General features: G+C 37.5%; 2 protein-coding genes across 3 annotated transcripts in view; one reads left to right on the top strand and one right to left on the bottom strand.

The window, feature by feature from the left end:
• Positions 1 to 9,439, top strand: part of SULF2 (sulfatase 2) — a 61,181-nt gene extending 51,742 nt beyond the window's left edge. Inside the window, exons 12-20 of one of the 2 annotated variants that reach the window (XM_008945521.1) lie at positions 992 to 1,088; positions 2,805 to 2,899; positions 5,259 to 5,318; positions 5,702 to 5,871; positions 6,359 to 6,501; positions 6,660 to 6,783; positions 8,095 to 8,125; positions 8,434 to 8,490; positions 9,409 to 9,439. In XM_008945521.1, coding sequence (XP_008943769.1) covers positions 992 to 1,088; positions 2,805 to 2,899; positions 5,259 to 5,318; positions 5,702 to 5,871; positions 6,359 to 6,501; positions 6,660 to 6,783; positions 8,095 to 8,125; positions 8,434 to 8,490; positions 9,409 to 9,439 — 808 coding nt within the window. The remainder of the gene's footprint in view (positions 1 to 991; positions 1,089 to 2,804; positions 2,900 to 5,258; positions 5,319 to 5,701; positions 5,872 to 6,358; positions 6,502 to 6,659; positions 6,784 to 8,094; positions 8,126 to 8,433; positions 8,491 to 9,408) is intronic. The other variant, XM_008945522.1, reaches the window with a different exon arrangement.
• A 6,571-nt stretch (positions 9,440 to 16,010) lies between these two features.
• NCOA3 (nuclear receptor coactivator 3) lies at positions 16,011 to 35,803 on the bottom strand. The gene is given in 20 exon segments (XM_008945523.1): positions 16,011 to 16,167; positions 16,781 to 16,955; positions 17,165 to 17,390; positions 17,845 to 17,949; positions 19,053 to 19,349; positions 20,087 to 20,258; positions 20,750 to 20,876; positions 22,248 to 22,484; positions 22,992 to 23,180; positions 23,670 to 23,805; positions 25,296 to 26,176; positions 26,437 to 26,825; positions 27,700 to 27,847; positions 29,065 to 29,205; positions 30,021 to 30,122; positions 30,370 to 30,558; positions 31,111 to 31,285; positions 32,270 to 32,391; positions 33,803 to 33,975; positions 35,715 to 35,803. Coding segments are annotated over 20 exon segments (4,230 nt in total).
• Positions 35,804 to 64,369: the final 28,566 nt, after the last annotated feature.

Below are 64,369 nucleotides of genomic sequence, written 5' to 3' on the forward strand. Positions count from 1 at the left end.
TCTCCTGAATGTTCCAGACCCACAAATCACTATTTGTGCTCTTTTTCTGGAACAAGTTAAATTGATTTGTTTTTGCTGCCTTATTGGGTGAATACGAGGAACTGTCAGGAAGGTTGTGCTTTATTCATGAAGTGTCTCCCCAGGCACACCTGCAGAAAAGAAGGCACTGGGACAACATGCCTTGAGGTGGTTTAAAGAAAATAAAGGAGTATTGAAAATACTCAGTTTTAATTTAAGCAAGCATTCAAAAATAGTATTTTTTTTACCCCTAACAAACTTCTTGGGTAAATCTCTCAGGCAGGGGTTTTTGTTTGGTTTTGAAAAAATTTTAAAACCTGAATTGGCATTATAAGTTAGTGACACATAAGCACTTAACATTGTCAGAGGGTATCTTGCCTTTGAAGTCAGGGAGATCGTTGAAAAATTTTATCTCTTATGTAGAAAACAACAAAATTTCTGTTTCTTCCCCCCTCCCCTCTTTATCGTGTAGTAATGAAGAAGTTATAAAAAAGTACTTTGTCCTTGCCCTTACCTCTGCATCACTTAATTATGCATTGGGAAATTGCTTCTGAGTAATGCTTTCAGTGCTTGCCACTAGTAGGGATTATTTATGTAGACAACCTAATGAATAAGCAAGAGCTCTGTGCAGCACAATTTACATATAGAAATGAAGCAATCAACAAGTTCTCTTTCAAAGGAATATTCTCCTTGAATTTTTTTACTTGTGAAAAATTTCCATGGCAACTCAACCCCAAACTTCTTCCCTAGCTCATAGCAACTCTTATTCTCTTGAATGAACATTGAGGTTTTGTGTTGGGTTGGTTTGTTTTTGGGTTGTTTTTTTTGGTTGGTTGGTTGTTTTTTTAACTCTGCTTGTCATCTCCAGTCTGTCTTCTCATCTGTCCTGGAGCTGTGTTATTAGAAAGAGCCGTTTGTGTTGCTCTGTATGTGTATCCACTGTAATAAACATCATTTGCTTTTCCATACCAAGGTGCTACATCCTGGAGAACGATACCGTTCAGTGTGACACAGATCTTTACAGGTCACTGCAAGCTTGGAAGGACCATAAACTTCATATTGACCATGAGGTCAGTGATGTTATCAGCTGTGCATTTTCAGTGTGTGTTTTTAGCATGCTTTTCTGGGGGCTGATAGGATCATGCTGACTGTGTCTGTCTGCCCCAGGCATCTTTGTCCCTCCCTGGGACCTTTTGAACTTGCTGGCTGATTTCAGAGATAATTAAGTTGTTACAGGTTTGTGAAGACAAGATGCAGAGTGGAGAAAGGAACAGAAGGGACAGCTGAGAAATGTCATAAACCTTATGACATGAACGAGAGACTTATAAGTGTCCTTATCCTGGGAAAAATTTCATCTGGATCTTTTTAATACCTTATTAGCTTTGCTCCTCAATGCACTTCTTGAAAAGAGGCCTTAAACTGTCGAGCATAAGCCCAAGAGAAAAAGAGCTTCTTTAGTTTCCATCCTCTAGAATTGATTTGCTTGCTTATGTTTAACCCTTGCAATTAGGAATTGAATTGTTTTTACTTAGGCTTGTGTACAGGAGTAACCTGGAGAAAATGTGACCGATGACGTTTGCCCGTAAAACGTAATCTGACATTTTTATTACTAATATTGAAGAATATAAACTCAAATCCTTCACACATGTACAGAAGAGGCAGCCTTCTAAGGATGAGGCAATGGTGAAAAAAATGCCAAAGAAAGAAATTTCCTGAAGAAAGGACCTCCTGTAACTCTTAGTGAATTCACAGCACAGTCCTGTGTAACAATTGTTGCTGCCCTTTTCTGGTGCAGATTGACACATAGTAAGGCAGACAGACACTGAAAAACTTACTAGCTCTGATAGGTTTAAAAAAAGGGCAACTTCAATGTGACCATACTCTTCTAATTGTTTTCTTCATAAATGCTGGTCATGTGGAGTGCTAAAGAGAATGAGAGCTTGTGTCTGTGCTGTTGTGTTCTTGATTTAGGGTCACAGGGCTGGACCCTGCATTTCTCTTGAACACTCTGTCCTGCCTGTGCTTCAGCAGCCATCTGCTTCCACCAGACTTATGGTCACTGGTGCCTAATGGGAGTTCTGCAGTGCCTTTGTTGTTTGCACTGGACTACTTTGTGTTTTCTGCTGCGCAGGGACCTGAGGGAGATGCCTGCCACACCCCTCTGAGTGGAGATGGGCCGTGCTGTGTGTGAAGTAGACCGAACAAAAGCAGTTTCTTTAACTGAAAATGGCAGTTTAAAATAAACCACGTGGGTGGCACAATTAACTGCTAATCCATATCCTGTGTGGCCAGACTCTGCTAAAGACTGCCATGCAAAATGCTGGGAGCCTTGCTGCTTTTCGTTTGCAGAAGCTCTGCAGAGGGAACTTCAGAGGACTCCTTCCCCTTACAAACCCTTCTCGGGTTCATAACAGGTTGAAATTTAAGGGCTTTGCTTTCTTTGAGTAACCTGTCTCCACTTGCAAATGTGCTGTGGAGCACAAGAATAAAAACCACAGTGGAGCCCAGGGGTGGTTGTCCATCTGGGGCTATGTGCCCTCCTGTTCCCCCAGTGCCAAGTTCAGCTTTCACACTGGGCAGTCAAAGCAGGCAAACTGTGCCAGCGAGGTCCTGTCCAGCTGGAGCTCCCTGCTGGAACAGTAAATCACCTGAGAGTGCTCCTTAGGGGCGAGTCACAGAGGGCAGTGCAGAGGAAGCTTTTGGTGACAATAGCGTGGGTTGGAGGAGGTTAGAATAAGACTAAAACATGCTGCATTTTTTGAACCTCTATCTTTACTTTTTTTTAGATTGAAACTTTGCAAAATAAAATAAAGAACCTGAGGGAGGTGAGAGGTCATCTGAAGAAAAAGCGACCTGAAGAGTGTGATTGTAACAAGATAAGGTATTTCTTGTATACTTCAAAGTAATTACTTGTGGTGTGCAACTGTAGCAGATTTATGTTCTCACAGGAGAGATCAGAATCTGTTTTGTTAAGTGGTTTCTCACTTACTGTGTTTCTGTATAACACTTTCTGGGGCAGTTGGGAGTGCTGCAGAAGTACAGGACCCACCTTCTGCCAGGCAGGAGTTTAATCAAGAGGTGATGGAGTAGCAGGATGTGTAATGCAGCTTATAAACCAGTTATTTATGCTCTTGTACCAAAGATGCTGCTATTAGATACCAGAGAAGAATATTTTAAGGTGCAGGCGTTTTTCTGAACACTTGCTTCCCACAAGGGCACCGTGTCAATGCGGTGCAGTGTGACACAAACCTGTTAAAAAGAGTAGTATGTAAAGTATATGGGGTGGGGAGATGAGAGAATCTCTTTCCATTCAGTTTTTCCAAGGCTGGATGTGTTATCTCCTAGGATGCAGTCCCTGCAGTATTCATGTCAGGAGACTGACAGCTGGGGGAGAAGCAGGAATTCAACAGTGGGTGCAGCCTAACAGTGTTTTTAGAACTGCGCTGGCGTAGTGCACCAGCTCTTGTCCCCTGGTACAGGTCACTTCTGTTACAGCCAAACATTTGTAAAACGGCAGTAGGATCAGCCTGCTGATTGCATGGAAAGAAGGTTCAGGCACACCCAAAGCTTTCTGGGGAGCAAGCAAAGCTCTGCAAATAAGCACTGCAGAGAATCTTTCAAAATCAAGTGTTAACCCAAAAAGGCTTGTCCTCTGAAAAAGCTGTTCAGAAAGGAACCAGGAGCAGCTGCTCCTGGTTGTAGTGATCCCAGAGCAGGAGGCTGCTGGGAGCCAGATGTCCCCAGGTACAGCAGCTGTACGAGCAGCACAAAGAGCTGCCCTTGGGGCACTCAGACCAGGAGGCAGCTGGGGTGTGACCTGTGGTGCAGCAGCATTAACTGAGTGGCCCGAGGCTGTGGATGACGCTTCTCTGTCCCACGGGTGTAACCAGGACGTGGGACCCACGGAGAAGAAGTGTTTAAAATAAAGCCACTATCATTCTAAATGGCAAATCCCCCCACCTTTGTGTGTGGTGTGTGTTTGAGGTTTTTTTGTGTGTGTTTTGTTTTTGTTTTTTAATAACTCACTGCTTTCAAAACTGATGTTAACAACTGAGTTTATTTAATATATACTATAAATATGTAGTTATTTTTCTAGTAAATATTTTATACTAAAAGTAAAGAATGTTACATTTTTTCAGGCCCAGTATAGGAACACTTAAATTTGTGCATAGCATTAAGAGGAAAATCCCACTGAAATCAGTGAAGTTAATCAGCTGAGTTATACATGTTGAAGTGTTTTCAGAATTGCATTGAATTAGGGTCTAGCATTTGGGATTAGGTAATGAAATGCATAGACCCTGGGCAAGATAAAAATGTTGGCTCAAGATAGATCTTTAATAATCTTACTTTGTTAATTTGCTATAAGGATTAAATTTATTAAAGCTCCCAGTAGCATTAATAATTTAAGATTTGTTTTGAAGGGAATTTGCTAGACAACTGACTGAATTATGCTGTGCTGTTACAGAAAATAACATTTATTGAACTTAGTTTGTCTTTGCTGATTTGTGTGGTTAGTAACTTTATCAGTCAGAAAATATTGCCATTGAGTAAAGCTGTTCTGCCTTGTCTTTAACTTTGCAAACTACACAGAAACGAAATCTCTGCCAAATCTTGGAAGAGTTTCTGGAGACAGAGCCAGAACAGTAAAGCCACCCAGCTAGAATGTGTGTCAGCCTACACCCTCCATATCTTGGGATGTATTAGACACTGATATTGTGGGGATGTTTCCATGCACCTCGTTAAAATTTTTCCTGGAACTTCTAGCTACTAACAGTGGAGGAAAAAAACCCAACACTACTAAGTACAACTGGTACTATTGTTTCAGAAGGAAGACGTTAGGAAGGTGGTATGAGCTTGTCTGTGAACAAATGAAGGAATAGTTGAATTATAAATGTATTGATTTTAGTTACAACATTTCTTCACCTGCCTTGTGCAGGGAAAGGAGAACCAATGACAGCTACACAGGGAAGCTGCAGCAGGACTGATCTGTGGCTCGCTGTTGCAATGCAGGGCTGGAGCACCAGATGTCACTGGGCACAAACGAACCAGGGCCTCACAAATGCCTGACCCAGTCTAGCCAAGTTGCTTTGTATTCACCACATGCCTTCAGTGAAGAAATGGGAGAAGCGACACTGGCTTAAATCTGCTTCAGCCCCAGTATGATAGTGTGATATGGAACACATACCACAGGAACAATTGTCTTTCTGTTGTTCATCAACAATGCTGTTTTTATTTTCCAGTTACCATCCAAAACACAAAAGCAAACTGAGGCACAAGGGATCCAGTCTTCATCCTTTCAAGTAAGTGAAGGCCTGTTCCTTTGACAGAGGAAATGCAGAGACATGTCCATGCGCAAAGGCAGTAGGTGTTCATTGGTCCTCTAGTCAAAGGAACAAACAGAGACACCTGGGCAAGCAACCAGGCCCACATTAAAACTCTTGTGAATGCTGAGATAAGGCTCCTGGTGTGGGAATGCCACATCCCAGAACTCAGGCCAGCTTTGCCTGCCTGTTTCAGTGACACTGAATTGCAAAGATTTACAGAGAGCCATGGAGAAGAGAAGCCATTTAATTCAAAAAAAAAGTTTTCTTTCCCTCAAAGCAACTTATTAGCCGCTTCATTTTTTTATAGGTGTGTTCAAGTCTAACAGAGTCTGCATGACTCTAATGTTTCATGTGTGCAGGAAAGCCCTACAGGAGAAAGACAGGCTGTGGCTGCTCCGAGAGCAGAGGCGGAAGAAGAAACTGCGCAAGCTGCTCAAGAGAATAAAAAACAACGACACGTGCAGCATGCCTGGTCTGACCTGCTTCACCCACGACAACCAGCACTGGCAGACTGCTCCCCTCTGGACATGTAAGGAGACTTTAAACTAAGTAATAGGTAGGTGGGTACTGGAGTAAGAGGATGCCGGGTTACCAGCAGCTACCGGTATCGCTAACTGTGCAGCCAAAGCCACACAGCCTGCCTTGTGCTAAATCACCTGGTTTTACTGCTGGCATTATCCTTGCAAAAAGGCCAGGGAGTTTAAACCAAAACCAACTCCAAATAAAAGCCTACAGCTGTCATGTACAGTCCAGTTATGTGTAGTGTCTCACCATCGGGAATGCTTCCCAGCCAGAGCAGACAGGGGACTAGCCGAGATGTGGCTCAGATGAGCTGTGTTGTGTGGGTTGGGTATGTGTAGAACAAGCAGCTGAGGCTGGAAGGCATCCTTTGCTGTAGAGCTCAGGTGTGAGACAGAGTAACCATCTGTGAATAAAGAAACACCGTAAACAAAGGAATAAACAGTGCTAAAACAGCAGCGTGCTGCTTTATCTCTTTGTAACTCTTCCCTTTGCAGTGGGCCCCTTCTGCGCCTGTACCAGTGCCAACAACAACACATACTGGTGTTTGAGGACAATCAACGAGACCCACAACTTCCTGTTTTGTGAATTTGCTACTGGATTTTTGGAGTATTTTGATCTCAATACTGATCCATACCAGGTACCTGGTGATACAGCAACTCTGGAAACACACAGTCGTTCCTTACTGATGATAAACAGCAGTGCAGTATTGGTGCAGGGTGTAGATAAGGCCTGAATCACTTCACGTACTATGATTTGGCTGCAGCAGTCACTAACACGACCCCCTGTTTATTGCAGCTCATCAATGCAGTGAATACACTGGACAGAGATGTTCTCAATCAACTGCACATCCAGCTCATGGAACTAAGGAGCTGCAAAGGGTATAAACAATGCAATCCAAGAACTAGGAACATGGACCTGGGTAAGTGCCTCTTCCTGCTAACACTCAAAAACTCCCCAGAGGAAATGGGGCTCTTACCAGTGTGAAACTTGTCTCAGTCAGAAGGATTTTAGTGTTTATTTATACTGGTAATGTCTGCTGAGCGTGACAGCTGCATGCTCAATGTCTCTATTTGTTCAATTTGTGTTATCTAATATTTCTCAAATGAGGAAGAATACTTTAGTATAGTGAGGAGTATTGCTGAGATGCATGGGAATGAGATGAGGCAGGAAGAAAACTTGTGAGAGGGAAGGAATACCCTGACAACCACTAGCAAGCTCACAGGACAATTCAAGTTGGGAGGTACTTCTGGAGTTCATCTGGTCCAAAGTTCTGCTCAACACAGGGCCAGCTGTGAGGTCAGACTGGGTTACTCAGGGCTTTGTTCAGTTGGATCTTGAAAACCTCCAGGATGGAGGCTGCTCAAGCTCTCTAGGCAACCAGCTGGGCAGCTGAATTTCAGCACTCCAACTGAAGGCCCCACCTTTGAAAACTTATTTTAAGACAGTACAGCCCATGCAGCTTTGTGGTAAATGGGCTTAAAAATAACTTTGACTTCATAAAGGTGCTTAAGCTGATTGGTTTTCCTCTACCCGTGTTAGTTCAAGGTGGATGTGAAGGAACAGCACAAGAATGGTTGTGCTGTGCTACCAGAAGATGTGCTCTTATAACTGTATTTAAATTCCAAAGAGCAAAATGGGTCTTTGCTCGTGTTCTAGGTTGGTGTAATCCTTTCCTTTCCCTTAAATTTTCTCTGGGTTTACCAACTAGGATCTGTTCTTTATACTGCTTTTGTGATGTTTTTATGATGAATGATGGCAAAACAAAAAATGCAGTCACTTATATTTCTTCTTTTAGATTGCATTTCTTGTACCCCATAGTACTATTAAGCTGGCATAAGAAATATAATTTTTAAAAATGTATATAGCCTTTAGAGCTTGAGGACCCCCCACCTCAAAAATACTGTTATCTGCCTGAGTCCACCAAACCCAAAATACTATTTCAGGTCTTATTTAATACATGCACCACACAGAGCTGTACAGTTTTAAGTCAGCAGGTTTGGGCATTTAAATGCACCCCTGAAGGACATACCTAGCCCAGCTTACAACCTAGCTGACCTGGAACGAGGGGTAAAATACCAAGGGAACAGCTCCAGTTAACACACATGCAAATATACAACACAGCAATACACATCAATCTGTTAACAGTCTTAGGTCTTTTTAAGTCATGCCTTACTGACCTTATTCTGTTGCAGGCAACGGTTAGTAACATTGTTAATTTTTCCTCATCTAGGACTTAAAGATGGAAGCTACGAGCAGTACAGGTACATTTTTTTAAAAGTTTAATTACTACTCTTAAATACTAGCTGCTACTACTGTGCTAAGGGAGTTGGTGTGGGACTGGGAGCACCGTGGACAGACAGTGCCTGGCATGGTGGCATTTGCAGAGCTTTCCACCTGTGTTACTTTGAAACACTGGAGCTATTTCTATTTCAGTGTTCCAGCATGTTCTAATCTTCGTAGTGACTGCTCAGGCTAAACTCTTCTCCTTCCTAATCCTTCAGACTGTAGTGCTGTGGTGGTTTTCTTGGTGATGGTTAACTTTTTTCTCCTTTTGCTGCTTGAAAATTAGGCAGTTTCAGCGTCGAAAGTGGCCAGATGTGAAGAGACCATCGTCTGCCAAGTCACTGTGAGTTGGGGGCTGGTCACAAAAAGCATTAAGCTCTTCCTTACCTTTCTTTCCTTCACTTCTGTTCTGCATGCAGCACCTTTAACATCGTCATCATCTGTTCTCATGGAGTGCTTCAGTGGGAAGTCCTCTAAATTATGCACAAGTACGACAGTGCCATCACCAGACAAGTACTGCTGTACAAGGCCTCTCAGTACACACGTGCTGGGAATCGGGAGCAGGAAGGTCAAGACAATTTCCAACTTGAGCAGAGCTGGATGCTCAGCTGAACAAACCAATTATGGTTAAGTGCCAGTAACGATTGGAGACCATTATGTTGGGTTTTGTCTGAATTTAAACTTGTAGCAGCTGCCTAGCAGTCTCTCACACCATCCAGCAAGAACAAAGCTGACAGTAATTTCTGAGAGTAGAGACAGTATCACATGTTTTCTTGCTGTCCAACCACTGTTCTCAACTTGTTGGAACCCAAGCGTGAGACACGAATTTAAAGCTGTGAAAAACAGCTACCTCTGCTACACCACTTACTGTCTCTGCATCTGCCCTTAAACAGAGGGCTGACTTTGGCTCATTAAAAATCAGAAGGTGCTCTTAAACTGTATAGAGAAAAAATACATACGAGTAGATTCACAGGCAGAGTCTGGCATTGCCAACTTGCCCCAAGAGGATTCAGTCATTTAATGGTAAGATTTGGGTGGCTTTAGAACCAAAACACAGCTGGAATTAATGAGCTCTGAGTTTTGTACAGGTTGAAGTTTCAAACACTGGTGGATTGTTTCTGTGACCGGTATTTTCAGAGGTGGTCCCTCAGTGGTTTGTTTGTTTTGTTTTGTTTTTTTTCTTTCATGGAACCATTAAAAATTTATTTCTAACTACTTACTACAATGTTATACACTAAATTGTGTTTGTTTTATTTTAAAGAGGACAACTGTGGGAAGGCTGGGAGGGGTAACCTCCCCCAACTGCTGCGCCTCCGTGAGGACACAAACTGGCCAGAACTTGAATCCATGTACAGAGTAAAGGAAGGTGCACAACTGCCGAGAGAATCTTAATGTTAGCCTGGAGGACTGGATAAACTTTGAGGCTGAAATAGATAGAATGTTTGCACGGGTGAGTGGATTAAGTAGATGCAGTGAAATTATGGGAAATGCTGTCAGAAATACAGGTCTCTGAAACCCACTATTGTACCTGCTTTTTGCTTTGGATTATACCTCACCTGCTTCACAAGGCGCTGTACTCCAAGAAGACACCACTAGCACCGATCCAGGAATGGACAGAAGAGGAAATACAGCTGCATCCCAAAGAGGAGTGCTGTCCCAGGGGAAGAAGTGCACACAGAGACAGCAGAAGTAAACAAAGCATTTTTCAGCTCAACTCTATTTTCAGATGTCATGAGAAGAACTTCAGAGGCCAAGTATCTAGAAAACGTGGACACTTTCCCTTCTACCTGGGGTAAAGGTAATGATGGAAAAGAGCTTTTAAGAGATTCAGGAATTGAAGTGAGCAGCACTGAATATTCTCAACACCGTGATGTGTCTCAAATTTCCTCCGAGGATACGTTTTAGTTCCCTGTCTACTTGTCCATCCTATTGACACCTCTCAGAAAATTAGAGAAAAATCTTGACTAGCAGAATGCCAGATTTTTGGAGGGGTTGTGTAAATACTGATCAATATACTGTTTGAAAATAAATTCCTTCAGGTTGTGAAGAATTTTGTTAATAAAGAGTGGAATGCCCACACACCATTTCTCAAAATGTTACTTAATGTTGCATAGTACATTTCAGAATTTATCCATTTTTAAAAGTACCGAAAAACTTGCGTAAATGTACATCTGAAATTTTAATGAAATCAGATTTGTAGGAAGTTTTTTTATGTGGTAATATTATATTGTATGACCAAAACAATTCCAATGAGAAAGCAGCATTTTCTTAGTAGTGTAACTTTTATTTTTAAAAAAGGCAGCTCCAAGAAGTTCAATACTTGTAGCTAATAAGGAATAATCTAGTTCTAGTCTACAACAAAGTAGATGTTCTGAATAACAGTTACTGTTTTAAAGGCTTTTAAAGGGAAACCCCAATCATTTTACTAAGGAAGCACAGTGTACAGAGTACTTGAGTATTTTCATAAAGATGTGATTAAATACACTTGCAGTACAGGCCCCGGCCGTGATCCTTGTATTTATGATTTTTTTCATGTTCATCTACTACCTGTTTTAAAGGCACATGCAGGAGGGTGCTCCTGTGACAGACTCGACCAGCTGTGGCCTTCACTCTTAACAAAGAGGTACCTTTTTTTTCAGAACACAAACTTAAATTGCACACTTCTAGAAACAATGTAAAAGATACATTGTGGAAATAATTATTGTGATACCCTTCCTGATTTTGCACATTAGGAAATTCAAGTGGAATTACTTCACAAGGGATATAGATCTATGGTACCACATCCTCAAAAAATATACTTGAATTTAGGAACTGAGAAAAAAAAAAAACCATGCTCAAAAAGTGTCAGTGGGTCTTTCATTATGTGCTATGTAGAAAAACAAGGCCAGAGCTTGTATGTGTCACACATAAGTCAAATACACTTCCCCCAACTTTCTTGCAAGTCTTTTTTAATTATAGAAGTAAAATATGATTGGCTGTCTTTATCTAGCCATAGATTTTGTTCATAACCTCTTACAGATTTCATGGATTAACAGAAACATCTGCTAGATTATGAGATCTTGGATCAATGCAAATAAGTAAAAGAATAATTAAACTTACCAATAGAAACACACTGTCTGTTTGGAGAGCCCAGCATTAGCTGTCTGCCCTCCCCAGTCGGAGTGTGGAAAGAGCCCTAGGTTAGATAACACCACTGCACTCACCTTGTGTCCAGCCTGTGTCTGTGCCACCAGGGGCCGTGCCCACCACAGCCCTGCCCCGTACCGCTCCTGCTGCGTACCGCGCGGACGCCTGAGACCTTACTGGGTCCTCTGGTACCAGCTGTGGAGCTGTGGGGCTCGTGTGTGACCCGGGAAGCAGCTCTTGTGCTAGGAGGGGTAGGCTGCTGCCAAGATCAGGGGAAAGCTGCTGCCTCTCCTCCCTTCAGCTCTGCTAAAACCTGCTGCTGTAAGGCACCAGTTCCACTCGGTGCTGGTGCACCGTGAGTTGCTAACTGGGTCTCACAAGTGGAAGGTCCAAGCTGTCACTCCCAGCTAGGAAACAGAGTGAAGTAACTTGCTAAATATATATAATCTCTCCTCAGTAATAGCACTGGGTTTTCTCTCACCTTTCCAGGATGCAGTTATCAGCCAGCTAATACACTGTGTCACCAAGTTCTGATTTTAAATAGAAACCTTTATTTACATTATTATTAACATCCAAACACAAAAATCAGAAGAGCAGTAATACCTTACAACCAACTCTTTTATAAATCAGTCCCCATGATTTTTGTTTTGCAAAATAAAGATACAGATATTTAAAGCAATACTTATAATGTAAACTAAACTTAAATGCAATTCTCAATACTGTATGCCTTCTCCTGAGAATATTTTTAAATATTGCTCTCAGAATTACATAGTTTCATACTTGCTGTATCATCCTGTCATCTGGTAGTCTGCACATAAATTCTAAAATAAAATGTGTGCTAATTGGTACAACATTCAAATAGTTTTGTCTTATGACTAAAAATGGTTCTGATCTTCTAACTTTAAAAGCCATATTTTATGCCAAGATTGGAAGAAAATACTGCATGTGAGTTTTATAAAAACATGGTTTCTGTGATCAAGAGAGTAACAGAGACGTAGCAAAACGATGCTGGTTATGCAGCAGTGATCAGAGGTGCTGTACTATAGCTAACTAACTGTTCTCTTGCTGTTGAAGAGTGTTACACAGGTTGTTCTTTAAAAACATTCAGAGAACTCTGCAGCTGTAGAACCAAAACAGAATTGGTGGAGATATTAAACAGATTTCAAGGTCAGATTTATTTACTGCAGTAGGTAAGATTTTCAAGCTAGATGGAGTATTTAGGATCAGTGCTGCCAAGAAAGATGTCAGTAATGCATTTAAAAAATGCCCCCCTCCCCCTCCTTTACTCAAGTTTAAACTAAAAATCTTTGGATTCAGCAAAAAAAGTAGGTACTGGAAACATCCAACGTTCTAAAAACAGATGATGAGAAAACAATGATTTTTGATAACATCAGTCAGGTACCAGTTATACATAGATGTATAAATAGAATCACTTATTTTAAAAAATGAAAAGGACACAAAGTATAAAGTAGTACATAATCTAAGAGCTCACCTAATGAAAGCATTCAGGGTTTGTAGTTTCCATCAATGTAATGAACAACTACAAAATATAAAGGTTGTTCTACTCTGATTTGATATAAAAAGCAAGGGATTGTTGCCTTTCAACTATAGTAGACAGCACTTACTCAACAAACATGTTTTAAAAAAAAAAGGTATGAGTTCTTTAGGCTTTTAAAAGTTTTGCATTAAAAAACACACATGAATTGGACCGAAGGGTTCAAATAAATACTATCAATCACCTACATACTCTATACACTGAGTACTAACAGCAGAGACAGAGTTGCATAAAGTAGATCGATTGAATCTACATTCCCTTTGGAACACAACTGGCTGTGTGCTGAGGATGAATGATTTTAGAGTACTTCTAGTTATTTCTATTGATGTGGAAGATCTCTGAATATTCTGAACAATAAAACCACCTCTTGCTTACAGTCCCAAGAAGAAGCAATCAACAACACAGATTATATTTTTTGTTTACTCACTTGGGAGAAGTCAGTTTTCTATTACACAGTGAACAACACAATGAAAGCACCACACATCTTATAACATTTCTGGGTCGTCCCTTATGGAAGTTGAGAGGTTTGACCTGTCGTAACTGCCTGAAACTGGAAGAACTGCAAAGGGTTCTTCATTTCAAGGAACCAAAACAGAGGCAAGGAAGGAGGAAATCCCATCAGCAAATAATATGAATAAATTTGCAACAAGACTTAAATACTGATATGAGAGAAACCTGCTTAGAAAATACATTCATTACTGTTCGAACAATCCAATGAGGTGCAGACATTTGGTTAAAGTGTGGCTTAATATCCTTAAAGATTTCTGGATGTCATGTAACAACAAACATTATGCAACAGACAAACTCCTTTGAAGAACATTTAGAGTTCATTAAAATTGACCAAGAGACACAATCCAGATTCATGAACTGAAAAGGCAACATATTCTAGAAAGACATGATCGTCGTGACAAGTCGTAACATCTTACAAGGAAGAGCCTTTCTCTCAGCTTGCCTTATGTAAAAAGAAATGTAACAAAGTGCTCACAGGTGGAGAAAGCATTTAACAACTGGTCTTTTAGAAAAAGCTATACATTAAAGATGTAAAAATAAATGAAGTGTTGAAGACCAAAGACAACAAAGATGTGGGCCAAAGTCACCCAGCTTCAAAGTCATTAAATTTAATCAAAAAAAAAAAAAAAATTCTATTTGGACCTCAACTACACTGAGTTTACAGAAATCAATTGTTAAATATTTAGCTTCACAAACTCTGCAAAAATGAGTTAGTGGCCTACAAAAGTCTTATATATAATACATTATCTTAAAGATCATATTTACAAAATTTATTAACAAAAAGACTGCAAAATTCTGAGTCAGACTGCAGTGCCTTGCCTTGAGTTTTCTGAAGTTACTCTGAAAAAGATGAAAGATTATTGCTCTAATTTCCATACACAGAAAACATTATGCAGTCTTTTCAAATAATTCTTAAGAGATTGTGTTTGAGAAGGAACATGAGTACACCCTACCTTCATATTAAGTCCTTACCAAAGGTATTGCATTAATCCATTATATAGTCTTATAAAGTGCACTCAGCTGCACATCAATATGTAAATATTAGTCACAATTGTATTTAAATAATTTAAAATTTATTATCCTCTCTTTTTACCCCTTGGTTTCAATGAGCAGGATTTTGGACTAATATGTGCCAATTCATTTTGCACTGCTACTTTGCTTGGGAAATCCTGACTTTTGGGGGTAAGAGATTAAAAGCAGCATTAATATTCAGGAATTCATATAAGAGAGTCAAGGCTAGGAACTACATTCTCTGTCAGATATTGTTACTAGAGAAATCAGAAAAATCTCACCACCATGACTTCTCCAGGCACTTTTGTCTGCCTGTAGTTAAAGGGCTTTGGATAGCTACAGTAAACAGATAAGGTGACCAGCAGAGTCTGCCCATCATACAGCTACTAAAATGCCATTGCCAAATTAGCATTGCCAGAGGCAGAGTGCCAAAAATATTTATGGCCCTTTTTGTACACCACAATATACAGTAATACAGAGACTGCTTCTGCTAAACTGTATTTCTGTTGGGTTGGGGTTTTTTCCCCTTCTGAATGAAGTGACTTAGGACATCATGGTGATTAACAGGGGAAAAAAAAAATGTATAATCACTTGTTTCCATAAGGCCAGTACAAGCTGCTGTGAAACCAGGTAGCTTTCCTTTGTGGTACTAGTGCATCGTTAGTACAGCGCAGTCTTGTCTGAAGATAGGGTTCTAGGTGTCAGCAGTATTTCTGTTAAGAAAAGAAATGATCATCAGGGGAAATATACACCTTTTTGAGAAAAAAATGGTCAACATACTGCATTTTGAAAAGAGAATACTGACAGTCAGTGCTGGAGCAGCAAAATAGCCCCTCAGTGCTCCACTTCAAAGAGAAATTTGTACACAAGAAATGCTGTCCCAGAATTTCCTGAGCATGTTATTTGGGCATCTTCAGTGTGACACACAGGTTTGGAACATCTGACATTTCACTTTCATTTCCCCCTCTTTATACAAGGTATTTGCAATCCTCCAATACCTTCCTTATTCCCCAGCAGCCCTCAGATTATTTTGACTGCTTCCTTAGGTACCTTATATGGAACTTCATGAGGTACTTTCTGCTTCAATAAATTTAGCTTACCTCATTAGTACATTGCACATGCCTTGGTATTTTGTGGAAAGATTACAGCAAAAGTATGTCTAGTATTTCAGCCTTCTGTGCAGTGTCTCTTATTAGCTCTTTTTTCCCTTAAATAATGGGCCATAGTTTCTTGCTATGCATACACAAGCTATTCTAAGGTATTACAAGAGTATCAGCAGCACCTTGTTCCAGAAGGACACTGTGCTACCAGGACTCTTGGTCAAATAATCTTTTACACCTGCTGAAGATGCTTCTCACAGTCTGTGTTTTGCTCGCTGGGGTTTCTCCAGACTCAGAAGCATTTAAGCATCCTTTGTGCAGTTCAAGCTTTGATCCTACCTATGATACTTCAAAGTCAGCAGCTAATCACAGCACACAGCTTGGGTTCATCATGGATCTGCCTGAATTATCATCAAAAATCAGGTATCTCGTGGGGCATATAAATGGTAGGTCGACAGTCGTAAATACAAACAGGGTAACTGAGAAAAGGTCTGTGCCAGAGGAACGGCTCTAAGCAAACTGTGCTCAGTGGGAAGAGACTCGAGACCTTTTTGTCAGTCTTTATGTAGAGCTCACCTGGTCTGGACCCATAGGCATCCCTGACATGGGCATGGCATTAATATTCATCTGCCCAATGTGGCCGCCGCTGCCATTCATGTGCATCATACTGTAGGCTGCTGGGTTACCCTGGTGGCTGAACTGCTGCTGTGGGAAAGAACTGAACCACAAAAGGACAAACAAGATTACTGTCCAACAAGTTTACACATCGATTTATTGCCTTCCCTGCACAGCTGTCAATATGTGACAGATAAAATTATTTCTATATTTACTTGTTTCTACCTAATATCTGTTTAACAAAAACAGAAATCTTCATCTCAAAAGGAATTCTGAATTTTTATATAGGCACTGAATTGTATGTATGCTTTTCCTACTGTAGCCTTTTTGGAGGCTTCTGTTAGGGCTGTACAGTCCACTGTAATACCATTCTGAACTTTTCAAGTTCCCCCCCCAGGTTGTTTTTTCAGTATTTGAAGACTGAATATTGCTTCTAGTTACTAAGATTGCAGAGGTCCACTAAGAATTAATGGAGCTAAGCATCAGATAAATTAATCAATTTCCTTTACTGGAGCAGGATTAAGGACAATACAGTCAATAGAGATATAATTGTTTTTCCCCCTCTTCTTAATCCTCCTACTACAAGCTGGTTGGCCTACATGATCCTGATGGTCTTTTCCAACCTAAAAATGATTCTATGAAGCTATTTAACACAGCTTCTACTTTTGAGAAAATGAAAGAACTTTCAAGGCACAGGGTATAACTGCAAAGTTCACCTGCTCCTGGCCATGCTTCCTGACGGCCAGCCCTTCATCTCAGGGGACTGGTACATTGTTGCTGTCTGAGGATGCTGCATCAGAGGATTCTGGGAGGGTCCAATTCTTGATGACATCATTGGGTTGGGAGGGCTTGATACCCTGCTAAACGCAGGATCAGGTTGTTGGCTTATTCCTTAGAAAACAAAGAACAGACAATATGCTTCAGTTATCATCAGCTACTACTTTTTGTTTATCTTCTTGCAATGGTAGGGAGGAGAAACATCATCCTTTTTTGTAGAAGTATTTTCCATTTTTCAGAATGATTGGTATTTATGTAGTTTGGATTAATAACTGAAAAAAGACAAAAAAAAAAAGACAAAAAAAAAAAGTTAGTACTAGTACCATAGTTAGGTGGATAGGGGAATTGCTGTGGAGGAACTTGAGCCATTGGAGGGCCTGTCAATGCACTATCCATGCTTCCTGAGGCAGTCACATTTGGTGGTGGACTGAAGGCCTGAGGTTGCTGCTGCTGCTGCATCATCATTGCCATCCTCTGTTGTCTAAAATGGTGACTTATTAGCTCCCTGTTACGCTGAGCCACCATTTGAGCATTAAGAAAACCTTGCTGCTATCCCCCAAAGAAAAGAAAAATCATATTAGAAAACACTTTCACAAATGAAATCATGTCAGTCAATCAAACCACCTACACTCCAAGACCCAGTATATCTATTACCAGAACAGTTAATAAAACCCAGAGCCAGTACAAAAATCATCAAAATATCAGAAAAAGGTTTTAATTAAGCTGTCATTGGTACTAAATAAACAATAAAGTAGATTTGGTATCATATCCTACTTGGAAAAGATCACTGGCACACCATTTATTGACAGCATGACCTAATGAATAAATCCCTCTGAAATCTCATGAATATGCAAGCTAAAAACCCACCTTTTTTAATTGTACAGAGGAATAAAACAAAACAAAAAGGAAACCATAACAGATGGTCCAAATTCTACACTGCCACGTGAAAGATGCGTCTATTTCAAAATTCCTGTTTCAGACAGCTCGTGTAGTAGTTACTGACCTGGGATCCCACCTGGGGCTGCATGACTGGTCTCATCACTGAGGTACCACCACTGACTGGATTCTCCATTTTCATTTCAAGCGCCTGACGGGTCTGATTCATAAACTTGGAAAAAGAAATTTTAGCACTATTACCTTGAAAATAGCAGCATCTGAACAAAGTCAAGGTAACTCCTCCAAAAAACATTCTTTACAAACCTGTTGAGTCTGTACAGTGCAGTGGTTAATTTTTAACTTGTTTGATCTACCTGAAGCACTAATTTGTTCAGCTAAGCAGCTCGAACACACATAAAAATCATCCAAACAATGCAGCACTAACTGGCTTTACTTTTTTCCTTCCCTTGAAATTAGCACTTTTTAAGAATAAATGTTTAGCAGGCTGTTTGTTTCAAATCATGTTTTGAGCAGAGACCACTAGCTTTACTGAAAATAATAAAGTTCTGTCTCCTTCCCTCTCCATTAGAAAACCCCAGAGCCACACAGGCTGAGCAAATGTCAGAACCACCAAAGACAACACAGTATTTCCTAAGGATTAAACCTTGCCATTCCAGGTCACACAGCACCATCTCAGTTTTCTGAGTTCTCCTTGTACATTGATACCAGGACTGCATTTTCACAACAGAATTCACTGCTGAAATCGGGCAGCAATTTTTTAAGTAGCGCTTTCAACCCAGTGTTAAGATCTGTGTGGCTGTATCTACTCTCTCACTTCTCATCCTAAGAAAATACTTAAAATGACATCAAATCAACAAATGGAAAGCAAATCTGTATTTCAATAAGCTCAAATGATTAGCTAGAAAATATAGTGAAAAAGAAGTAACATTTGATTTACAGGAGAAATGCAGCTTTCCATTTGATGACATCAGTGAGATTCAGAAAAAAGCTCAACCTTAACATGGTTAAAGAGATCATCCAGAGCTACACCACACAAGTCCTGTTTTCAGTAGCAATACTGCTGTGTGCTGCAGGGAACAACCCAGTCTGTACCTAATGAGGTTCATAAAGGAGCAGCACTTGTCCTAATAAAGGTTCTTTCACTCCTACAGCTATTGGGCAGTCTGTGCAAAGCACTGTTGAAGGGAGAAGACCCATCCCTTCGCCCATCTGCTGCAGGGTGGATTTTCAGGTCCGTGAAGAGGCACACTGCAGCGTGCACCTCAGCCCATTCCAGCACTGGGGGAAAGTGTAAAGACAGGAGTGTAGGACTACCTGCTGCCCCTGGAGCCTCTGCTGGAGCTGCATGCGGAGCTGCTTGGGCGTGCTGGCTCGAGGTCTCATCGCGCTGGCTCTCGGATGCATGCTTTGCAGGGGGAAGTTGCTCTGTTGGCTCATCTGATTCATCACAGAGTTAAAGGATGGCTGTTGTCCCTGAATGTTACTAAAGCCACCTGGCATTGCTGCCCCCTGCCCTTGGTAGGGCTGACCATATAACGAAGGCTTCTGGTCAATCATAACTGAAGATTCCTGACCTTGAAATGAATCTTGTTTAGGTTCCAAAGCTTGTCCCTTGAACAGATACAAAAGTGTTTTCACTAGCAGCATGTTCTTTCAGTAAGAATACTTAAAGAGAGAGTAAAGCTAACACAGCATACAAGCACCAATAGTTTCTTGGGAAGAACACAGCATGGACAGGTTACTATTAGTTTTGTCTTCAGACAAATAAGTAGCAGGAGTTATTCAGGATTTTCTTTTTTTCAAATGAGCTCTGCTGCCCACTGCTTACATAGGCAGACCAGGATCACTATTCAAGCTCTTCTGCACTTTTAAACTGCTATTTGTACCAATAACAGTGTGATTTCATGTTTTTTAGCAAGTTTCAAATTATTTCTAGAATTCCCTTTTCCTAGTTGCTAGCCATGCAAATTCAAGCTGGAACTGGAGGAGATGGAAGTGTCCTCCTGCTCACACGTCACTGCCAGCCAAATATTTCACAACCCAAGCTCAGCTGATGATACTTTACTAAAGAAACCCAACACGATTCTCTGCTTATAGCTTTATAACTATTTATAAAAATAAACCTATACCAATACAATAAATTTATATAAGCAGATGTCATTTTATGGTTTTGTAATGCCCAAGAAGTTTATTCAATACTGAACTTCTCCAATGAAAATCATCACTCGATGCTTTCAAAGGCAAATTCAGGAAAATGAAGGAAGTGAGGAAGCCCTCTTCACTTTCTTTTCAAGTCACAAAATAGTGCAGAGATTTGGAAAATAAATGGCCCAATTCTGTTTCCTTACTTGGTTTACAAGGTCAGGAATTCCTAAGGCTCTGTCAATTTCTTCCAGACCTGTCACATCCGTATTGCTCAGCAAGGTGTGCAGCTGATCCAGAAGTGCCCTTTCATCATTCTGGCCTTCTATACTTGGTGCTGGACACAAGAGGTCATCCAAAGAACTTCTAACTAATTGTCTATAAATATAAAAAAACATTACATCCATGATGGGCTACAAAGACATACATATAGGTTTCATACAGTATTTGACCTGGAGTTGACGAAGTGCTATAATCACCCAGAAGACTGAAGACAGACTTAAGAAATTAAATCCCAAATTTAGGTCCTAAAATGTCCAGTCAACTGCCATGTATCCTTCGACACAGCTAAATTTGGTTTTCTCCTAGCTTCTGCATGTGCCACAAAAACATGATTTCAGATTTTCCCACCTCTTTTCTCTGTGCCTCCCAACTCAAGGACTGATTGATTTTGTTAGCAATGCCTTTTGTGGGGCTGGCTTTAAGGATATCCAGTGTCATATCATCAGCAGAAACAGAAATAGATTCTGACCCCAATCTGTTACCCCCACTGTATATGCTATATTAATATTTTTCCAGGTCTTAAATTCTTCTGAAGAAACAGTGAACAGTTGTATTTAAACTTATCTTAAAACCTTCCCCAATTCTACCTGTTTTGTGAACCCCGCGACGCTTGCTCCATGGACAGCATGTTGTCAGGCCACGATCCTGGTTGGTTAGACGATCCTGATTGTGCATATGGATTCCCCCCCATGCCAATGTTTATTTCATTTGGCCCTACAAGGTAAAATATTTGTTTGGCCTTTAAAAATGAAAGGTGTTATCTTGCTCTCAGTGTTCACCTAAGGCACAAATTGTCAAGCAGCTTCTCAAGCTTTTCCATTAGCATGTTTTAATGTGTATACATACATGAACGCTCACTCAAGATAATTTCAGAAATATAACAGATTTACAGACCCCAGATTTAAAAATGACAGTGATCTAAAGCTGCTACCCTATTAGAGCAGAATTGCTATTTCTAATCCTTAAGCTTCTAGAATAGGAACTTGACAGATACAGCAAATTTATAGCCAAAAAAATGTTTCTTTTCTGGCCACTGAAATCTGGGTACTAGCAAATACACATTGTCATAGTGATATCATCAACATTTGGCATTTTAAATTACAAACCACGGTGAAAATCAAAAGAAACAGAAGGTAGGTAAGAACATTTTGAATAGGCAGAAGGAAGGCCTTACTCCCAAAGAGCAGAGACATACAGCACTACACAGGAGTTCCTGTCATCCCATTATTCCCCCATATTTATAGAAATCACCCAGCAATAGTAACTATTTCTAGAAGGCTGAGGAATTCCGACTCAGTCATGACTCCACAAATTTCTTACAGATTTAGCCTTATGTTCACATGTTGCATTGAAACAGTAAGTCTGTTTAAGAGAGCTGGTAACAGCCCTGGTGTCTTCCACGACAAAAAAGTAAAAAAAAAAGGAATGTCACTGTCTATTTTGGCCCTTTTGGGGCATGCCGGCATTGGCACAATAGACAGGAGAATTTTGGCTCTAGGCTAAACTTCTGTTAGAGACACAGAACAGAAAAACGTACAGTTTTTAAAACTCTCCTCTTATTTCAGACATGCAGCTTATTTTCTCCCATACAAACATGAATACTTAAAAGAAAACTGGTATTTGCAATACAGTTTTATATGAAATTTGGATGCTCCATGTGAGAAGAATTTTGAAATACCTAAGAAAAAGCTTTAAAAACCCCTGGTTACCAAGAATTTAACAGCAAAACCCATCTATATCAAGTACAATGAAATAATCAGCATACTAGTGTCTTCAAATAGAATCATAGATAGCATTTAGCTCCTAGAAGTTAGAGAAATGGTGCACTAAAGAAATACAAAGAAATTATGTCCCCAAAATCTGGAGACTCAGCATGAACTATCTGTGTAGAGAACACCCAGATATCAGCAGAAGAAAACAAAAAGTCATCAAATGTCCCAGTTAGAGAACAACAGTCTTTACCTCAAAAAGGCTTTGGATGAAAAGCTAGTAGTCTACCAAAACCACAAAGATTCTGAGGATGAATGCTTGCTAAGAAACTCGTGAGACCGTACTATGTCGTAGAACAAGCAGCACAGAACTTACTCATGTGAACCATCTGCTGCTGGAGCACTGGTCGTGTGCCAGGGATGCTGTTGGAGCGGACGGGCAGCCCGGGCACGGAGCCCCCCGCGGCCCTGGGAAGGGAGGCGCCGAACTCGGGCCCTGGCCGCAGCAGCGACGCAGAACTGGCTGGTTCCAGTCTGTTCCCTTTTGAGCTGGGCAGACCCCAGTCTCCTGACTGATGCTGACTTATCACTACATTTCTGTTGGGAGCACTTGCTAGAATGAAGAGCAGAAAACAGAATAGTTTTTCACCTAGAATACGTTACATATTTTGGCTTCACAATTATTTTTATGGGGTTTGGTTCTGTTTTACCAAGAAGGACACCTGCCAATGACAGTGCAATTCACCGACCTCCTAGAAAAGCATCTAAAGCTTACCATGCCAACAAACAGCTATATTAATCTAAATATATTTTAAATTAATGACAGACTGCCATCATGACCTGTTCTTGCTTCCACGTATTAAAACCTTATGTTGAACTCAAAACTCGAAATACTACAAAATAATTTAACAACTAAACAAAAGTAAAGTACTGGTAATAATATACAGATAGATAGTTCTGTTATTATTTTACCTAAGGACAATTATTTAATGATTTAAAGCATTTATATGCTGACAGTAGGATTAGTATTCTTTAATGTTAAGGTTTCTTCTAGCCAAAATTCACATTATAATCTTGCAGTCTTTTTACATTAAGATATATTTGTACACAATCAACAAACCCAGATTTGTTCCAAAATTTTCCTGATTTTCAATCATTCTTGGACTTCCACCCATCAAGTTTTGCTTCTGTAGCATGGAGAACACATTGACATTCCTCACTGGAGCACTCGAGCCCACTGGGCTGTCTAAAGACAAGGCTCTGTTGAAAGGTGGGCGAGTAGACTGCACAGACTGGGGACTCCTCATACCTGTTAAGAATTAAAAGATGCACACAATTGTACATTTTAAATTAAAAGCACTATTACCTAGATAAAGAAATAAGTCTGATCAATTTATGGGCACATGTATTTGACCTTAAACAAAAGAGGAATAGTTATTTTGCTTATCTTCTCACTATACAAAACACAGTTTGAGTACGCAGTTAGGACAAAACATTCCTTCTGATGTCTTGTCTCTGAAATATCTTTATTAGACAAACCCAGAAGAAGCCATAAAATGAGGAACTGAAATTGATATTATTCATTGTGTGTAGAGTAGCTGAGTGCTGTCAGCACACTCAACAGTGTACATAATAGCCTACAAAAGCATAATTAGCCATTTTACATTGCACGTGTCCTTGAAGATACAGGAGACCAAGAAAGTATTCTCTAAAGGATTTGAGGATACATTATGTTTGCATCATGCAAAAAGAAAATCTTCATTTTAAAGCCAAACAGATAATAGATTAAATTCCTTACCTAATAGGGCACTTCCTTGAAATATTGCTTGCTTTGTTCCAAGGTTATTTGCATTTCCAGACATAGCATTATTGTAAAACTCCGAACTTGTCAGATCACCTAGAATTGCATCCAATTTATCCAAGTCTCCACTCATCTGAAAAAGATACAGTAAATACTGAGGTTATTTACCATCATATGGCTATCCTTCAGCTTTTATTTAGTTCCTTGCTAATCTTGGAGGATGTAACTAGAAGACAAATGTTTTCCTTCACTGACAGTGCATGTGGCTATCTTGCAATTTCCAAAGAATTTCACATACCATTAGGCTACATTTTTTTAAGAGTATTTTGCTTGGCTAATTTTGAGAATTAGGAGAAACTGGAGGTACAGATAAATAAAATAGAAAGCACATCTGAATATAAAAAATTCAGTAGTTACAAATTACAAAGATAAAAACATTAAGGAGAGCAAACAGGACCATGTACCATTTAGTGACAAATAATGTGTTTGTTATACACAAAAAGTCTGGGTTGGTCACCTGTAAACACAATACATGAAAAGTACCCACAGATTTTTCAGGTCAATGGGAGTCCCAACCTCCTTTTAAAATTAGTCTTTAGTTCAGACAGTTTTAACAGTAAAAGAACTCCATAAACAGTAGATTCATATCTTCAAAAAACAAACTTCTCCGTGTTAATTTGGTCTCAGGAGCAAGTATTGAAACTACATACTGCATATTATCCCACAATTGTTACTGACTTTTCTGTAAGTGGCACTCAAATGTTTAAGGTGTTTCATTTATAATCAGCCACTAGCCAATATAAAAACCAATGTGCAGTAATTTGTTATTTGCATAGTTATTACTGACTTGGGAAACCCAAGTTCTAAGATACCAACATGTTTTCAGTAAACTGCAATACTGACCAGTATTATTTACTTAGAAGAAGCTCCCAATATAGCTTCCAAATGAACTAAACAAAAGAAATGTTATCTGCACTTTATTCCCTAACAAGTGTACCACTGCTTTCAGGAGAATGGTTCCATGGTGATATTGTTTGTTATTTCACTATATTTCTTGCAATTTCAACTCTAAAAACAGTGAAACAAACAAATATATGTATATTTGTTTGAACACCGAATATATTTCTATGTTTGTGTATGTAGAATGACATTTTCCCATTTAAGGAAAAAAAAGCACTAAAACCAATAAACAAACTAAAACCATTCTATAGCTATTTTTAGTATTACACATTTTTGTCTATAGTTTATATACTCAAAAGAAAATAAACCTTTTGCTATTGTATTGCGAAGTAATCGCAGAGACAGTTACAGCTAGTATTAGAAATTGAGCTATAGCTCCATTTAATAAATATGTGCTATGTGAAATAGCAGATGTTAAAGATCTGATTTTAAATAATAATTTGGAAATATACTCTACGTTAATTGTACTGTAACTTAAAGAACTGTATTCCAGGACATCTGGTTACACACATATCCCGCAGTTGTCTGTCTCTGTGCTTTTCTAGTTACAATAAAACCTGAGAGTATAGTTTCACATCATTTGCACAGAACTTTCTTAGAAACATTCACACATGCAAGAAACCACTGGTGTGATCACTTCCATCATTCTACACCATACTGTACCTCCTCCGATGGTTCTGTTTTTATTTTCATCTCTTTTTCTTGACTAGAAGTAGGAACTGTAGAACTACTGCATTGTCCCATTTTATTATCCACATTCTCTACTTTAGGCTTCAACTCTTTGGAAAGTGGGTCCTTAACATCATCCTTATCTAACAAGTATCTTAGTAAAGCATTGTTTTCCTTCTTCTTTGGGCTCAGTTGTTCCTGTTTGACGGTGCCTTCTCCACAGGGGGCTGTATTACTAGCATCATGATAGGTGTCTTTACCAGTAGCTTCAGCTGTGATCTTTGCTACCTCTGCAGGAGAATTGCCATTTTGCAACAGTTTGTGTAAAATCCTATGCTTCTCTTGCAGGAGCGAGCCATGCATGTTTGAGGAGGAGGATACCCCTCCAGATGTTGACGAGGAAACTCCTGAAGGACTGGTAACGTTGGTAGAAGATTCTTTACAATTTGAGTCCAAAGGTGAGTTTGATGCTGTAGAATGTCCTCTTTCATCTGAGGAGCATGTGAGTAGCTGAAGCAGTTTTTTATGCCCTTTGCTTTCAGAGGGTCCCCTCTGACTTTCAGAAGCCTCCAGGTTTCCCTCTTTACTTTCTTTTTCACTAAGGAGATCTCTGCTGTTTGACTGGCAGATGGAACTTTCCACTTGGTTTTGTTCACAATACAAACCAGAAGGACTTTTGGAGTCCTGGGTACTTGTTTTACTTTGCTGGGCTATGCTCACGTTTGGGGAGTTATCCAGTTTTGGGCCAGGTGAAGAAAGGGTTGATAAAAGGGAAGTTCCAACACCCTCACTAATAGCTTGAAGAGCACTAAGAGAGCTGCTAGAGAAAGCGCTGGTGCCGGTGTTGCTGGCGGGTGCCATTGGAGAGTGCATACCTGCATCACACAACAGAGATCAAACTCATTAGTCTGCAGTAATGTCTGTACCTTCTGTTGTTAGCTTATGTATGACTGCCACACCAAGTTAATTATTTTAACATAAATTTTCACCATTAAATTGGGGATACTACATTTAAGTAATACATACAAGGTCATACAGAACAGTTAAAAAGGATGAAAGATGGAGTTCAGATCAAAGTGAGAAAAGACAGCAAAAAAAAAAAGACAAAAAGGAGCTAATAGCAAAAATAAAATACCTGTAGCTGGAGAAAACTGGTGTGAACTCATTTTTGGACTCCCTCGATTCCTAGGAGATATCATTAGATTCTGTTGGTTGGAAGTTAAGCCAGGACTACCATGTGGTGGGCTACTTATATTTAATCCATAGCTGTTGTTCTGGTAGGCAGAGGACTGCATTCCAGGCCCAGAGGTCACTGCCCCCATATTACCAGGGCCTCCATATCGATTGGTGCCGAGCTGACCCACTGCACTGGGATCTCCCACGGCGTAGCTCCTGTTCTGCGTTGGCATACCTTGGCCAGGTGACATGCTCAGGAGACCACCAACAGAATTTGTGTTTCCAGACACAGGTGCTCTGATGTTTTGCCCAACTGAGTTAGGATTTGGCCGATATCCATTTTGTTCTCTGTAAATTCAACAACATCCCAAGAAAATAAAACCTTATTTGGACAGTATAACATTATTAAGTGATTTTCCATATATTTTTCAAAAAGAGTAGTGAGAATTCAAGCTTCCACAAAACCAAAACCAGGCCATGCCACTCATTTATTCACTACAGAAGTGCTTGGTCATTTAGGTGATTTAAGTACTTAGAGTCTCACCCCTTTCAAAAGGCTTTCATCAACAGTCATTAGTCAGATGTATCAGTTTAAACATCTTCCTTCTTTTACCCCCTTCCTGCGTCAATGCATGACACCATTCTACTGTGCACACAAATGATGCCCTGAACAATCTCAGCTACTCATTTTTCAGCATCTGGAGGCACTTTCATGCCAGAAGCAGACAGATTCCCTCCAGAGCGGCATCTCAATTATTCTTGCAATCCACAAGAACAGGTCACAGGAAGTGCTATTTATGGTACATTTAGCTTTCAGTCATCCATGATGTATCTGAGGGGGTTTTGTTGTCTTTTTAATTGGTCTGCAATTAAAAAGAGCAAGATAGAGCACATAACTGAGCATTTCTAATTTCCAGTGTTTCGTCATTATAAAAGTTAACCCAAAAAGAATAATGAATACATAATACAGGCTCCATGCAGGTACTGAGGAAAAGCCTCCCTTTTGCCTGTGACTGTCTTTCTGCCACACAGCTGGGAGTGTCAGTATTAGGTTGACAAGTTTATTCCGATGCTATTCAGCTCTGCTTCCCAACTTATTCTCCCTCTGAGTTTTAATCAGATGAAATATTTTGGCATACTATTTTCTGCAGGTATCTTCAAGGCCAGATATGTTTTTGAAAGCTATGACACTTAGATGACAGAGAGATAGCACTGACTGCACCTTTGAAGGAAGTGGGTGGAGACAAATCCGTGGCGGTCGTTGGTCACGGGGTTTCGGAAGAGTTTGCTCTTCGTCTGCGCTGTCACTATGGTGCCATCCGCCAGAGAGAAGCGGTACAGGGGAGTTTCAGCATGGCCTTGTGTGTAAGCTGCAGAGAAACACACAGATACGGCCCACATGAAAAGAACAAGAATTAATAATATGCACTCTACAGATTTTTAACCCTTCATTTTCTGAAGATTAAAAAATATTTTAAAAAGACACACTGAAGACAGATGTTCAGAAAAAGGAAGTACTCCACATTTTCTCACAAATTAGTAGGGGGGAGATAAAAGTAAACATTATTTTGATGCTGCAGTATTTTGTGCTCACCATGCACAGCTGGCAAAGTGCTACATATCTTAAAGAGACTTCCAAGGCTAGCTTAGTAGGTTTCCATGGCTTCTCCCTGGGGAGGACTAACTATCACTTGAATACTAACTGTGCTAAAATATGTAGGTAATTAACATGGAATAGAAATAATATTTCATCTGAAGGTTCCAAAATTTCAAGTTTAGAAGTTCAAAAGTTATTTCAATTAACAAACTGTGGAAACCACTTCCTTTAATCTGAACTCCAAATTTCTTGTTAATTTAGGATTAATTTCATCAGTTAAGTCAAAGAACTTCCAGTGGAATGGAATCTCCATTTTCTGCCAATATAAGTTTCTCTTTTTTTAATATTCCCTCTCCTTGAATTACTTTGTGAATCTTTCAATAAGACTAGAGTTCAGAAAACTTAGAAAATGTCATCTTTCTTACTGAAGACAGTGGTTGTACTTCACTTTATCTATCAAGGTTATCAAATTAGCATTACAAAATACATAACACTGAAAACATTTTAAACTCTTGTATCTTAAATAAGAAAAAGGCATCAACACAACTGTTACCACTTTTAGTGAGCTATTCTTCAACACAAGAAAGGATGAATTAAAATAAAAAAGTCAAACTAATGTTAAACAAAAATAACAAGCTAATGATAATAAAGGATTGCATGTTATTACAGAAGTATAGCTGTCACTGTCATTGCTATATCCATCTGTGGAAAAGCAGCTTACTTCAGGCTCCCAGATCATATATCTGATATTTTCCATGAAAATTAGCAAAACAAACATGTAAGAAAACCAAAATAACTTCCATCAGAATTTCTATTTCTCAAGAGATCATCCTCCTTCAGTTTGTAAATATGAGTCACAGCAATTAACACTAACAAAATGTGAAGAAAAAAAAATCAAACTTTGGGTAAAATTTATCATTTTTGTTTTTCAGAAAAAACCCACAGCCACAGGAGCAGCAGTACAACCAACCACTGCAAATGGATTTTTACCTTCATGATAGTGGCGTTTGTTTGACCATGACTGTCCATCATTGTGGCACAAGAACCTCTGAATACACCGACGAATTATGTCTTCAAAGCCAGGCCTCATGGAAGACCGCAGTGAGTTTGTATCGATGTTGACAAGTTTGCCTGTAATAGCAAAGAATATACACAACTTAACCTCTTCATGAGTATGCCAGTCCTTTTGCATAAATATGGCATATTTCAGAAGGCTCCAATATCATAATTGTAATTATTCATCCTCCTGGCTGCAAATTTTGAATGTGCAGAAGTTACATCCATGAATTATCTGCCATATGATGCTGCTTCTTAAAACATCTGTATTCAAAGGGATTTCGATAAGTGAATAAGAGGAAGTTAACAACCCACAGGTTAATGCCAGAGCTTTAGAGAACAGTAATTTTAGTCTCTGGTTACAAGCACCCAAACAATGCATGCACAGTAGAATTTACAAAATTACTGACCAACTACTTCAACAAATAAACATCACAAATAGTAACTGGCATCTGAAAAAGCCCCATGCAGATTATGTAAGTATTTCAATGTGAGCAGCATAAAACACTTTAAACATTACCTATAAAAATACAGGCATTCTAATGAACTTTCATTTGCTTCAGCTATGATTTGAAATATTTATTGCATGTAAAAGAAAGCTCAATGACAACCATTTGAAATGCTGCCAGGTTAAAACACAAGTAACACTTTATACCAAGCTGCCAAACAATAGCATAGCAGCAGAGACAGAAAATGGGCCCCACAGTTCTTACTACACCTCACTGCCAACAACAGTATATTGAAAAAAACAGTTGGGAATTCTTGGTATGAATTCTGCTCATGATTACAGATACACAATTTACTTACAGACTTGATTTATTTAAAACAAAAGCACAGGGACCAAAACAAAAAAGATACGATCATACCTTCAGGCTGGGCACATAACTCACCTGAAAGATCGTGTCTCGTAATGAAGCTCTCAGGGTTTGTAGGAAATGCCCTTTCTGCAGTTGTGATACGACGTGCCACACAAATCATACAGGACTGCAAATCTGTGTTTAAAAAAGCATGTCTCTTTTCATTTCTCTCGTTTTATTCTTTTAAAGCATCTAATAAAATACCTGAAGTGTCTTCCATTGTTAAAATGGAAGTACAGACAATAAGAATGGAAGCTTTTGTATTCTGTTCTTACTTGAGAATGGATTGCAAAAAGCTACAGGTTTTGTAACATGTACCAAATACAAAAAAGCTTTTACTCAGAGATTTTTTTGTACAGAGTAATTCCACAAAATTTCCTACCTTCCCCTTCTTCCATCATAGCTCTTGGCTGAGATAAAGCAAAGCACTGCATTGTTTCATATCTCTGACGTATATCCTGGTGGCTGCCTACATCTTCCAAAAGATCATGAGAGGTTTTCACCATCATCCGGCAGTTGAATGTATGACTCTTCTGTCTAGGTGTTTCATTGGTCCAGGCAACTCCATTAACTTAAAAGAACACAGTAAGAATTCATAAAAACTTTCAAATAAAATAAATTCATAACTAATTTTTCTTAATTGAGATGTCTTTTTCCTAGGTTAGAGAGATTAAAGAATATTTTTAAGTGCTTTCTCAATATACCATCAGCTTTATATCTTGGCATAAACTAGTACTAAGAAACATGTAAAAAACCTCATTCACTTACATAGGACTTTCAGTCACTTGAAGGAGAGCAGAGAAGTCATTCACGTATTTAAAAAACAAGCAATTCCCTAAGCTAGTCTTGTAGCATTAGGAAACATATTCCTTTAGTATCTTTAAGTTACAGGTAAACAAATTGCAAAGGCTATTGCACAGTGGGAATTTCCAGCACATTTATTTCTAGCAGTGAGCTTTAGTAAGAACACAGTAATACTTTCCAAGATTAACTTATTTTTGTAGTTAAACACTCTTTGTATAAGTAATTTGTTTTTAAAGGTTATCCATTACAAGTTGGTTTTTTTCCTCACCAATTGTTTCTCCATAGCCTAGTAACAGTGTAGTAAGTCAACTTTTCTTACCTGAAGATTTAGGTAAGTTTTTAAGAAAGTCCTTCCGGTCCTCTTCATGCAAGATGCCATAGACACTTGTATTAACCAAATCTTCTTGTTTATATTGCAGATACTGTGTGACATTTTCTGACACAAATACTATGTTCCCATCTCGATTTACAACAAACAGGAAACCATCCAATGCCTAAATTTTAACATGACAACATATCATAAGACACACCACCTAATTCTGAATATACTTTAGTTTAAAACCGATATGGGTGATAAATGTCAAGTTACAATACATGCATTTCTTTTCAAGGGTAGAGCTCAAGTTTTGAATTTTTCTCTGAGAGAAACTGAGTCTGGTAAGGAATGATTTCCATATTAAAAATTCATATGTTCAGTTGTTATTCCAATGAGCTCCTTCAGAGTGATAATCAGCCTTCTTGTTTCATTCTTGCATTATTTGAACACAAGATACTGAATTTGTAATGTTATTTCAATAGCTGGCAAATTGAAACAAGAAGAAATTCAATAGAAACAAGTAGTAAGACATGAACATGAAGACATTTCCACCAGCAAGCAATGAGATAAGAGGGTCTATTCATATCTTAAAATACTGTATTTTCTTCACTGAAAGAAAAACTTAGTATCTATGTAAAACTATTAATTTTCAAAACTACTTTTTAATGGAATTGTAAATATAGGATTGGTTTTCTAGGCATAAAGTAACAGTATCTGATATGTACTTTTTTACAATTATTCTTAGGTTATATTACTTAATGACAACATTTGTATAAAGTGTTTCACAATTTAGAAACACAAACTCCAATATGCATCACAAATCTCTAGTCTTTGAAAAGCATAATCCATTTATTTTGATGCCTACCTCCTAAAAAAGGCAAAATATTCCTGATATTACTAAGCACTGCTTTAGTAGCACTTTGCTAATGGCTGCTGGAGAAAGTAAAGCACAAGAATATAGGAAAAAAGCCAAATGCTATTCTTCTCTTTCCTTCCACAGAGAATTTAAGCAAAATTAGGAAAACATGATAGCTTTTATTCCTGACCACTTCAAACATAGTTCTGTATAGTACCTGCATATTATTTATTTAGTACTATAGAATTGCAGGCTTTATTGTATCATTTTCACCTGCCTGCAATATTTATCTCCTTTGGGATTTACTAGGCCCTAATTTGTACTTTCCTGTAATAAAAGAGGTCCCAATGAATCCTTATCAATAACTCCTTGACCCGTAGAAGATACGTCAGCTTTCTGAACATCATCATCATTAGAAACTGCTTTTCCTGAAACCCAAAAGATACATTTCAGTAAAGCAACATTTCACATGCAGACCACACCATAATACTCCAAGCCAGATCCTAGGAAACGTGTGAATAAAGGCAATAAAAAAGCATGATTGACAGGGGAAGTCTCATATACTGTTAGTTACTTAAGACTAGAAGAAAACATCACAGCTACCTAATGCCAAACTCTTTGCTCACATAAATTGACTTAGTTTAAATATTTCTGCTGCTGCTTTTAGAATCATCTGTCTGATGAATGCCTGCTGAATCTTTCAATGGCCATTAAACGCATGCATTATATTGTCTCATCCTTGTGGTATTATTTTGATCATCTCATTGCCATTGGTCACAATCTTCGGATGCCCTCACCATTGTTCTACAAAAAGGTTTTGGCTCATGTATACATCGACACATTCAAATATTAACATGTATGTGTGTGTGTATAATAAAATCGTATTTTAAGAACCAACTTATCCTAAATAAACTGATTGTGGGGAAGGTGGAATCCATGCCAGGCAGCAAAATTACAGAGAAAATGAAAATGTTGTTCTGTGGTACTTGCTGGCTTGTTAAGCAGACCACTAGAAGAGTACAATATCGTAGGGGAAGTTTATTCTATTTATTCTATATTCTAAAATTCATTCTATAATGAAACAATTTCATTAATAATTCAATTAATAATTAATAATTTCTGTAATTAGAATGAATGAGATTACTCTAGAAAAACCTTAAAAACTGACAAAAAATACCAAGATTTAATGCATTTCTATTTTCTCCTTAGTTGACTTGGTTATATCCTGACTACAGTCAACTGCACTATTTAATTATCTGACCTCAAGCTAAATATATTTTATATATATTGGAGTCTAATACCTAACTGTTCAGGAGCATGTCTTAAACAGCACAAGAAAACAAAGCAAGGTCCATAACAACACAATAGGAAAACATGACAATAAAAATTAATATCTCTGATTGGAGGTGTGCCCCAGAAGTAACCAAGTATTTTGTAAGAAATATATTTCAAAAATCTAAACTCTCTTTAAGCATGAAGACCCTTGAAGTGAAAGACAACAGTACCTATTCTTCAGACCAGTGGGTATTTAGTATGTTGTACAAGCAGATGGTACAGTACCGTCTGAACTAGCTTAGGCTTTCCTAGCATTTTCAGGAAAATGCTAAGTGAGGCTGAAGTTTTAAACCCGATTCCCAACAAAAAGCAATGATAAATACTTGTTTACTTTTAAACAGATAATTATTTAAGGCATATTAAAGGCTTGACTCAAGTCAAGGTCTGAAGACTTTCTCAGGTACATGCTATTATGAAAAACTCAATTTCCAAAGTAACTACTGCTTTGGAAAAAGAACCATAAGAAAACAAAATTCTTTATTTTGGCTTAGCAGAGAACTGTACCTTGCTCTTTTATCTGTCGAATCTGTCTCACGGTTTCTTTTAAAATAGCACATTTGTCTGGTTTGACATTGAAGTTGTCAATGTCGCTCAGGTTAGCAGATATCAGCTCAGCCAGTTCTTCAATGTATTTGCTCTCCTGCTCACGCCGCCGCTTCTCACCACTGCAGGTCAGAGCAGGAACAGACACCATCAGCTCACACACTCACACACCATCGTGTACAGAAGCTGTGCTCACTCTGAACGTCCATGCACTTCATTTAACACCTGCCTACTAAACCTAGCTACTAGTTATGCTTCCACCAAACATAAATCTGAAGGGTGCATGCATTTTGTTAATTTGGGGTGGGGTTTTGTTTATAAGTGGTTTGGTTTTGTTTGTTTGTTTTGCTTTTTATATATATTTATGTTTTTGTGGGTGTTTTTTGTTTGTTTGTTTGTTTGTTTTAAGAATGTCAAGTACAAATTTATCTTAAGAGGACATGAGAAATATATTCACCCAAATAATCCTCCCATGGTTATTCCATTGTCAAATTTAATGAAAACAGCAATTGCCCATTACAAAATTGTAACATTCTGTAAAGTGTATTTTAACCTTAAAAGTTAGTTTAGATTTGTTTAAATTTATTAGAGAAATAAAATAGTTTCAACATTCTATGAAATTGCTTTGGTTTGCTTATAACAAGATGCCTGCAGAAGGTGGCACCTCAGAAATCTCTAGGCATCAGGAAAAAAATTCCATCTCAACATCCAAGAAAAGCAGAATCCCAGACAACCTAATGATGCTGGATAAAGTCCCCCCTTGAAATTCCTTTTCCTACATGGATTAATGTTCTGAGTAAAGACACTATCTACTGCCTAAATCAACAGAGAGAACAGTGTCATACACAAAATATGCCAAGAGTAGGAAAACGAAGACTCAAAAGAAAGGACGGACAAGAATGGGCACACTGAGGGAACAAAAAAAGAATTCATATTCTTTGAGAAGAAACAAAATGAAAGACTTAGGAAAGTATACATGGACCAATACCAGAGAAATACTTGAGAAAGCAGGGGCTTGAATGAAGAAAGCTAATGAAAGCTGAGAAACTGAAAAACAATCCTTGAATGGACAGACAAGACACTAGAAAAAGGGAAAGAACAATCACAAAATGACACTGGAAAATGGTGGGAGAACCCAAGGATCTCATACACAACCTACTGCATGATGAAGGTGATTAGCATGGTACAGTGGGGACACATAAAGGGGAGAAATATGAGTACACATGATGCCTGGTATTTTTGTGAAACTGAAGATAAACGTAATAAAGGTTAATGCTCTGTGGAAACAAGAACATGAAAGGATAACACAGCAAGTAATTTGGTGGAAAGCAATGACATGGAGAGGAACAGAAAACACAGTCCCTCAGGTAATGATCTCTGACAGAGTTGAATGAGGGCAGGAAGACAACACAGAATGCCAGAATTTGAGATGAACTTGCAGAGAACTAGTCTGAAGAAACAAAAGTCAAATTAAAAAAAAAAGCTCAACCTAATGCAGTATTCTGTGTTGACCATAACCACCTGGCATGAGGCCTGCCAAATCAGTTACCAGGTATAAGATGCTGCCTTTGAAATTGCTATGAAGAGTAGTTTTTCTTCTTTTGCCTTGCAACCAGAGCTTCAAACAGTGATTCCTTATATGTTCACTCTGTTAAGATTTCCACAAGAGTCTAATAATTGAACATAGTTCATCAGCTTTGGCGTATCTACACATACTAAATACTCAAGCTGTGCATCTTAACAACAGAAGCTGGCCTAGAGAATTTTTCAGCCTAACAGAATTATTAGTTAGAACTTACTCTAAATTGCAATGAAAACTTTAAAAATATTTTTAAAAAATCATCAAAAGAGAAGAAGAAAGGTATTAACCTACCTTGCACCTGGTGTATCACAGGGCAACGGCTTGCGCTTCCTTGACTCACTGGTCAAGCTATCCAAGGAGTTTTCTCCTAATCCACTCATCTTGACCATGCATCAGCAACTAAAAGCAAGTAAAAATTGTGAATGAAACTCTCAAAAGAATAATTCAAAGTGCAGAGAACTTATCCCAATAAGTTATCCAAATAATAATTTGTACTATAACTCATAAACATTCTTACTGTTAAAAAATAACATTTACTTTTTTTTTTTACTTTTTACATTCTTTATGCTTTACCTTTTTAAAAAATCTAGTTTTTATTTTGCCAAAACATATGTTTACAAAGCCTTACATCAATGTAAGCAAAACTAAATATAAAAAAAGCATTTAATTAGGTTCAGAGATATTGAAAATTTTATTTTAAAATGTTGCACCACATTATGAGACCACTGTATAGCTCCAATCTATGTGAAAAGAGAAAGATTCTTTCTGGTTTAATGTATGCTTAGATAACTTGAAAACAGAGTGGTATTTGATGTTACACCACAAACTACTTAAATACTAAGGATCAAGTTAGATACCAATTAAAGAAAAAAAGCAAGTGATACTCAAGGCAATGAAGGATGGGTGACCAGAACACTGAAAATACATAAAAATTGAAGAAAATTTCCCTTTTTGTATGCTCATTTCTTCTCATCATGTAATTTAACCACTGCAGCCATAAATAATCATTATACTTAGGAGTAAATCAGCAAGCCTAAATGAAAGTTTCACACCTGAATCAGTATAAAGCCAACAGATTACTATTAACAAGTAACTCAACATGTTACTGTAACCTTAACTTCATACCTCTTGATAAACCCTCTAAAACAGTTTTCTAAAGCTTTGAGGACAAGGCGAGCAAAGACTTCAGAACTCTTTCAACTCACTTGCTTCTGCAGCAAAGACTGGGCCATAACCCAGTAAATAACAGGCTGCTTTTGTTAAAGCCTAGTTATGTTAAAGAAGCCTGGCACACTATATATCCATGACACCTCTCCCTTCTCTCCCAGGAGGAAAAAGGAACAGTCAGATCCTGCTATGCTACAATCCATGACATGCTGATGGAGGAAAACACTTTTTAATGGTTCTGTGCTATTTTTCCAGCCAGAGCATTTCGGAACATAATTTGAACTATAAAAGAACTATTAAATAATCTAATAACGGTGGGGTGGGAAGATTTTTGTACCATGATGACAACAAGACACGTATGGGTAGTTGGAAGTTTACCATTATTTTATCCTTTTTACAGAAATTTCCAAATTAAATTGAACTTACTGCAATATAGTACAGATTGCAATTGTTTACCCCACACTGCATCAACAGTAAAAGGCCTTAAATATTTAGATAAAACAATTACACTTCTTAGTTGGAGGAACACTTTCCCCTAACTCATAACCCAGGCACTCGTAATTATTTCAGGGGAAAAAAAAGTTCTTCAAGGATATCCAGAAGCAAAACCCACCACTGCTGCAGTTACTAAAAGAACCCTGGCTTAGGATAACCAAACCCCTGAGAGCTGATATGCAGGCTTTCATCTAAATGAAGTTGATGTTAAGGTATCAGGGGCTGATAGCCAGCTGACTCCAAGCAGCTCTGCAGAACAGGATCTGGGCACTCTAGCAAACAAGAAGTTAAACAACCAGCCAGCAGTTTACCCTTGCAGCAAAGAAAACCAAACACTTAGGAAGGCACCTAGTCAGCTCAGTGCTGCTTGGACAGGACATCTAAAAAAAAAAAAAAAGAAGTGTGCTTACTACTTCTGATGTCCTAACCTTGACTGAGTGGGTTTTTTCTTACTGGCTTTTTGTGGCAAAACAAAATAATACTGCTGTAGTTCTTCTAAAGCCTAAACTGAAAGGGCAAAGACACACAAGAATGTATTTGCATGAAGCAGCATGGGGGTAGCTTGCAATAGCTGATGCTGTTATTGCAGGATGTTAGCTATGGGTGGAGAACTTAAAAGGACATTCTTTCAGCAGTACAAGCCTTTGAAAGCTAGACAGGACAGAGGACTGCTGGCTGCACTGAGAAGACTTTGGGTTACTCCAGCACATGTATAGAGAGAGCTAAGATGTGCTTTCAAGAGATGCCATTTTACAAGTTCTCATTGCAGCTAAGCAAATTTACAATGTTTAACATAAAATTGTATTCAGAACCAATCCTCACCCCAATTGATGTGCATCAGGAGAGGAAGGATAATGTGCTTTGTATAATGAAATAAAATTGCAAACAACAGTAAAACATAGACTTGCATTTGAAATGAACCATTACGAAAGATGCCTAACTGTAACTACGGCCATGCACTGCACAGATTAGAAGTTGGGTTTACACCTAAATATTTATATACAGAATCAGGATGAATAAGACAAAAACCAGTCCACAGGGAGATGGAAATGCAAGCCTGAAGACTTTTATTCAATTGTGTATTCCTCCAGGAAAAAAACCTCTGAAATACATTTACAGTGGCCCACCTTAGGTGACATCCAAGAAAAATAAACCACTGCACCACTAGATGCCAGTACAGCCCTTAACAACTGCAGGGATAAGATTTTCTTCAATTAAGCAACTGAATGAAAAACTACTCATCTGAACAAGTAAGCAGTTTGAAAGACAGATGACAGAAACAGGCTGTGATCACGCAAAAAGCACTTGACATTCTACAGAACATATGACTCATAAGGTCTTATGCCTACAGAGCCCACAGCTAAGGCTGAATCCTGAGAGTCACCCTGAGGTGACACGTGCACCCACTCCAGGACTGGTGCTGGTGCTCCCTGGATCTGCATTCCAAGGCACAGCACAGGGCTGCAGGGTCAAAGAGCTACTGCGGAAAGAGAGAGGAAGAGCTTAAAATACAAATCTTAAAGACAGCTCAGGAAGGGCGTGGGCACAGCGAGTATGTCAGAAGCCAAGAGCATATCCTATTTAAGAGGAATAAAGACTTAAAATACATTAAATAGTTGAAAATTTGAGCTAGAACAGACATTTCACCAGAATGTAATTTTGTAGGTAACAGGGCTGCATTAAATGATTTAGAATTGAAATGTTATTTTTGGTTTAATATCCACCTGTACTGACAGATAACAAACAATACAAAGAAATACAAAAACAGAATTATTACATTTTGTCTCAGAAACATGACATATCAGAGAATACTACCCTTTTTCTATTTAAGAAAACCTTTCTGTCCCTAAATACAGAAGCTTGGATAAGGAAGGAAAAATTAGGTAATTCATGTAGGCTGTTTTCCTGCTATTACACACAAGTAGTAGTTTATTCAGGCCTGAGGCTGCAGAGATCCTGCACATGCACTTTCCTTTCCCTAGGAATCTCGTTACAAGCTGGGAAGGCACATAACACCTAGAACAACTCCGTAACTCTTCAGCTAAGGAAGTTACAGAAGCTGCTTCCCTGTACAGATGGATTTACAGTACAGATTGGTAACAGTTGAACTAATTTCCCTGCTACAGGAAATATTTGCAAAAGCATCTATTATTCAGTGAGCTAATAATGAAAGAAATCACCAGTTAAAAAGTACCAGGTGCTGTATTTATTCATTGAGTATAAAACTATAATTTCTAATGGGCTAAAAAGTTTTTCCAAAACAAAATCTATTTGGGGGGCTTGGGGGAATTTTCCTGAAGTTAATCAATATTTCAAAAGACAGCTGCAAAACACAGCTTTCAAAAGTTAACATTTTTATGCATTTTTACTACTAAAAGCAAAGGAAGTTTAACAGGGCCAGCTTTGTCAACTTGCTTTCAAGCAGTATTGAGAAATCACATTATTTCTCGACCACGAACCTACACAGCTGGCTAGAAAGGCTCCTCTGCTAGTTACACTGCACAGTCTTAACTACTTAAAGAATTAATTTTAAGAAAATAATTACACAGTGAAATTCTCTTTATTATTTGCATAATTAAATCTAAAAGCTAGCTTAATTTTATGCAATGAATAGCTCAGTTACTACATAAATCCAGGCAAATAAGAAATTATGTTTAATTTTACATAAGTATACGTTACCCAAAACAAGAATGATAATCTTCCATCATAGAATATTATTCTTACTCAGAGTAACAAAAATACAGCTATGACAGCAACCACATGTGTAAGAAATCTGGCAGTTGTTCTGCTATTTTTCTCCAAAGCTGCATGTACAAGCTCAAAAAGTAGATGGCAATCCCACTGCATGGGAGGATAACTAACAGTGGGGCTCTCTTACACACTTGAGCCATCACTATGTACTACTATCTTCTTTTTGATGAAATCTGTATGCAAGTATTTGCTTAAAATGCAGAAGCTACAGCAGATTGATTACATGTACGGATGAAGAAATGTTAAATATAAACACTATCCACTGATAAAGAACTAGATTTTTCAAAAATTTATCTGCTCCTGGTTTATATAGTTCATAATTGGGACTGCCAAATTTTAAAGCCAGGTACTGAATGAAGAATGACTGCATTTAATATTTAAATGTTTGGTAGTCTGATTTCATCAGCACCAGCAACTACTTTTAATTTCTAAATTAAACTGCCCATGTTACTCCACTGTATTGGAACATTTTGTCATTTTAATAAAACATTTTATAAAATAAAAGCATTTTGTGTTACAGTCCATTTAGCTATTGAAAACAGATGACACAAAGCCACACTTTGTTCTCTCCATTATGATTTTCCAAAAGTTATTTGGAAAAACAAAGTGTTAGCTCTTGCCAAATAATTTAGAAAGGTATAGATTTGTATGAAATAGAGAATGTTAAAGTTGAAAGGAAGCAACTACAGCCAGAGCCCTCCAAAGTTTACAGTTAAAGCAAATATGAGGAAAAAAGATGTAAGAGATGGTTCAAAGTCTTCAGAGCAAGATATTGTTAAATTCCATGGATTGTAGCAGTAAGGAACCACAGATGTTCCCAACCCCATCAGTGGACTGGAACCAAAGGCAGCAGTATTTGGAGAAAAAGTCCCAAACTTTCAAGATTCTGCAAATACTAAGTACTACTTTCTACATTACTGTTTATCTTTTTGGATAGAATTCAAATTATATCTGTGTGTATATATATATTTTACATTTTTTTAATCACTTATCAAAAAAGGGGAAACAAGAAAACAAAACATGTCAACATCCTTTGTAATGCACTATACAATTTCATTCTTCATTATACTTCATGTAGCACATACTTTTCACATGTCAGATCCATTCATTTCTCAGTGAAAATCATAGACTGATTGTTTAGAAGTTACTAATTTTTGCATGTGAAAGGTAAAACAAGTTCTAGTAATTATTAATCCATTCATTGTAACAATGTACAGCTTTCCAAGCAAAATCACACACTTTACAGAAATCATCAGCACTTAGGAGTACTATTTTTTAGCCTGCCAGGGTTTCAATATATTGACAGGCTAAAAACGTAAAATAAAATAAAATTTCCAAAAATCTGTCCTGGACTACCAAGAAAAGGTTGCACTTGTCAACAGTAAAGCATATTTTAAATCAGGTAAGTTCCTAAAGCCATTTCCTAGAGAGCATCAAGTGACAAGGATGTGGAGAGGCACTACACACAGTTACCAGAAAGTTTTCAGCTTGGAAGGACAGCCTCTTTCCTGGTCTTGCTCCCCTCACCCTCACACAGATTGCAAAGCTACTAACTTAACAGCATCCACCAGGTGGCTTTCTGCTGGCTTGTCTTCCAAGGTACTGGTTTCCTTCTCCAATCCAAGCATTACTCCCTCATGCCCATGTTCTCAGTAGCTGTCGATGAAAGATCTGTTCACCAAATAGGACCTGGCAACTGGGAAGGTTCTCTCCTAACAGGGGCCCCAAATATTAACAATAACATGCTTCAGATTTAGGTTATTTGTTTAGCTGAAATAGTTGACCACACACAAAAACACACAACCCACAAAGCACAACAATACAATACTGATTTAAAACATATCTGAACTATTTTTAAAAAATTGTATTATTTGATTAAAAAATATTTTTAAGACTTCCTTGATCTTATGAAGCCATCGATTTTTTCCTATAGGAAATACATGTACTCATGGTATCTTGCATGCTTACAAGCTCTTCTGTCTAAGCTGATTTCTGGTTTGAAAAATTCACCAGGGAAAAAACATAAATTGGCCCTTAACTTTCCCCAGAATAAGCCAATTATAAAGAATTAAATCAAACCAGTCCTTTTCAATGAATCACCAAGATGGTCTGTAATTTTCTTAATTGTATATGATGTTATAATACTAAATATAAATCTCTTCTCTAAAAAACAAGACATAAGTCACACAGTTTTTTAGGATGGAAATCGTGATAAACTAACTGGTTTATGCTAAGAGAAGCCACAAATATTTAAATTTTATTTGATACAAGTAAAACTACAAGACATTCCTTTTAGTAACCCTGTATTCTTAGTGCAAGTTTGTTGTTTCAAACTTATGTTTCCCTCAAATACACAAATATAAAAACCATTATAAACTTCCAGTGAAACTTCTGACTCAAAATATTCTTGAAACTATGCAAAGATTCTTTCCTTATAAGACTGACCACAGAAATGACTGATGTTTCCATTTACATAGATAAGAATCCACAAGAAAACAGAAAACTCATTCTCTGGCAGTACTGAAGTAAGGTTTTATTCTTTTTTTTTTTTTTTCCCCTTCCTTCTTCCCTCTCCCTCTTCTTTTTAAAAGCTTGCTTCTCATATACTTACATACACAATTTGTAATATTTAGTTTTAAAAATGGTAAGGAAATAAGTATTCAAGTACATATAGTCCAAATATAAAATATGTCACTTACTTGTTCTTAGCAAACATTCAAGCACAGCATATTTTTCAGAGGACCTTCAGAATCAGAAGTCATTTTAAGTCACATCCTGAAAAACAAAAGGGCTGTACTTAAAAAGAAAAGTGCTTGCTTTTCATTTCTATCATCGAAAATTAAAAATCTTACCAAAAAGTAAAAACACAATATGGATATATTTTAATGTTAAATTAGTTTAAAACTCACTTATAACAATAGTAAATAACTGTCATCTATATACTAAACAGCTCCAGGTCTGAATCTTAATATCTCAAATGCCACTCTGTAAGCTAGTTTTCCTTTCACCTAACAGCTAAACTTATTTACTTTGGAAGAAATACTGAAACTGTTGTACATGTTTGATCTTAGCAACTTTTAAATCTTAATATAAAAAGCTGAAGCCCCTAATTATTTTGTAGAGTTATGACTTTACCTAAAATTACGTAAAAATGAAGCGTATAGTCGCTCTCCGTCTGCCTGTAGCACAGCTTGGACCACAACAACTATTACATGAGACTAAGAAACTTTTCAGAGATATGAACATTCAGGTTTCTGCTACTCAAGTTTTTCTGTGAAATTCTAGGAATGATTAATGCATATGATAATGCATTTTATCCAGGTATGTTTAAGTGTACTAATTAGTGAGATTCTGGGTCTCTATAGAGAATTACAGTAACTCTGGAAAAGTTTTAAACAACAGCTGTGTGACTGAATTGATTTACTGAAAACTGCTTAAAGCACTAAGTAAAGCAGAGGCTGTTGTAGCTAATTAGAAAAATGAATTGCTCTTGGGAAACATTTATGAGACATTCACATGTAAGCACACACCATAGTCCTATCCAAATTAAAGGGTTTCAGAATTGATACTTCTACCCAGACTACTTAATAGGTAATCACTAGCAGGCAGGTAAAGGAGTTTTATTCAAGTAGCTCATTTCTTAAGAAATGAGAGTGAAGCTTCTCGTATCAACTGGTTGCATACGCATTCATCTGCTGTTTGAACCACCCCTTTGACAATACTGATTGTAGCTTTATTTGTATGAACTGGAATTACCAATTAGAAGGTTGATTGAAAATGTGGTCACGTCAGAGTAAGCATCAAGAGCAAATTGTCTCCTAATTACAGACTTCTATAGCACCTTTTAATGCTAAATCAACCTCTGCTAATCATGGAAATCAGCACAACAAAGAAAAATACATACCTAAGTAAATATCTTAAGATGCAGTATCAGAAACATTGGACATCATGGACAATTAAATCCTTCACCTGCTCATTTCTGTAAAACTGTTAAACTTGACCTACAATACACTTAGTGGTAACTTCCCTGGGATGGTCTGGTACCCAACAAGTGCTATTTTCTGATGCCTCCACCAGACAATTTATGGAACAGAAAGGTGGCATATATTACATTCACTGCTCAGTTTTATATGCAGGTGTTTTTCCTCCAATTTTTACAACAGCTTGATAAACTGTTAAATGCACCTGGGCAAGAACAGAAGCTGTTCAACAGAATCACTGACAAGAGTCTCACTGAGAAGATGACCTATGCAGGACAAATGAACAGCACAAAATCACTTAAATGTGGGAGATTCCATACCCACAAATATCAAAAAGAATTTGGTATGACTGGAAATACAAGGGAAAAGAAACACTCCCTGAAAATGTGTTAAGTTGAAGACAACATAAAAATCTTAACACTATTTAAATCTGGTTTAGAATATTCCCTTTATATTTCTCTCAAGTAAATATTCATTCCATGGGTGCCAGTATCAGAGCTGCCTAAACAGAAGATGGAGTACAACTTCTCAAAGAAGTACTGCAGTAAAGTAGCTAAAAAAATAACCTTCTGAATAATTTGAAGGTGCTTGAAGGGTTAGAAAAGCATCTAGAGCAGTATTTGTGCTAATTTGGTCTGATCAAACACTGCAGAGGACCATCCTATGAGAGCTGTCAGCTGGAAAGGTAACCTAGAAAGATACCGTAAATTCCATTCTACAGACCAGGATGGAACTAAAAGAACCTGAAGTAGGGATGAAAACCCTACTCAGTACACCAAAAAGTTAACACCAAATACATTACAGTAAATTTTACCATATATCAAAACTTGAATTAGACTTCAAGTTACTACCACTAAATAAAACAGCATATGAAAATTCTAAAATCTAGTAAGTCATTCCATTGTTACCATCTATGATATTTAAATGAAAAACTAACAAACAAAAAAACCATCCCCCTTCAACAATACTTGGTCTTTTCCTGATAAGGATAAGCCCAAACTCTCACATACTGCAAGCCAACCATTCAGCTCTGTTATCTCTACTCTAAACCTACATGCTTCCTCTTCTGAGTCCAGAGATACAGGCAACTTCTTAGCTTATTTCAAAACTGTTTCTGTTCTGTTTCAGACAAATTAGTTTAGCTTATTAGAGTGCCCGTATCACAACACAGTCATGCACTAAGCAATTGCCAGTCTCAGAGCAAGTATTCATCTAAAAACCTCAGCATTTGAGGCTGTGCACTCAGCTTCTCCCTCAGCTCTCACCACACCAGTACCACCTTCACCACATGAGCATACTCATTTCCTGTCTAAGAACTGCTCAGCCAAAAAACAAGAGCACTCACACAAGAACATTGTCTGGTATATTTTGATCTCAACAAGCTCAACACAGTGACCTTCAACTGATTTCTCCACTTTCAGGAGGAGCTACAGAGATACTCAAGTTTATACCATGTACAAACCAGGCATCCAACATAGCCTGGCTACCAAATTCAAGGCTACATACAGTGCAGTTTTCAATCCAAATTTTAAAATACATAAAAGAAAGAAGATTACATTAACATTTGGATGGGACAGATAAGTGACCAACCTTATTGTTGCCTGTGAAACAGACAACAACAATATGACAGCAAATGTTTTTAAGGTTAAAAATAAACAGATTTTGTAGTCAAATGTGCCAGGTAAGAAAACACAATGGCTAGTTTTTGAAAGATGGCATAATAAGGCTATCTGTATATCTGTAATATCTGTAATCGTCCACAGATATTATTAGAGATAATTAATGTGCCTCTTCAAAAAAGAAATAAATACAACATACTACACTTGAAACTATAGTACATGAAACAAACCTTTTTAAACCTATGAGGGGAAAAACACAGCAGATAAAAAATGACTAATAAAATACTATTCCAAAACACAAGCATTTCCACTCCCCCCCCCAGCCCCCACCTTCAACCAAAAAACTCATTTACTAGACAATAAATGACTCTGAGACTTCACTGAATCAGGGCTGCTAAGTGTATTTTGGGTTTGTTGGCTTCTTTTGGGGGATTTTTTTAATAAATAAATAAAGGGTGCCATCTAGAACTTGTCAGCCAGTGAAACACACCTTGTTGCAACATGTTAAATAATCTTAAGTCAGCACACATCCTTTTCATATTATACATTCTGTCTTAGGGAGACTATAATTTCTCAGGCCTTGTCAGGTTTCATTTACCAATTCCCCCACAGTGTTTAGTAAGCACTATGCATTCCTCCCCTATTTTTCAGACATGACAATTAGCTTGAGCCTTGTTCACTTTGCATATATTAAAATGACAGGACTCTTTCAGTTAAAGGATGGTCAAAGGTGGAACACACTCGGAGCGCGTCTCCTGTTCTTCTGATAAATAATGTGTGTGCTCCATTTCTGGAATGTCATTGCTTGTTAATTTATTTCCTATACACCCCTATGGATATTGGGCCCTGTTACAAAAAAAAAAAAAAAAAAAGAAAGTGAAAAAGGAGACTCCAATGTACTCACTGTTACAGAAAGGACTACTCTTTAGCCTTGTGCCTTCACCAGACACTGCTGAACATGTGGAAAAATCTCTCCCTGTCACCTTCTGCACAAAGCCCCATGGTGAAGCAGCTACTGCAGCTCATCACAGGTCCAAAGACACCAGCCACATTCCAGACTCAGAACAACTGCTGCCCTTAGAACCCAGCTGGAGAATGCATTGAACCAATTTGGCTAGGTGTGTTTGCCAGGACATAGCTCCTCTAAGTAAAAGGCAACAGGGCACAGTGCAGCCACACCACCTATTTGCAGGTCACTGGCAACAAGAGTTAGCGTGCCAAAAAATATTGAAGGTGGCCTTCAATCTTGACTAATTTCCAAGTCACTGTACCAGAAAAGGTAATTGCGGCTTTTAATACCAGCTGATGGCATTAGTTGAGTGTTCTTCCAATATATTTAGAATGTTTTTAATATAGATTAAGTCCTTATAGACTTGGATCTGGAACATTTAGTAAACTGTTATTTTAAGGAAAAAAACAAACATTTAAATAAATATATACAGAAAGAAAAAATTCCTAGCTCAAATACCGCAAAGAAAGAAACAGGATGTGATGTCTGGGCTACTATAATGGGACTTGATAACTATTTAACTGGTAAGAAACCACAGAACACCACCATTCTTTTCTGTACATTCAGACACTTTAACAGCAGAAAAAACTTAGGCAAGTCAGTACCTGACTGAAATACATATGGTCTACTTAGGTTTTCTATTAATATTTAATGAAGTTCTAAAGGTGGAAAACACTTCTTCCCATCATCCTTGCCAAAAAACAGTGCGTTCTATGGAAAGAGGTGTTACTGTGACCAGTATACAAATCTCTCTACTATTACTAATAACAATAAAACCCTTTTTTTTAAAAAATGGAAAGTTTTTTAAAGAAAAAGTGAACCATTTACAAGGCAAAATACCTTTCACCAGAGCTCACAAGAGAATACCAACACAGCACTATTGCAGAGTCATTTGCCAGCTCTACAGACTCCCCGTTCTGAAGTGACCACGCCATTTTACACACAATGTGACCCACCGGTTTGCAAGAGCACCACAAGCTGTAAGATGTTTCTCTACATACTACAATGGCAGCTTAATGATTAATTCAATTTAAAGTAATTCAGATAATTTGTTAAAATGGAATTATACAATCCTAAATTACTTACAGATCACTCCAAAGTACAAACTCTCTCAATTAGAGAAAGGACATCAATTAAGAGTCTTAGAACACAAAGCTAATCACAGTTTGGCCATGCAAGTCTGAAAAAAATGTTTGGCTTTAATCACATCTTGGTTTTGTTTTTAAGTGGATATATTAACTTACCTGCTGAAAACTTGTCTTCATGCATTATCAACACACGATATCAATACTTATACAGTTTTGACCACTGTATTATAATAATGTGACTACCTTTTCAGTACAAACTTTAATCACTGCCATTAGAAAGAAAAAGTCTAATGCAAAGGGATGATTGCCAAGTAACAATCAGATCAAATGCAAATACAAAGTGATAACTACTCATAGATATTAGATTGAATTCAAGGCACAACTTATAAATGTGACAGATTCATATTTTAAGGGAACAAAATCACACAAATATGGGTGGGATTTTTCTCAAAGAAAACAGTAGCTCCTGTAAGAAAACAGACTTTTTCCTACATGATCTGACAAAAGATACAAGAGCTCTTACCTTAATGTAACAATGCCTAAGGAATTCCTTTTCCCTTAAAAGAGATGAAGCAACTTCCCATAGTTTCAATATGGTAAGAATTCAATCTGCAAGCTTTCAGTAGCAACAACTATAATTTTCTTTCAGGTAGCTATACAGCGTCTGGCACTTCAAAACCAGAGAGTACTTACCAAGTTCTTAGTGAAAACAGGAAATGTAATCAACCCAACCGAGTTTGTTTCACTAAATACACAGGATCCCTCTCCTCCAAGTCATCAACAAGCTCATTCCCTTTCCTGAGCTCTGAACGTGCCATTAAGTAAGGCCATTCTCCTTTCTGAGACTCTGAGTAGGTTCACACAGATTTTTATGTATTACATAGATGCAATTTTTTTGTTTCTGCCATTCTGCCCTGCCAGTGTCTCAGGGAAGCAAAGACTGCTTGCTGGATTCCTAGAGAGGGAACTATAGTGTTACAATTAGCATTAACTCATTTAGTGCTATGGTGTTATTACAACTGAAGCAGATCCTAATCATGCCAAACTCTTACTCATTTTACAGAGATTATGGGGTTTTATATAAAAACATGTCTAGAATGAGAACAGCTCAAAATTGAAGTTTTACAAAAGCAGCAGTTAAAAATTGGGCAAAATATCAGCAATTTCCTTGTAAAACCGTGTACATTACAAGCTTAAATTTAGAGACAGAAGTCATTTTACATTTGGATCAAAATCTCTAACAGTGCCAAAATGTCTTCAGATGAGGGGAAAAACTGTTTCACACAGAATGAAACATTTACTGCACACACTATCAGTTTCTGACATGTGATCTCTGCCAAGCAGATACTAAGCTTAATGTCAGCTTTTGAACTTCTGCAAGTAATACTCAGAAAAGCATTCAAAACAGATTTGTTGCATTTTCTACAACTATTATTAGCAATGGATGTTCATCCCCAGTATTGACAATTTAGTCTTTGAGTCTTTTATGTGAATTGAAAGCATTCCTCCATTTTCAGTAGGTATGGAGACTGGCTTTTAAGAAAATTGCTTATTTGAAGTAGTAAACATTTGTAAGCATCAAGCTGTGAAGCCAAAATATTTTTTAATTAGAATTGCACAGCTGAAAAATACAATCTAACTATTCTTTTCATACTTGCATATTCAAAAAGCAAGCCTCTCAATTAAAAGCTATATGCAATGTAGAATTTTTGCAATACTCTAATTGTAGTTTTGTTTCTCCCGTTCTACTTTGGGCTTCCTACTTTGTAGAAAATTATGGAAAAGTGTTCTACTTTGGTTCATCTTGGGAGATCACACATGACCTAATTGATGCTCCTGTGTCTTATACAGAATCATCATTAATCATCCCACCATACATTTAGCATAGCAGCCTGTTCTCTTCATCTGCTAATTCCTAGCACTTGAATAATCACAAATTATTAAGCAGCACACAAGTTTATCCTAATCCTCAAGAAGAACAGTCCTGATGTTTCTGAGTATTTCTATGGGGTCGGTCATATTTTGCCTTTATGGAAGTCCTGGGAAACAGTAAAATATAATTGCTGCTGTACTTGTATAGAGTCTCTTGAGAGATCCTGCAAACCTCTAACAAAGCTAACCTTTCGTTGGGTGGATGATACAAAAAAAGACCATTTTCAGCCAAACTGACCAAACGAGATAAGTTCTTACACTCAACATAAAGACCTCTGAAGTTAAAACACTTAAACATTAAATACATCAGATCAACTTCAAAATTTATCAGAATGTCCTGGCCATCAACAGAAGGAGCCTCTTTGATTCTGACTACTAAAAAGCCAACCTTTAACTTTTATGAACGACACAAAATTAGGTCTACAAAGTATGCAATCCAATGTTGCCATCTCAAGAATCTGTTAGTGTGTAGACAACAATATTCTGTTCCACAGTTATAAGAACACAATTTTTTACACAATTAACAAGCTGGTTTCTGATATCAAACTTTGAAAAAATCCAATCTCTCAAGAATTCATAGCAGAAATATGAAGAAAACACCACAATATAAAGCTTCATGAAATATTTTGTTTCCAGTCTTCATGATGCTTCAAAGACAGATTTTTGTATTAGTAGCAGAGTTACACAAAACTAAAGTAATAGAAAGAAATAACCTTCGCCAGTGGTGCACTAAGAGCACAGCAGATGAGCTGGGATACAAGCCACCCAAGACATGCTCACAGTAGTTTCTGTCTCTCTCTCTATTCACAAAGCTAGTTCTGCATAACATACCAGCCCACACTACCAAGCTTCCAGTACTGGACAGAAGCATTGACTACCCTCTTAAAAACAGCACATCATAAATCACGTGAACTCCTCCTGTGAATTCGCAGCCAGCGGAAACACAACACTCTCAAGGGCACAAATATGGGAGGGAATAGTATCTGTTATTACAAAACAACGACTACCAACAGCAGCCTGTTGTGAAGCAGCCTAAATAACTCCACTAACATGCTTAATTGTAGCATCCTGTAAAACAACTACAAATTATGCTGTATCTGTGGATTTTTTACCTTTTGAATGCTCTTAACTTAAAAACTAGGACTAGACAACAGGCCAAGTAGCCTACAGAAAGGATGAAGAGTGTGACCTAGTATAATTTAAACATCTTAGTTTTAACTGGAAAATAAAGTAGCCAGCCATAAAAGGATGTTGGTGCAAGACAGTTCAGAGATGTGATGCAAAGCAAAAATAGTTTCCTGTTTCCGTAAACCTTTTTTTCTACACAAAAATAGCATATCTGAGAGCATGTAAAACAGGAATCTGCTTACAGAAAAATCATTCTTAATGAACAGACGACCACTGCTACTGCTCACTCAACTCAACCACCTGCAGATCTGTGCAACTAATATGGTCCATGAGCAAATACAAATTGCCTACCACGACATCAGTGTCACTCTTGTACAGAGCCAAGAGTGGCAAAACACATGGGGTTCCAGGTACTTCAAAGAGAGCTACAGCCGTGCTTAGAGCTAAACCCCAAATTCATTGTCCTGGCAGACAGGGCATCTGGTATTGATTAATCTGGTAGTAATTTCAAAATAGAGTAAAAATATTCATTTTTAAATGCAAATACATAAAAATAGAAGTATTTATTTAAAATTAGTAATTCCTAACACTTCTAGTTATTTTGACAGTACAGGTGAACACACCTGATTTTAATCTCATGGGGGGAAAAAAGCAGAAATATAGCTTTAAAGCTCTTTCACACATTTCACACTAAAACTGCACATACCCTTGCTGATAAAGCAAATGATCTCCAAGATGAAAAAACGTTATTCATTGGAGGAAACTAATTTTGCCATAAATTCCTGGTATACACAACTACACAGTCAGCTAAATCTTCCCCTTGCTCAAGTAGAATAATTTAAAGATTATTTGTGACCTAAATTTCTTTTTGTATAGCATATGCCAATTTGCCTGAGAAAGGAATCAAAGGAGTAGCGGTCATTAGAGCTGCAAGAGAGAAAAGAACCCAGAAGAGTGTACACATCTGTGACATCTCAATGTGAATGGAGACAATAGGCGCCTTATCCACTATAATGGAGGGTGTGGGGGAGGAAGGCTAGCAAGCCTTTTTTGTTTGTAACATGAAGATGTGAACAATTCTGTAAAATGCAGCTAGGAAGCATTATGTGCCATAACTAAATTAGTCTGTTTCTTGCTGGATTTCTTAGCTGAATTCAGCCTTTAGAAGAATCAGGCAGAAGTCATGAATCAGACTCAACCAGAGAAAACGGAAAAGAAAATACAAGGTTTTGCAGGAGAAGTAGTAGTAACTGGTTGGGTATGATGGACACGTTTTATAAAAGCCATCAAACAAAAGGGCAAATCCACGAAACAAAGCTTAGCATTTCTATAGACCTCAAAAAACATTCTTGCCTGGCCATCTGAGAAAGTAGATCAGAACCTTAGACAAATACTGAAGACAGCAGAAAAAAAAAAGATCAATTTTTTGCTAGAACTCATCAGATGCTCATAGATTAAACTGCAGAAGACTTTCTAAACTTTACTCGAAATTTGCCACAGTATTTAAGGGATCTTTGTAGGGAACGCTACTTAAAATTAAATGAGCCAGCTTTGAATACATTTACGGTAAGTTCAGAAAGGCATTTCAAGTCTTAAGCTTTATTTTTAATATGACTTTTTTACTAGGAACACATATTGACACATGAAAAAGACCATTACAATCACCAGAAATTCCCAGCTATTTAAAACTTGAATTTAAAATTTAAATTTCAAACTTAGAAGTCTTGAGTTACATTATATGAATGAAGATTTAATTTCCAAAACTACTTGGAATTCTGCCAAAACACTTTTCCGCATTAAACCAAGACATACAGACTGCACGACACACATTCTAAAATCTCTAGCACATTAAATTACTGTATTTATTTCTTCATTATAACACACTATTTGCAACTCTAGCTCAAAGTATTAAGACCAAATATCTTAAGTAGTCTTAAGGGGGTGGGGAGGAAAAAAGAAGCCAGCACATTAATCAGTTAACGCACACAAATCAAATTCTCAAACATGGTATTATTCTCCTATAAAGTTAGTAGTGTTTAGAAAACAATATATGCAGCTTTGATGCAGTGTGGAATGCTAATTTATACAACTTTGCTGGTATGAGAGGACATCATCACACTTCCCCAGCACTCAAGATGGAAATGTGATGACACTGTCACTATATGACTGTACCCTGGTGACAACAGTGAGAGAGGAAGTGAGACAAAAAAGATGCTGGGCCTCAAGTGAATTCTGGATAATTGCTGCTACACCTACAAAGCTTTTGGAGCAGAGGACAAAAACATAAAAAAAAAAAAAAAATTATATGGCTCCATAAGAAAGTTAAGGGGGATACCACAGGGAAAAGGTTAGCATTTAAAAAGTGGAAAGCTTGTCTACATGGGAAGAACTGAGACACCCACAGAACACTACGAACTGGATGTAAACAGGAAATACAGGACTAAAAAAAGAACGAGAAGAGTGCCTTGCACCAAACTCCAACTGATAATAAAAAAAATGTTTAAATAACACATCAGAGGCAGGAAGCCAGCTAGGAGACAGTGGACCTCTTCATGGCAAAGGCATAGAAGGGGTGCTTGGAGAAAATAAAGCCATAGCTCTGAAAATCTCTTCATGTCTGCCTTCACCACTGAAGACACTGGACAGATTCACACTTCCAGCATCTCTTTGTAGTAAACTGGCTTGAGAAGCAAAATCAATTTCAAGAAATTATAGAGGAAGAACTAAGCCAATGAGACACACAAAGCATTGATCTGTCACAGTACCCTACATGATATCCATCAGTCAGGATACCCTTCATCCAAGGGGTTCAAACGTGACTCTTCAGAAGTTCTGGCCAGGCTGCACAATCGGTCATCCCAAACGGCTACTGTATCAGTGACCAGCGGAGCTCCTACTGACACAAAGGATTCTAGAGGAATTCTCAGGAGCCATGGACCACTGAGTCTGACATTCATGTCTTGATGGACTTCCAACCATAGTAAGGTGGCTAAAGAGTATCACTGAGCACATGAATAAACAAACTGCAGAAAAACAGCCAACATGGCACAACTTCTGACTTGGGAAAGCTTACTGGAGGAAAAAAAGGAAATCGTACAGAATTACAGTGTTACCTGTATGATCCTCAGGCTGCCCTAACATTGCTTGTCATTGTACAGTTGTTAAAACTTGTAAATGGTTGTTGTTTTGGGTTCTTTTTGTTTGTTTGTTTTGTTTGTGTGTTCTTTTTTTTTAATCTGAATTGCTTTAGTGCAGTGGCAAATATCTACTTATGCATATAATCTATTTTATTCAGGGAATTTGTAGAGAGACTTCTTTGCCAGTGTGAAATGTGACCTTCCTAAGGTTTGTTAACAGAGGCTTACCAGGAAGCTTTCCTAGTAATAGATTAAGCCTAAGAAAAACTAGTGGGATAAACATGGCACTATCATTTTGAACATCTAGTATTTCCTAAACGTCAAAGCTTCAGCCATTTATGAGCCAGAGGTCAATGAAAGAGGAGGAGTGTTCAGTGAAACTTTCAATTGTGCACTTCACAATTTCCACTTTACAATTACATATAATGAAAACTCATATTTCCTTAAAAAAAAAAAAAAAAAAAAAAAGGGAAAAAAGGTGACTTCTAGATTTAGGATCTGTGCCTATTTTCTTTAGTCAGACTTCAAGGTAAACCATCAATAGTTTCAAATTTTCTTTTTCAGTGCTGGGGAAATAGAATCAGTTTTTCTTTTAAATGAAAAATGAGATGCTTTGCTATTCATGTCACTGTCACAGTTGGGGTTTGAAGAAAAAGAGCAAATATAATGAGATTTGGAAAAAAAAAAAAAACAAAAAAACAAAAAAACAACCTGGCGATACTGCAGCCTGCAAGTGAGACATACAAATGGAAGAAAAAGCAATTGTTTTTTCTTTCCTATATTAACTATGAAATATTTAACATGAAAAATATTAAATACTATGTTTACCTTTGACTTCTAATTGTCAAAATTGCTTCAGGAAGAAATATATTACAATTATTTGTATACAATGGTCAAGCACAAACAAAAATAAGAAAAGAAAATAAGCCATGGAAAAAAAGTAATAAAAAAAATTAATAGAGAAGCACTTGACCATCAGTGCATTGTGAAAAATTATGCACAAAAAGGACCCATAAAACTCAAAACTACAGGCTTGTTTACATGGGAAGTTTTACCAGCATTATTAGACCAATAAAACACCGTATCTACATTATACCTACCTCAGAACAAAGAGACTTAAATCATCCTAATATTAGATAAATTACTTAGAGAAAGTGTTCACCTGAGAATGTTCTGCCACTATAATGACAGAAGTCTAAAAATAGTGGCACACTAACACTGATAGATTTTACCATGTAGGTAAACACAAACATTTGTGCAATAGGTGGACAAGTTCCCTAGGGAATGAAAATACAGTCTGGCCAATGTATTCAGAAATCATCTGTGTGCTGGTCACCTCCTTCCTTTTCTAGACTGTAAATGAATGAATGTACATCTGTGAAATATTTGAAAGTAGAAACCCTATATAAGATTAATCAAGCAACCCATGAGAGAATACACTGCACACATTGTAGCTATACTGCTATTTTTAAGACTTTCACTGATTTATAATAGTAAAATGAGTTTTGCACTAGTAAACTCATATACAATACTAAGATAAGTTTTGCATACAATCACTGCTGCAGCAGTACAGCACAAACCAGGATTTCATTACAGCATAATTTCATCATGCTCCCTGCTACAATTTGCTCTTCAATATCAGTGACAAGCACTGATAAAAATCAAGCCACTCATACATTTTTATTATTACAAAAAGCCTTTTAAAGCAAGGGATTTGTACCCTTAATCATTCATAGCATCTATAGCTTTACACAATGCTGCCTACAGCTACTTCACAAGGACCAAATAAAGCAACAGAATTTTTCAAAAAGAATTATGTGCCCTTCCAACATACACCTTACTTACATTTAAGTTTATATAAAATTAAGAAAGCATGCCAAAATCTAACTCAGACAAAGCTACTCAGTTTTAGGATCTTTCTGTGCTTGCTCCTCCATCAGTTGCACTTGGACGACATGTGTTACAACTAAAATAAAGACTGTAATTCTACAACTGGGGCTAGCCTAGAAAGGAAAGATAAAATTCAAGTCACTGCAACAAAACACCTTATTTACTGCCTTCAAAACAAAACATCTCAAAGCATCACCACCACCACCAAGATCACAACATGACTGCAAAGGGAACTCACATGGGTTTCCAAGAAAGAATTAAAAATATCTCAAGACAAGTCACATCATAGCAGCTTTCCTCAGTAAAAGAGGTGCCTCTGCATACAAAATATCTGTTTTCTTGAGCAGGTGTACATAGCAAGGGAGACGCATGGAATAAAGACTTTACAGGATAAAAGTATATAAACATGGTCTGCCAAGGGGAAAAGATCCATTTCTCATCATTCTGCCAGTACTTCATAAACAGCAGACAAATTATGAGGGATGTTGCCAAAGAGAAAAATGGATCTTCTGAATTACTTGATACACAGGTAATATCATACATATACTCATAAGTAATTAAAAACAATAATTCTAGCACAACTACACTAACTTTTTATTCCTGTTTATAAAACAATTCTTTTCTGCTATTCATGCAGCTTATTTTGTCTGCAAAACCAAATTTTACTACACATCAGTTTGAGGTTCTCACGAGTGAAAATAAAACAGTAAACCAAGTCAGCTTTTCTTTTTAAAATTTCAAAAGAAATGTTACATGTCATCAATGTACTTATTTCTTGAAATGAATGTGCAAAGATTTAAGGATAGCAGTTAATCTAAGGATTATTTCAAGACCAATATTTGACAATATATGGCAATCTTGTATTGCCATCTTTGATTTGTTTGTTGCCTGCATGACTTTTAATACCTGGTTACATGTTAATAGTATCCTGAAATGATCCAATAAAAACAGCTCCACATTTTAAATTCAGCAAATAAATGGAGAGGATTTGAGGGCTGCAACAATTATGACCACAATTTTGGCTGATGGCAATCCAAAACAACACAGAAAATATAGTGAAATCATTCTGCCTCTTAAGAGTGTTTGAGATCAACTGATGTTTGAAACCCTGCTGCTTCCCAACTGGAACAATTAAATCCATCTTGCACCTCCAACTCTTAAACTCATCCAGCAAAGTTTGAATTCCAGACTGGCTTCAAGACTTTCATTTACCTTTTCACTTTGGCAATGTGGATATTATTTTAAAAAAGATCAACAATTATTTCTTAGGTCATCTGAAATGACTTCATGTAGAAGTGACAAACTAGAAGTACTTGGTGTGAATGTTAGTTATGTTAGTATGAAGCATTTAGTATGAGAAATAATTGGACATTACACCATTGATCAGCAAATACAATGCCGACTATCACGATAGTATCCATCCATTTTATCTCTAAGTCACCTACAGATTCGAGTTACCTGGCACCAGAGCCGTGTGTTCTGTTCAGCACTGCGCTGAGCTACTGCAGTAACAGCAAACTATGACTCTAAAAATACACTAGCAAACTATGTAGACTACCAGAAAATGTCTCAAATATGAAAATAATTATTTCTTCCACACAATTCTCTCTTTAAGAGGATTATTAAGCAAGAATAATTACATACAGTTTTGAACATTTCAAGACAATCACGTAATTCTTTACAACATTTAAAGCAAGTAAAACAAGTTCTTCATTATTTGGCCAAAGCACACAAACTGTTTACAAAGACACCAAAATGGCTACCAGAAAATTTGTTCATCACCAGAAAGAAAATGCATCTTCTGTTCTCTTTTTAAAGAGAAGCTTTAGCATCTTATTCTAATAAGAAATAGCATTTTTACTGTATTTCATTTCATGATTTCTAGCAAATGCTTCTGAAAGGGTATCATATATTCAAAACAATCCTGTGCACTGAAAGTCTGGTCTAAAGTTCACCAAAACAGAGAACAGGGAAAAGAGGGGAAAAGCACTTTTAAGCTTTAAATATTATTCGTACTGGTTTAGGCTATAGTGCCAGCTTACAAAACCATTATGGGTTTACAGTTCGGATTCTCGTCTTAATGAGAGTTAACATCTTTAGAACAAAATGTTCAAAGCTGCAAGACATATGCTGAACATGTGTATACATGTAAAGCTTTGAAAGCACTTAAAAATGTGAGAATGAGTAAAGCTCATGTTACCCTTGATAAATGTCAGCTGTCAGACATTGCAGCCCAATACACACTATTTTTTTCCACTAACTAGAGCCCAGAAAAATGCAGTTTTTACTTCACCAGCTTAATATAATGCATTATATATGGCAACATCTACCCAAGGTCAAAAGTTTAGCATTTCAAATTTTGACTTCCAAGGCAGGGTATTGTTACACAGACAAAATCGTCACACTGAAATTAATGGAAGTGTTTCAAAAAATCTCTGGTAAAGCTACATACACCACTCTAATACACACATGCTACCAAAACAGACACATTCAACTTCAAACCAAGTCAAAAGGAACATGAAAGAGGAAAAAAAAAAGCCTCTCTTATGTCCACTACTAATTTTGTATTTTCACAGTGCAATTTTTTACTCAGACATTTTCTGTTGCAGAAAATGACTCATAAAATTCTAATTGTATCTTGCAGAATTAGCCCAAGTAACTGAGCAAAGTCTTGGAACACTAGTTGTGCAACAAAAGGGTGGGGAAGGGATCAGACTGGCAGGAGTTTACTTTAAGAAATGTTACTTTCTACTGAGATATAAATACATCAATCCACCCTATCTACAGTGTAGTCCACTTAAAAATTGTTAATTTCCCAGCTCCCCCATTTCAAACCACATAGATCATTGTTTTTAAAAAAATAATTACTGTGCTACCCTTATCATGCCAAAGTTAAATGTCCTTGAAAAATCTCACTGTGGTTGCCTTGTTACCAAACCAGCTTCTAAGCAGCTAAGTCTGACACACTATCATAGTCTTTTGTGAAATTTACTTTAAAGTATTAGATAGTCTTCCTAGATAGATTAGAAACTCAGCATGTTGAAAGATCATGAAATACATGTGTCATATCAATGCCTTTCCCCCTCCATGTTCCAGTAAGAAGTATTTTGATCTACTGAAATCTCATGTACCTCTAATGGGATTTTCAGAAGCACTTAGCATCGATCTAAGTCTGGTTCGGCTAATTCAATGAGAATTCTATCACCAGCTCCAGTAAAGAAACTAAGGCTGAAAGTAATATTTCTTTCAAAATTTTATCTTCAGCAGGGAAAAACAACTTCTACCAGAATATTTTCAAATTCCAAAACGAGATACCTTAAATGTGAGTTTTCCTATCAGAATGCCTAAATTTTATTTAGAACTATGTTGCAAGTTATTTAGAAACAGGTGTGCACTGTACACAGAGCCAAGAAAAACAGATAAAATATCTGCTTGCTCAACAGCCACTTCTTAAGAATGCTATGGTACTATGAACTGTTAAACCTGGTTTCTGAGTTGGAGCAACTCCTATTTAAAATTATTATTCCAGTCTTCAAACCAAAGTGAAATTTAGTTTGGATGAGAGGTAAGCTTCATCTATCTGTCATGTAAGAGTTAAATGCCACTATCTGTGACTGATACCACATTATGCCTTGGATTACAGAAGAGCCACACATCCTGCAACTTTACAATAAACAGTTGTTTTTATTGCTTTACACATCATTCCTAGCTCTAGAAGTTATTTAAAATCCAAAGATTTTTGCAGAAGCGTGGATGAGTGAGGATTTCTTACCATCTTTAGGCAAGTGAAGGGGTTACCACTTACTGCCCTGCCATTACTGCACAGCCAGCAACTCATTGACAAATTGCTCATTATTAGCCACTAAGATGTCACACATCACTGTGCAGCGTTTTAAGCAAAATGAAACTGGCATCCTGCAAACTGCAGTAGTTCAAGACTGAAAATTAACTGTCACAGTACAATCAGGGCACAAGTTTTTCAGTTTCTCATCAGAGATGCTAAGACACTACTAAAAAAAAAAAAAAAAATTGTCTTAGGTCTGCTAGTTTATAGGACTGAAAAAAACCTTTGGAACACTTTTAACAAAGGCTGGGGTCTTAATGATTGCACTTCAAAGAAACACTGGATTTAAGTTCCTAAAAGCAAACACTAATTTTACTTTTACAGCCAAGCTAGTCAACATTTTCTGAACTTTCTGAGCCAATGAATGACTAGCAGCCTTCAAAGTTTCTCAGAAGCTATCCTGAAACATAATGAAACCACTAACTGAAGAACCCTATGAAGACAGTGTGAATAGTGTACTACGTAAAATAGTATTATTAAACAGCTATCAATCTTGTTGCTTGGTTTTACAGTCTATCAGAGCAAAGAGAATTACAACTAAAAATATTTTACTCCTAGGAAGCTCAAAAATTACTCCAGTATAACTGAAAAGACATAAATAACATTTATATTATGTACCCATAAAATTACAAGAAAGCAAAAGACAATGGTGTTCCATTCAAATAAAAGAAGTGTTTCTGGCACCAACATGTTCATTATCAATACCAGTTTGCCACAGAAACATAGAATTCACCATATCATATCAGAGCCTCACCTTATTCAGTACTGAGAAAGGGTGAATCTACTAAAGGGAGGTTTAGCTTTCAGGAATCAATAGGAAACTAAAATATAGCATAGAACACCCTTATAAACTTTACTGACCATAAATATCCTTCTATTTAAAAATACAAAATGTTTTTAATATACTAATAACTTGCCTGATATCATGTGCTTGCTAAGCATATAAGGGATTTTTTTTTCTCTTTATCAATTTTAAATAATTTTGCTTTTCATTTAACAGGATGTCCTTATTGTCCCCCCCTTAAAACACACGAGAGTCCATGCTGTTCTTAAGTGTCATGTTCCGTTATTCACCTACTGAAAACCTCAAACTTCTATTCTCTCTTCAAATGCTCTCTTCTGCCTCTTACAGCTAACTTAAGCAAGCTTCATATTGATCTTAATTTTCTTCATTTTCAGCTTCAGGATATTTCAAAACCAGATTCCTCTGACTGAAATCCTCAACTCTAAACCTGTCACAACATGTAAGCAGTGTTGACTCAGGGCCCAGAAGGACAACATGAGATAGGTGGTAGGCAATGAAGGTGAAAAAAAATGTAAAAAAGAGAGACAGAACTGCTTTTCCCACTTCAACAGTATTGTGAAGCAAAGAAGAGGAATAACAGCTTTTGAAATAAGAAAAACACCTAATTAATATTCTATGCAAGAAGCTGGAAAAGAGAAAAAGAAGCGTAATTAAAGTTACTAACATGTTCAATATATGTAATTTAAAAGAATTTAGTCAAAACTGAAATTAGTATTACTGAAAACATGGCTATCTACATGGGCATTCTTCTTATGAACAACATTCACAGAGCAATTAAAAAAGGATATCATCACCATTCCAGAGGTTGCAATTCCCCTTCCTCCTCCGTTTGCATAGCCAGGATAATTCAGGTTTGCCTCCTTAATTTATAATGACTTTAAATAGGCACTGAATAAAAAGAAACATTATTTTTCCCCTGTAATACATTAGAAATTCTACTTTCAAATAAAATAACTTTTCTGTAATTGTCCATGTTTGGTACAAACGGCCCTTTTGCCTTCTTAATATAGACAAAGCTTAACACTAGAAAAAAAATTCAGACAGGCACCACTAGATTTCCAGTTCTCTATCACTTCACAGCCCTGAGGTTTATTATAAAAGAACGTCTGTTCTAGTGCTGGAAACTGGAACATGTTTAAGTATAACATCTGAAACAAAAAATACTCATCCTCTATTTTCACAGCATCATTACCAAAAGACTACGATAGCATGCAGAGCCAGCAAGAGGAAAGACGTACCCTTTTTGCTGGCATATCATTTTTGCTCTGAATCTATTTATACTTGTCAGATCATTGATTTATCAGGATGTTCCCTATTTGTACCTTGAGAACAAAAACTGTCTACTGTAAGGATTACAGAATTATTATTATTATTATAAGGAATTATAAGGAATATTGTATTGTCTTTTTAATTTACTTATCTTGAAGAAAATTATGCATCTCTAACTGCCATCTGACTGGAGAGAGCGAGCAACGGGCAAGGTGCAGTGATACATCATGAAGCATTTTTGACACCACAAACTGTAAAGCTGACTTCTTCTGCTGTCTTACCCTTCCAGATCTGTCTTCAGCAGACAACTGTAAGGACACCTACATGCCACAAATGAATGAATGCAAGTTATGGAGCACTTGGGCCAATCTTCTGTTTTCTTTCCTCCATTTGTTCAAGGATGTGGTCTCTCTCCTATAATAAATTGATGTACTGCTTTGAGAAATAGCCAGGTAAGTTATACTGATTATTATCCTAAAGGACAACTGTTATATGCTCAATAAACATCAGAAGGAGTGTTCAGAGAAATCAAAGCTCATGATGAAACAGGACAGAAAAGAGCACCTTTCCAGAATACACACAAAAAAAGCTGAATGTGAATAGCAGAGGGTCTGTGAATGGCATGTGGAATTCTTTTGAGCAATCCTGTCCTGTCCTACCCACCATCCTTCCCCAACAGCCCCACCCAAACAAACAACCTAAAACTAGTTTTAAACTCTGCTTGGAAATAAAACAGACTCTTCTAAAAAAGACTGCAGAGTACATATCCTCTGATACTTTGGTAGAAACCAGTAAGTTTACTGCCCCTATGACCTGAGAGACTGAGAAGAGTTCAGCCTACAACAGAAGCTAGGAACTACTAGCTACTAGGGCACATCAACCCAGAAACACATCAACCCAGAAACACGTGCAAACAACAGCTGTATAGATAATGCAAATTACAGAGATTATAAATGCATCAAGTCCTTCCAGCTACAGCAGACAATCCCTGTATTTACCACATTTTTCAAGAAGTGCAGGAGGCGAAACTGGCAGTGGGAGGTCTGCCTCCCTGTGACCACACCACTTCGTTCTATCTCAAAAACAATACACTTACTGCATACTGTTTTGTATATTAAAAGAATAAAAGGAAAAAAAAGATTCCATAGACACCAATTCCTAGACTCTAGTGCCAGACAAACAAGACTGGATGTATGTATATAGATAGTTGATAGAATCAACATGTCTACAACTGAAATTTTTTTTTTGCATCTATTCATCTTAAAACATCCCAATTGTATGCAAGAGAAATTACAAGAATTATGATACTGCTGACAAGGTAAGAGAATACAACAAATTTTCTTTTTTTACAGTCCTGTAAAGAAGTTGCTCCTACAACCCTGCTCCAAGGCTAAAGCAAAGCTCGACCTGAAAGTTGGTGGAAAGTCTTTTGAGGACCTCTAGATCTGAACGGATCAATGAGTACTTCTTCACCTCTAACACAGCACTTCAAAGCGGTATTTACATTCCTGAAACCCAGCCCATTATTGTTGCAGAAGACCAAGAGTTCGCTCTTCACTGGAGATCCGCAACAAGGATGCAGACAGGACAGCTGTGAAATGAATCTATTGAGGAAGAAGCAAAGAAAAAAAAAACACTTATTGCATCTCATGATGAAAAAACTGGACTGTAGATACGTTTCATCACCAATTGAAATAGAAATATAAGCAGAAAAGATGAGATAGAATGGTAATTTTTAAAACCAAACAAAAATACAAAATCCAACTACTACAGGTCCACTCTTCTTCAGCACCATTGGTGCCAGCATGATGGTTCAGAGCTGACTGAGAGAGAAGTGGAAAGCTTTAATACCAGATACCAGAATCCTGCTCACCATACAACTCCGTGATCAAAACAACGAGACTGAGGGGTAATAAGCCTGCAGAAATCTTAAGCACACAGAAGAAGCATTGATGCTCTAGAACTTCCTCTACATCATTTTTCTATCCTTCAGTAAAACATGACAACAGGAACTGCTTATCCTAGAAAACAGAAAGAAGAAAACACCTTGGCATGAACTTCTTACATTTCTTTCACGGTTTGGAAATCTTACTGAGAGGAAAAGATTCTAAAAGAGCAGCTCCAAAGCAGCTGGCAATTCCCCTAGAGAGGTAATCAACCTCAAAATTCACTCTGAATAAACACACAGAATAAAATAGCATAGAACTATTTTCAGTCTGTGACTGCTCACTTAATGCTTTTTGGTTACAAAATGCATTGGCACTATCCCTGATACCCTCTTTCTGGCCATTTTCATTAGAAGTTAAGGTTACACCAGTGTTTTTTTCATGATCAGCAGTTAGCTCTGAATAATAGTCTTTGATAACACTCTCCCCAAGGCAGGATAATTTGAAGTCATCCAATTTGCAGATCTGGTGAAGTTTGTGTTCAGCTTGTGAGTAAGTGTTAATTTTTTTTCCCATTTCCCACCCTACCGCTGGTATATGCAGTAATATTTTTAGAGATCACCAATTTCTAACACTAAAAGGCATGTGCATCAAACGTTACCACAATGCAATCATGCAACTGTTCAAGAGAAGCCTTTCAGAGGCATTTAAATGACGCTTCAGAAACAGAGTTCACAGGGGATTCTCAGATCCTAGCAGTTGTTAGTCACTCCCCTTTCCTTTAGAAGAGCATTTATTCCATTTCACTGTGATAGGCAATATGATTTGCAGCTTCACTGGGAAGGCAGCCGAGCTGCCGTGAAACGGACACCGAGAGGCAGACAGGACCCACACAGGCGCAGGGAGGACAGAACAAAGAATCACGGGGAGTGGAGAAAAAAAAAAA

This window comes from Merops nubicus, unplaced genomic scaffold (assembly GCF_000691845.1).
Source record: "Merops nubicus isolate BGI_N331 unplaced genomic scaffold, ASM69184v1 scaffold5368, whole genome shotgun sequence".
Lineage (NCBI taxonomy): Eukaryota > Metazoa > Chordata > Aves > Coraciiformes > Meropidae > Merops > Merops nubicus.